The sequence below is a fragment of the Rhinopithecus roxellana genome, chromosome 4 (assembly GCF_007565055.1).
Source record: "Rhinopithecus roxellana isolate Shanxi Qingling chromosome 4, ASM756505v1, whole genome shotgun sequence".
In the NCBI taxonomy this organism is placed as follows: domain Eukaryota; kingdom Metazoa; phylum Chordata; class Mammalia; order Primates; family Cercopithecidae; genus Rhinopithecus; species Rhinopithecus roxellana.
Window position 1 is genome coordinate 26,666,826 of NC_044552.1, and position 72,089 is coordinate 26,738,914.

General features: G+C 44.0%; 2 long non-coding RNA genes across 3 annotated transcripts; both read left to right on the top strand.

The window, feature by feature from the left end:
* Positions 1-23,025: 23,025 nt before the first annotated feature.
* Positions 23,026-44,350, top strand: LOC104657984. The gene is made up of 4 exons (XR_004056953.1): positions 23,026-23,172; positions 42,347-42,440; positions 43,673-43,725; positions 44,224-44,350. It is a non-coding gene; the product is annotated as an uncharacterized LOC104657984 (long non-coding RNA).
* Positions 44,351-44,535: 185 nt separating this feature from the next.
* Positions 44,536-55,837, top strand: LOC115896993. Of its 2 annotated transcripts, XR_004056952.1 has the most exons (5): positions 44,536-45,149; positions 46,142-47,177; positions 47,657-47,826; positions 49,981-50,024; positions 54,814-55,837. It is a non-coding gene; the product is annotated as an uncharacterized LOC115896993 (long non-coding RNA). The 2 variants fall into 2 exon arrangements; XR_004056951.1 differs by having other exon boundaries at positions 46,142-47,826.
* Positions 55,838-72,089: the final 16,252 nt, after the last annotated feature.

A 72,089-nucleotide genomic window follows, 5' to 3' on the forward strand; every position in this document is an offset into this window, starting at 1 on the left:
TCTTAGGCCAGGCGCTGTGGCTCACACCTGTAATCTCACACTTTGAGAGGACAGACGGGTGGGTCTCCTGAAGTCAGGGGCTGAAGACTAACTGGGCCAACATGGTGAAACCCCAACTGTACTACAGATACAAAAAGTAGCCAGGCATGGTGATGGGCACCTGTAATCCCAGTTACTCAGGAGGTTGAGGCAGGAGAATAATTTGAACCTGGGAGACAGAGGCTGCAGTGAGCCAATATCTGTTCACTGCACTTCAGTCTGGGCAACAAGAGTGAAACTCCATCTCAAAAAATGAATAAATAAATATATACATGTATATAGATAGATAGATTGAGAGAGAGGGAGATAGAAAGACAGTCTTTAACATCTTTCACAGTTGGCCTCTGAATTACATCCTAAATTAAGTCTCTGGCTTAGTCTTACTGTTGGGCTTATGAAAGTTATAAAAGTAATCACTCTAAGGTTTTAGAATCCTTTTACAGCTTCCAGTCAGACCGTGGACTCCAGTATCACCACCTCCAGCCCCTTGAAATAGGTTCTTATCAAGTGCCATTAACTAATCCTTGTGCTATTAAGGTACAGGGCTTTGACACTTGGGGACACATATCTTATCTCAGGAAGGCACTGAATCCTGCCAGTATCTGATACCAAACCCGTTAGCCAAAGCCTCATCTTTAGACCTGGGCAAAGGTGACAGTCAAAGTAAACACCTTTCATGAGACACAAGGACAGGCCTGTATTCATAAACATTAAGATTAATTTAAATGTTTGGCTACCTATAGGCCTCCTTTTCCCTCGTTCTTAGAACTAGGTAAGGCTCATGACCTTTTTGTTTAAGACACTGTTAATTCCTTATGTTCACCTCCAAAATCTGAAATTATTCAATCTCTCCAAACCCACAGGGTATCAAGTTAGATTGTAAAGCTTTGTCTTGAGGGCTAAGATTAATTCCAACCCTCCAAATCAAGGACAGGCACATAGATGCCTCAACAGCTGAACAAAACACTTGTGTTTTATGTAACTAATTGCCACAAGCCAAGATTACAGTAGCTCAATGCATAGAATTTATAAATAAATCAATATTGTAACCTTGCCTCTTAGCTTTGTTTTTTGGCTCTCATGTTTCTTAAAAGGGATTTGAAGGTTAATGAGTACCTACCCACCTCCATTCCCCCTCCGACCCACAATGTTTAATTGCCTATAAGTCTTTTAACTTAAGGTCCCTTGGCCATAGGAGTTTCAAGAAGGGACATTACAGACGTGGGGCAGGTAACACACCACCCTGGCATCAATATGGGACAAATTAAAAGCTTGACAATCAATACTGCCACTGGCATACCTTGAGAAAAAGGGGGACTCTAAGCTTAAATAAATAAATAAATAAATAAAATTCTAAGTCCCCCACCCCAGCCAAATGGATCCCCATCTTGGCCAAAGGGAATTAAAACAAACAAAAAACCACCTGAAAAACTAGTTCAGGCAATGATGAGAAGCTGGGGGAGCAGACACCCATTTCTATACCTTCTCCCTCTTGAAACCCAGGCACAACTGACAGCATTAACATTAAAATGAATGAAGCATTCTTATCAGTTCTGGGAATGGTGGAAACCCTCCTGAAATCCAAGTTCCCAGATGCCAGCCAGGGAGATTATTGTAAGCAGGTCTTTCAAAGCATAACAGTCATGTTAGGACAGATATGTTAACTCATTTCTACATGGGGGTTCCTGGGGTTTCATTTTGTTTTCCTTGAGTATTTTTCCCCTACACTCAGATCCCTTGGGGCACTGCACCACATGGCCCTCCCAGGGAATGTGAAGATGAAGGTTGAAGCAGGGCAGGATGGGGCCAGAGAGTGGGAGTTCATGGGGAGGAGAAAGGTGAGGAGAGGGAAGAGAAAGGAGGAAGGCAGCTAGAAAGGGGGAGAGTTGGACAGGTCAAAGGGTCATGTCAGGGTCAAAAGCCAGGGAGTGGCCTCCATGGGTCTAGGAATGCCAGGTGGGCCTTTGGGGCCGACGAGACCTCGAGTTTTCTACATTCAGCATGAGGAGAGAACACAGAATGAATGGATAAAAATGTATCCCTTTAGTGTCCATGTCCCTCTCCTGGTTTCCCCAGAGCTCTCCCCCAGTTCCACCCCCTGGACATTCACTAACTCTCCAGGCAGCCCTCAAGGCCCAATCTCCCCATCATCTCCCTGGAGGAAGAGGACATGGTGAAGCTGCTGTGCCTTCTAGACCTCCCCTGCACCCACCCCTACACTTACCACTACACTTACCCTCTCTCCATCCTCACCAGGCTGCCCAAGAAGACCCTGGGCACCAGTATCACCCTGCAAAATGATTGAACTGATAAGAGGGGCTTCAGAGCCCCCAACACAGGCAGACACTGACCGTCTGCACTTAGCCGACCCATTACATTCACTGAGCTCCTGCCAAGCCTCCAGCCTCCCTTCCACAACTCCCCTCTCTCCCACAGAAGATCCACCCCAATCACAATACCCATCCCCTACTGTACTCACCATATATCCCTTCTCTCCAAGGAGCCCTGGGCGTCCATCAACACCTCGATCACCCTAGAAGGAGGAGGGGCAGCGAGAGTGAGGACACAGCCCTATCCAAGCCCACCCCCCACTATTGTACCCTGCGTGGGGTGGGGCTGATCCTGGGAGAGCATGGGGAACTAGGTCATCTCCAGGCAACAAATGAGTCCCAGGGTGAGCTGTAGGCTACAGACCTCAGGGAGGGGCCCAAGCCTGTTACCTTCATTCCAGGTTGTCTAGGCATTTCTCAAGCTCCATTAGCGCCTGCCTGGCCCTAGGAGTGCAAGGGAAGTGTCAGAGCAAGCAGGGGCACAGTCCTCCACACTGCAGGTCCCGTCTCCCAACAATACTCATCCACCTCTGGAGTACTTACCCTTCAACCAGCCTTTGCCAGCAGGGCCTATTAGGCCCTGAGGTCCTCTGGGTCCCTGGTGAGAGGAGACATGGGGTGGAGTTAGGAGGCGTAGGTAGGGGAGTGGGGGAGACTGAGCTGGGGAGCAGATATAGGGGCACAGTGGAGGAGGGTGGTCACTTGAGGTCCTAGGTCTCCAGACTCTCCTTTGAGGCCAGGGCTCCAAGGTCTCTCCTTGGGAGACAAAAGAGAAGATAGCTATGATGAAGGACACACCCAACAGTGACCTCAGGGTGTTCCCCAAAAGAAGCCCCTTTCCTATCCACACCCCACACACAAATAAAGCATCCTCCACTTGAGCACCCCGTTCACTCACCAAGGGTCCAAGGCACCCTGTGTATCCCATGGGGCCAGGGGGTCCACCGAGTGCCAGCCAGGGCAGCAGGGGGAGCTAGGGCAGCAGGGGGACAGCAGAGCTGAGGGAGAAGCAGTGGGAACTTTCAGCCACAGCACCCTCCAAATTCACCCTCCCTCTGCTGATACTAGTCCACTGCCCTGGATTCTCCCCAACCTCCCTATAAACTCCAAACCAATCCAGGTTTCCCCTGCCTCACCCTTCAACCAACCCTTGCAGTGCCCCCAGAGCCTTCCCTTTCCCAGCATAGCCCTCCCACACAAAGATTCACAACCCCACTCACCCTCACCTGCTGCAGGATTGCCTGGGCCTGAGCCTCCTGTGCCGCCACCACAGGGCCCTTGTGACCTCCACCACTGCCAAGCCAGAACTGAGGGCAAGGAGAGAAGGTCCAGGTTCTCTTCCAGGAAAACCATGAGACCCTCCAAGCCAGAGTCTTCCTCCAGCGTTTCTGCTCCTTCCCCCACCTTCTGTCCCATCCAGCATTTCCCATGGCTTCCAGGTAACCACTTAGAGGATTCCAGAAACTCAGCTTCTACCTTCCTCCCTGCTTTCTAGCCCCTGCATCCAAAAAGACTCTCCTTTGGTTCTAAGAATCCCTGAAATATAGGATGCTCTGCCTGGTTCTAGACGATCCATTTGGTTCTGGAAGATCCATGTTTGGTTCTAGGTCATCTAAAGAGGCCTCATCTCCCCGACCCCAAAGACTAACTTTTGGTTGATAATCTTTAGAGACTCCTCCATAGCTTTCCTGATCTTCTTCTTGGTGACACAACACAATTCCCTGTCCTCACCATCAGCCCATTCCAAAACCCAGAAGAAAATTCACTGGGAGCATGGGGAATGTGCCATAAGGGCCAGGAGCTCCAGCTAATTCAGGAAGTCCTGCTCGGCCATGGGGGCGCTGGAGTGGGGAGAGAATGCAAAAGATGTGGTGACAGATAGGGGGACGTCAAGATGGTAGCAAGATTTTTCAATATCCTCTTCAACAGAATAAGTGTAGACTCCTCTAGATCTTTCCTGAGCTTTGCACCCCCATGGGGAAAATTGAGGGAGAGAAACAGATTACTCCCCTCCCAAACCAGAGTCTGCCTTCTTTTCTGGGTGCTGGGAAGCACAACCATCCTCTCTTTTATCAGTCAGTCAGCTAACAAGGAATTACTGGGCATGGCAGCCCAGTTGGGCACCAGTGGCTTCTCTGCATTCCGTCCCCAACTGACACACAGGACACCCCCTTACCCTCTCTCCAGGATCTCCAGTTGGGCATGGGTTACCCTGGATGTCAAGGGAACCAATCAATCCTTGAGAAACAAGGGATTGATGAGTATGAGGTCAGGTGTGGGCGTTCAGACAGAAGAGAGGTCTGTGGGCCTGTGACTGAGGGGTGGTCTGTATGAAAGATGGGAATCAGGGAAGCGTTGATTGGAAGGATGCTCCAGAGTTCTGAGGAGAGGCCTGGGCATATGTGATGAAGGCTCAGATAACATGTAGAAAGGGTCTCTGACAATACAATGGCCACCAGGTCACTGCTAGACTCACCACAGGGCCTTCTGGGCCAGGATGCACCTCCATGAGCCTATCTTGTGGAGTCAAAGGTCAGAGGTGACAGGGCCAGCACACTCAACCCCACTTGCTTCTCTTTCTTCCACCACCTCATCTCTGTGACCAGCATGACTTACAGCTTCCAGCACCACAGGCTCTCCTTTCTCTCCCTTCAGTTCCCAGGGTTCATAGGCACCCTGAGGGAGACACACATGTAACACCCTGTGGGATCTGTAAGGAGCGAGGACACCAGTCCTGCCCTCAGCCTTACTCCAACCTTTATTCTTAGGTACTCTCGAGACCACTTCAGCCCTACCCGCAAGCCCCACTGCCCTCCCCTAAAACCCTCTGTTCACACAGCTCCCAGGCCTGCCAAGAAGACCTCTGGGTTCCCTGACCCCACTCCCTAGCACCTTAAGCCAACACACCCTCTCCATCTCCCTGAGAGCCTCTTTCAGGAAGGTCTCCAGACCCTTTCAGGGATTTCAAACCCCTACGCTTCCCAAACCCGCTTCTAGAGGACTCCATCCCGTTCTGACTCCAGGAATCCCTAGAACCTTAAGAAACTATGTACCCTTAACCCAACCCATCAAATAAGAATTTCTCTAAGATTGTGGCTACATTTTTATTTGGGGGAGAAGAAGGACATGAACCCATAGGAGGATCTGATCAAAGCTGTGAGTCTTTCTCCAGGAAAGAAAAAGTATATGCCATTATGCACAGAATTTTATTTGGAATTTCAAAGGGATCACAAGTTTAAAAACTGCCCAGAGGTTAAGCATCCACACTCTGACTAAATTTGGAGGGCAGTCCCCACTGAAATCCCAAACTCAGGCCTCAGCACTGGACTTTGGAAAAATATGGTTCTTGGGCTTATTTTTATAAACTTCGAAGCAGCCCCCTGTAGTATCTCCCACAGTTCGTCTCCCAGCAAGGATGTTTTGCCTTCCTCTGGCCCTCATGTACACTCCAAGCCCACCAGTTCCTTCCTTTGCACACCTACACTCAGATACCTCTTCCAAAATCTAAGGCCAGAGCCAAGATAAACCCAGGCAGAATGGGAGATATTCACCACCACCCCAACTCCCTCAAACAAAGATCTTCAGAATGCCCCTCTCTACCTTCATCCTGACAAAACAGCAATGATCCATTTCAAAACTCTCCCAAATTCCTTATCAACCACAAATACCCAGATGGTAACATAAGGGAAAGGCAGCAAAGGATCAGGGGAGACAAGAGAGGGGAGGTGTGGGACGAGGCAGCAGGGTAGAGGAGGCAGCCATAACTGCAAGGCAGGCAGAAGATGGATTGGAGTAGACAGGAAGCAGTCTCACTGACAGGGAACACTGGAAGATATAAGAACAACTAAAAGACACAGAACAAAATGACAAACCCTTAGAAGCAAAAATGATGACAGAGCCAAGGAAAATTAAACATGGCCAAGATGGTCACAAAACAAGCTGGACAAACAGGAAGTGGCTGTACAGACAAGAAGTAGCCAAGAAAAGAGGATCCAGACGGTGAACCTTCAACAATAACATGGTTACCATGACCAAGAGTGAAAAGAAAGGCACAAAACAGGTAAAACAGGACTTCTACAAAGGGAATTATGCATGCAAGGATTGGCAGGTAGATAAATGGGAGGTACAGAGTATATGGAAGCAGATGAATGAATAATTAGATGGGTGGAATTGAATATGTGGGTGAATGAATGGTGGGATGGGAAGTGAGTGGGTGAGTAGATGGGTGGGTGAGTGCACTGAGGGAGAGAGTGGTTTAGTTATTGGAAGGATAATGGATACATGGGTGGCTGATGGATACATGCATTCTCGCATGCATGGGTAGATGGGGTGGGTGAATGCACAGATGAGTGAACAGACGGAAGACGAGATGAAGAGGATAGGTGGATGAAAGCATAGATAGATAGATGGGTTTAATGAAGGAGAGAGTGGTTAAGCAGGGGAAGGATGGGCAGGTGGATATAAGCCTTCATGCATGAGTACGTGGGTGTGTGATGTATAGATGAGTGAATGGATGGGGGAGTGGGTGGTGGATGTGTGCATAGTTGGGCTGGTGAGAGAGTGAATGAATGGGTGGGTGAGGAGAGAGATGCATTGAAGGGATGAATGGATGAGGGAACTAATGAAGACATAAGGACCGAACACATGGCGGTGGACTGTCTGGCCACATAAGTGGGCATCTAGTTCTCCTGCAGAGAACATTAGCCCTAAAGAGAGGAAATAGAAAAAAAAATTCACCAGAAAAAACTAAAGGCTTAGGGAATAGGAAGATGGAGTACTGGTGCAAGAAGGCGAGTGGGCACAAGATAGGGGACCAGAAATCACTCCTGTCTATGATTGCTGTGGTTACCTCAAAGACTTCTTCATCCAGGATACAGGCACCAAAGTTTACCTTTTCACGGGTGTCCAACACTCCTTGAGCACTTTGCGGGAGAGGCCAGGTGACTCACTTCTTGGAGTTAACAATGAGAGTGACAGACTCGCCCTTCACAGCCATAGCCACATGGTGCCACCTGCTCATGGGGTGAGAGGTTCAAGTGACTGACTAAAGTGGGGAAGTCAACAGGATTGGAAAGCAGTTGATGAGAGTGGAAGACAATGATGATGAGGGCAGTAATCACAATGGCTGCCATTTATTGAGTGCTTACAGTGCACCAGGCACAATGCCATCACTTTCTCACTTGATTGTGCTGATTCTATTTCCTGTCCAGTTTACTGACAGATGCAGAAATTGAGAGTCAAAAATGTTAAGCAGCTTGCTCAAAGTACAGGCTAGCACCACATGCAGAGAGGTATGGACACTAAAGCCCATACAATGGACTAGAAGTGACAGGTTTGGGCAGTGGGTAGGTGCAGCGTGCCAAAAAAAAAAAAAAAAAAAGAGACAGGGTTTTGCAGTTTAGGGAGTACAGGTTGTGGGGTACTTTCTCCCAAAAGTGTGGACCAGGCGGAGCAGAGGAGCAAATAGATGTACTTGCCAACTGCTAAGCTGAGGCTTCGGAGGACTGGCTGAGCAGGAGGTTGAGGTCGTCCAGTCTGGTCCTCAGACAAGAAGCAGATTGGTCAGTCCAGCTCCAGCATGGCTGTCAGATGCCCCGGGTACTGTTGAGAGTCAGGAGGGGAGCTTACAGACCAGGGTAGGTCTGGACAACAGTAAGGCTTTTCTTTGGGAAAGCCTCCTGATACCCAAGGGAGATACATACAGAGTGAGAGACAAATGGAGTCACAACTCCTTTCTTCCTGGTGTCTGATCCCAGATCCCACCGTTTGATCTCCCCGACAACGTCACCATGCCCGGGAAAAGCTAGAGGTTGGGTGTGCTGAACTGGGCAGGTTGAGATGCTCGGTACGTGGACAGATACCTCCTGCCCTCCAGACACAATCAGGAAGAAGGGAGTACCTCAGGCCCAGGAGCACATCCACCAGGGGTGCGCCTGGGAGCGCCCATTAGGGTCAGGGGAAAGGACATGCCCTCAGGAGAGAATAGGTAGGAGGTATTTTATCACTAGGGAGCATAACTTGTACTTGTCATACAGGGCTGCTAAGAACTCCACAGCAGGACAGCTCAGCTCTGGGAACTGGGAAGGGGTGAGACTGGGAAGAGAGGAGACTGGAGAAGTGTGTGACGATGCTAAACAGTGTGCAGGAGGAGGGAAGTGTGTAGATAAGAAAACTTGAAGGGTCAGCAATTCCATCAACCATGGCAGTAGAGAGCACATGAATTGAGACGGGAAGCTGATATGGAGTCTGCAGGACAGCTGGAATTCAGATCTCTCCTAAGTCTTCTTCCTTTCACATATTTTGACACCTGCAGCAAGACATACACAGTTATTCTCCTCCCTGGGGTCAGTACTGTAAGCCCAGATCCCTCTTCCCTACCCTCTTTATACCTAATGCTCCCATTTCTCTGTCCTGTTCAGGTCACAGGCAGAGGGTAGGCAGTCATCTCTGTGCCTGCCCTGGTCCTCCACATGAACAGTAGTTAGGAGTCAGGGAGTTCCCTGAAGTCACTAAATTTCACTCCCAAACCTCAGCTGACTTTGGGGGCATCCCACATGCATCACGTCTCCAACATATCCCGATAAGTGGAAGGATACAAATCCTGAGGCCAGAGAAGAAGCTCAACTGTGGAATGATGGCAACGATGGCAAGATAATTGAACACATTGTATAAAACTGTTCTCTTAAAGGATTTTAAAACCAAGGTAGGCTGGATGCAATGGCTGACACCTATAATCTCAGTACTTTGGGAGACTGAGGTGGGCGGGTCACTGAAGGTCAGGACTTCAAGACCAGCCTGGCTAACATGATGAAACCCCATCTCTACTAAAAATATAAAAAGTAGCCGGGCAGGGTGGCACATGCCTGTAATCCCAGCTACTCAGGAGGCTGAGGCAGGAGAATCGTCTGAACCCGGGAGGCAGGGGTTGCAGTGAGCTGAGATCGAGCCACTGCACTCCAGTCTAGGAAAGAGAGCAAGACTCCATCTCAAAACAAACTAAAGTAAAATAAAACCAAGGTAAATTTTCTAAAATGACTTCTGTTGAACATCTGACACTACTCAGTACTTCCTCCTTCCTGGAAAGATTCCTTTCCTTGGCTTATGTACAATATATTCACCTAATTCTCCTGCATCTTTGCTGCTTCTTCATTTTTGTCAAATACTCCTCTTTTGATGTTTTACTAATCATGTATTTTTGCATTAATTTTGATTTTTCAATGTATTTCATTAAAATACAATTTACTTTTATTACTGAGTTCTTTTGGCATCCCCCTCAATTTTGCACCTAAGATAACTGTGTCCCTCACATCACCCTAGTCCCAGCCATGCTTTCAGTACTTCCTCTTCATATCTTTTAAAAATCTTTATAAATTATTATAGATAGAATGATAAAAGTATACCAACAAAGAAAAATTAAAAGGGAGAGAGAATATGTCCTATGTCCTCTTGACACACACTATGGTGTCACAGTAATCAAAATGCTAGGACACTGGCACAAAAAGAGACAAACAGAAATGGAACAAGACAGAGCTCAGACACAGACCCATCTTTAATGGGAGCCTTCAGTATAGCAAAGGGGACACCACCAACTCATAGGGAAAGGGAGGTTGTGGGAACCACCACGTTAGTTGTGGGAACACAGGCCCTCTAAATGGGGAAAAATAAAACATGACCCCCATCAAACACAAAGGTGAATCCCAGATGAACTAAAGAAGGAAATGTGAAATTTAAAACTATTGGAGATATTTCACAAGTATTTTTGATACCACAGAATGGGGAAGATATCTTTTTTAAAAATCACACACAAAAATATTCATAGAACTTGATTACAAAATATTAAGGATTTGTCTTCAATAAAGGCAACCAAGAAGAAGGTTGCCAGAAGTGAGATTAGGAGAAATCATTTCCAGTACCTAACACTGTCAAGAGACTGCTAGCCAGATTACACAAGGATCTCCCGCAAATCAATAAGAAAAAACTAGAAGCCCACAGTGCAAAAATGGGTAAAATAGGGAACCAGCAATTAACTGAAAAGGAACTCCAAAGTGGCAAACCAGCATACAAGATAGTCCTAAATTAAAGCATTTTAAAAATGCAAAATAAAGCAACATATTCCTTAATGTACATGACATTGGCAAAATAGAAACATGGAGAATGTCCAGTGTTGATGTGCATTCAGGAGTTCCAGAACATTTCAGGCACTGCCAAAGAAAATAGAGATGAACACAACCATTCTGGATAGCAGATAGGCAGCACTTAGTCAAACTAAGGAGCTGCATCCCCAGTGACCCTGAGTTTGAAATACCTGTGGGATTTAACTTATTTGGTTTCTTAGGCTTTATTAGTTGGCAATAAGTAGCAAAGATCAGAGGATACCAGCAACTCTCATCATTAAAGGAAGCAGTGAATGTGTACACGAGAGTTTCTGCGTTTAGAATGATAAATGCATGAGAGTGAGAAGGTACCACGTGGCTCATCCGCTCTCACCTCCCAACTCACGGATTTCCCTGTGAGTTTGCAGCCCTGACATGTGGGGACCCAGTCTGTGCTTGACCACACTGACAGGGAGAATGTTTTTTCATGAGGATACTTAGCTTCCTCCTCAGTTTAAAGGAATCATCATCAGAAAAGAGGGTAAAATAAGAAGAGATGGCCGGGCACGGTGGCTCATGCCTGTAATCCCAGCACTTTTGGGAGACCGAGGTGGGCAGATCACGAGGTCAGGAGATCAAGACCATTCTGACTAACACGGTGAAACCCCATCTCTACTGAAAATACAAAAAATTAGCCGGGCTTGGTGGCGGGCGCCTGTAGTCCCAGCTACTCGGGAGGCTGAGGCAGGAGAATGGCGTGAACCCAGGAGGCGGAGCTTGCAGTGAGCCGAGATCGCGCCACTGCATTCCAGCCTAGGTGACAGAGTGAGACTCCGTCTCAAAAAAAAAAAAGAAAAGAAAAAAGAGAGTGGATCCTCTAACAGTTATTGAGTTATTGAAAACTTATGTTTTTAGTACATGAATGTTTGTACATTTTTATCCTTTTTTTAAAATGCTTTTGCAAAATCTAGGGTCTAAAAATCAACTAAATATGTGACTGATGATTTACCTTCAATAATATTTTCACTCAGACAAGTGCCTTATACGATCATGCTCCACACTCACCAGATTTCTGCGCACAATGACGTTACAGAGCCTTGCAGAGACCCCACACCCCTTATATCGCTCCAGTTTCTAAAAAAAAAAAAAGGTATTAAAAGCCTACTATATATCATACACTTAGACACTAAATACTCAACTAAAAATAAGATGTAGCTCCTATCCTCCAGACACTTACAATGCACAGGAGTGATGAGACAACAGCAGGCAAATTATTGGTACGCACAAGATGCTAACAAGTAAAGCCTCAAAGAAGGCTCCTAAGAACAGAAGGCTTGAATTTTGGCAGTCAGGAAATGGGGGGAAGCTAGAGGTGATTTGAAAGGACAATAAGAGGCCGGGTGCGGTGGCTCAAGCCTGTAATCCCAGCACTTTGGGAGGCCGAGACGGGCGGATCACGAGGTCAGGAGCTCGAGACCATCCTGGCTAACACGGTGAAACCCCGTCTCTACTAAAAAATACAAAAAGCTAGCTGGGCGAGGTGGTGGGCGCCTGTAGTCCCAGCTACTCGGGAGGCTGAGGCAGGAGAATGGCGTAAACCCGGGAGGCGGAGCTTGCAGTGAGCTGAGATCCGGCCACTGCACTCCAGCCCTCCAGCCCGGGCGACAGAGCAAGACTCTGTCTCAAAAAAAAAAAAAAAAAAAAAAAAAAAAAAAAAAAAAAAAGACAATAAGGAGGATCCAGAGAAAAAGGAGCAACTAAGGACAGGATAGCTCATTAGAAACAAGTGGATGACAATGCAAATGTTGTCAGTAACTCAAGTCAAAGGCACTGAGAAGAACCCATTGGATTTGACCATCTACAGAGGTTCCTGATGTCCAGGATGAGCGGATCCTCAGGGACGTACTGGACACAAGTCATAAGCTTAGCTCCAAGTGTGAGGACACAGAGAGAGTGTCTCCAGGGTAGGATGCAGACTGAAGACAAGGGTTTGTTTTTTTTTAAATTATTTTCTTATTTTATTTTATTTTATTCTATTCTATTTTATTTTATTTTTTGAGATGGAATCTCACTCTGTAGCCAGGCTGGAGTGCAGTGGCGTGATCTCGGCTCACTGCAACCTCCGCCTCCCAGGTTCAAGCGATTCTCCTGCCTCAGCCTCCCGAGTAGCTGGGACTACAGGCACGTGCTACCACGATCAGCTAATTTTTGTATTTTTAGTAGAGACAGGGTTTCACCATGTTGGCCAGGATGGTCTCAATCTCTTGACCTCGTGATCTGTCCGCCTCCTCCTCCCAAAGTGCTGGGATTACAGGCATGCGCCATGGCGCCCGACCGACAAAATTATTTTTTATCAGTTGATTCGTGTTTTTGTGTTTAAGGTAAAGAACATGTTTAAATGCTGACAGACAAGGAACCAGTGGGGGAAAGAAGCACTGCAGAGACAGCTGAGTTAATTAGGAATATCTGTTAAGAATCCTAAAAACTATCCATGTCTATAGGAAGATTTGTCCATTGTGGTGTTTATTATAACACTAGAAATAACACTGGGGACCATCAACAGGGCAATAGGTACCTCTGGTTCTCCCTGGCCTCACCTCCTCTTTATTCTACACACCCCTGGACCCAGTTTTATTTAAACTGCCTGGGTCCAGGGTGCATCTTGTATGTTACGGAGTCTAACCCTTCACAGCATCAGATTTTGAGATGACAAAATCATGCACAAGATTGATGCTCCCTGATGTCAGCAGCAGAAAGCAAGTGCATTCACCACGATCCATCTCCAGCTGAGTCCTTGGGGTTATCCAAATTCTAGGCCTCCCCTGCAGCCCTGGATCTCTCAGGACCCAAATGACAAGGCTAACAAGACCAGGCAATACTGCTGTCTTGAGAGAAGATAGCCTGTGACCACCCACAAAGACCCAGGAAGGGCTCTAGGGTCTTGAAAGAGAGGGAGGATACAGAAACACTCTTAGCACTTCCTCTCCTAACACAGAGCCCATAGCTCAGAGTCCCTTAGAAGCAGCCACACAGAGCAGAGGCTGGGGATCCTGGAGAGACAGGAGGAGTGTGGAGGCCCTGCAGGGCCCTGGTAGAAAGTGACTGTGTGCAGGAATCTGGGGAAGGTGGAGTATGACCCTCAGATTCGGGTCTGGACTTCACCTTGGCTCTTTGACCTGGTGTGTAACCTTGGAAAATGTATTCATCTTTTTGAACTTCAGTTCTTTATCTCTAAAATGAAGGGAATAATATCTTCACAGAAGGTTCCTGTGAGATGTAAATGGGGAAACAAACTATGCAGCTGTGTAGTAAATTCTGGCTACTATTGTCATTATTATCATTAGAGTGAGAGGCAACATGGGTAAACCTCACACAAGGGAAAGAAGAGAGAACAAGGACATACAGGAAGATTGATCAGAGCCCCTAACATCTCTGATTCCTGAAGCAACAATTCATGTGAGCCTGCCCGCCTCTAACCACGATGCTCTCCTGTCCTTCTGAGCACTCCCCCTTGGTGGCCCCAGCTCCTGGGAGACTCAGCAGGAAAGGAGAAGGTTCTCAGGATCACAGCTCTGGTCTGGAACAGTCTCTCTTCAGGGAATATGTTTTGAGGTCTACAGTTGATGACTGTGAGCCCAGGAACAGTGATGAGGAACTGAGGCTGGGTGGAGGCAGACAAAACTCTGAAACTGTGGGCTTCAAGCACCTCGAAATGGGTGGAGAGGAGTCCACCAACATGGATGGAGAGGAGTCCACATGGCTGGGCTTCACTGATCAGAGAAATAATAGAGCTGACATTCTCTGTTGCTGGGTAAAGAGGACACTGGAAGGGGCTGGGGACTTGATGGAAGAATTTTCAGCGACCAGCATGGCCAGGGGAACTCCAATTCACAGTTCATTTTCAGAGTTAGAGAAAGAGATTTGAAAACATAAGTCATACCTTCCTCTGATGGCAAATGTTTTCCGTTATGTTCCCTCACCCCACACGCACCCCCATCCCAGTTAGTCAGATAATCTTCGAAGTTTTTGGTCACTATAGTTTAAATAATTTTTTATGTTAGGTCATGCAGATTACAAAACTATTCTGCTGGCATTTAAGAATAAATGCGCTATCTAATTGATATATATAATTCATCTTTCTTTCAGGTCCACCTGCCTGTGATATCCACTTTTTATTTAATCTTTTATGTAGAAGTCTTATCATTTCTATTTAGAGGTTTTAACTAATTTGAATGAAGTTAATCTTTAAGTATTTATCTACTCCTGGTTAACTTTGTTAGTGAAATTTCTAGAAAATTCTTATTATTCAGATTTCTTAATATTTGAGTTTTCCCGGTACACAAGCTGCGTGTAATGAGGTTTTACTCTTTAAATTACTACTCATTTTATTTCACTTTCATATAAGAATACCCAGGACAGGGGGGCGGAGCAAGATGGCCGAATAGGAACAGCTCCAGTCTCCAACTCCCAGCGCGAGCGACACAGAAGACCGGTGATTTCTGCATTTTCAACTGAGGTACTGGGGTCATCTCACTAGGGAGTGCCGGACAATCGGTGCTGGTCAGCTGCTGCAGCCTGACCAGCGAGAGCTGAAGCAGGGCGAGGCATCGCCTCACCTGGAAGCGCAAGGGGGAAGGGGATCCGTTTTCCTAGCCAGGGGAACTGAGACACACAACACCTGGAAAATCGGGTAACTCCCACCCCAATACTGCGCTGTAAGCATACAGGCACACCAGGAGAATATATCCCACACCTGGCCGGGAGGGTCCCACGCCCACGAAGCCTCCCTCACTGCTAACACAGCAGTCTGCCGCGATCTATCCACAAGGCAGCAGCGAGGCTGGGGGAGGGGTGCCCGCCATTGCTGAGGCTTAAGTAGGAAAACAAAGCCGCTGGGAAGCTCGAACTAGGTGGAGCTCACAGCAGCTCAAGGAAGCCTGCCTGTCTCTGTAGTCTCCACCTCTGGGGACAGCGCACAGCTGAAGACCAACAGGGGAAGTAGCGGGAGCCGGTGCAGACGCGAACGACTCTGTCTGACAGCTTTGGGGAGAGCCGTGGATCTCCCAACGTGGAGGTTGAGATCTGAGAACGGACAGACTGCCTGCTCAGGTGTGTCCCTGACCCCTGAGTAGCCTAGCTGGGAGAAATCCCCCACTAGGGGCAGTCTGACACCCCACACCTCACAGGGTGGAGTACACCCCTGAGAGGAAACTTCCAAAGGAAGAATCAGACAGGTACACTCGCTGTTCAGCAATATTCTATCTTCGGCAACCTCTGCTGCTGATACCCAGGCAAACAGGGTCTGGAGTGGACCTCAAGCAATCTCCAACAGACCAACAGACAGTCCTTCTGACTGTCAGAAGGAAAACTATCAAACAGGAAGGACACCTATACCAAAACCCCATCAGTACATCACCACCATCAAAGACCAGAGACAGATAAAACCACAAAGATGGGGAAGAAGCAGGGCAGAAAAGCTGGAAATTCAAAAAATAAGAGCGCATCTCCCCCTGCAAAGGAGCGCAGCCCATCGCCAGCAACGGATCAAAGCTGGTCAGAGAATGACTTGGACGAGAGGAGAGAAGAAGGCTTCAGTCCATCAAACTTATCACAGCTAAAGGAGGAATTACGTACCCAGCGCAAAGAAACTAATAATCTTGAAAAAAGAGTGGAAGAATTGACAGCTAGACTAATTAATGCAGAGAAGATCATAAACGAAATGACAGAGATGAAAACCATGACACGAGAAATACGTGACAAATGCACAAGCTTCAGTAACTGACTCGATCAACTGGAAGAAAGAGTATCAGCGATTGAAGATCAAATGAATGAAATGAAGCGAGAAGAGAAACCAAAAGAAAAAAGAAGAAAAAGAAATGAGCAAAGCCTGCAAGAAGTATGGGATTACGTAAAAAGACCAAATCTACGTCTGATTGGGGTGCCTGAAAGTGAGGGGGAAAATGGAACCAAGTTGGAAAACACTCTTCAGGAAATCATCCAGGAGAACTTCCCCAACCTAGTAGGGCAGGCCGACATTCAAATTCAGGAAATACAGAGAACGCCACAAAGATACTCCTCCAGAAGAGCAACTCCAAGACACATAATTGCCAGATTCACCAAAGTTGAAATGAAGGAAAAAATCTTAAGGGCAGCCAGAGAGAAAGGTCGGGTTACCCACAAAGGGAAGCCCATCAGACTAACAGCAGATCTCTCGGCAGAAACTCTACAAGCCAGAAGAGAGTGGGGGCCAATATTCAACGTTCTTAAAGAAAAGAATTTTAAACCCAGAATTTCATATCCAGCCAAACTAAGTTTCATAAGTGAAGGAGAAATAAAATCCTTTACAGATAAGCAAATGCTTAGAGATTTTGTCACCACCAGGCCTGCCTTACAAGAGACCCTGAAGGAAGCCCTAAACATGGAAAGGAACAACCGGTACCAGCCATCGCAAAAACATGCCAAAATGTAAAGACCATCGAGGCTAGGAAGAAACTGCATCAACTAACGAGCAAAATAACCAGTTAATATCATAATGGCAGGATCAAGTTCACACATAACAATATTAACCTTAAATGTTAATGGACTAAATGCTCCAATTAAAAGACACAGACTGGCAAACTGGATAAAGAGTCAAGACCCATCAGTCTGCTGTATTCAAGAGACACATCTCACATGCAGAGACATACATAGGCTCAAAATAAAGGGATGGAGGAAGATCTACCAAGCAAATGGAGAACAAAAAAAAGCAGGGGTTGCAATCCTTGTCTCTGATAAAACAGACTTTAAACCATCAAAGATCAAAAGAGACAAAGAAGGCCATTACATAATGGTAAATGGATCAATTCAACAGGAAGAGCTAACTCTCCTAAATATATATGCACCCAATACAGGAGCACCCAGATTCATAAAGCAAGTCCTTAGAGACTTACAAAGAGACTTAGACTCCCATACAATAATAATGGGAGACTTCAACACTCCGCTGTCAACATTAGACAGATCAACGAGACAGAAAGTTAACAAGGATATCCAGGAATTGAACTCATCTCTGCACCAAGCGGACCTAATAGACATCTATAGAACTCTCCACCCCAAATCAACAGAATATACATTCTTCTCAGCACCACATCGCACTTATTCCAAAATTGACCACATAATTGGAAGTAAAGCACTCCTCAGCAAATGTAAAAGAACAGAAATTATAACAAACTGTCTCTCAGACCACAGTGCAATCAAACTAGAACTCAGGACTAAGAAACTCAATCAAAACCGCTCAACTACATGGAAACTGAACAACCTGCTCCTGAATGACTACTGGGTACATAACGAAATGAAAGCGGAAATAAAGATGTTCTTTGAAACCAATGAGAACAAAGATACAACATACCAGAATCTCTGGGACACATTTAAAGCAGTGTGTAGAGGGAAATTTATAGCACTAAATGCCCACAAGAGAAAGCAGGAAAGATCTAAAATTGACACTCTAACATCACAATTAAAAGAACTAGAGAGGCAAGAGCAAACACATTCAAAAGCTAGCAGAAGGCAAGAAATAACTAAGATCAGAGCAGAACTGAAGGAGATAGAGACATAAAAAACCCTCCAAAAAATCAATGAATCCAGGAGTTGGTTTTTTGAAAAGATCAACAAAATTGACAGACCGCTAGCAAGGCTAATAAAGAAGAAAAGAGAGAGGAATCAAATAGATGCAATAAAAAATGATAAAGGGGATATCACCACTGACCCCACAGAAATACAAACTACCATCAGAGAATACTATAAACGCCTCTACGCAAATCAACTAGAAAATCTAGAAGAAATGGATAATTTCCTGGACACTTACACTCTCCCAAGGCTAAACCAGGAAGAAGTTGAATCCCTGAATAGACCAATAGCAGGCTCTGAAATTGAGGCAACAATTAATAGCCTACCCACCAAAAAAAGTCCAGGACCAGATGGATTCACAGCTGAATTCTACCAGAGGTACAAGGAGGAGCTGGTACCATTCCTTCTGAAACTATTCCAATCAATAGAAAAAGAGGGAATCCTCCCTAACTCATTTTATGAGGCCAACATCATCCTGATACCAAAAACAGAGACACAACAAAAAAAGAGAATTTTAGACCAATATCCCTGATGAACATTGATGCAAAAATTCTCAATAAAATACTGGCAAACCGGATTCAGCAGCACATCAAAAAGCTTATCCACCATGATCAAGTGGGCTTCATCCCTGGGATGCAAGGCTGGTTCAACATTCGCAAATCAATAAACGTAATCCAGCATATAAACAGAACCAAAGACAAGAACCACATGATTGTCTCAATAGATGCAGAAAAGGCTTTTGACAAAATTCAACAGCCCTTCATGCTAAAAACGCTCAATAAATTCGGTATTGATGGAACGTACCTCAAAATAATAAGAGCTATTTATGACAAACCCACAGCTAATATCATACTGAATGGGCAAAAACTGGAAAAATTCCCTTTGAAAACTGGCACAAGACAGGGATGCCCTCTCTCACCACTCCTATTCAACATAGTGTTGGAAGTTCTGGCTAGGGCAATCAGGCAAGAGAAAGAAATCAAGGGTATCCAGTTAGGAAAAGAAGAAGTCAAATTGTCCCTGTTTGCAGATGACATGATTGTATATTTAGAAAACCCCATTGTCTCAGCCCAAAATCTCCTTAAGCTGATAAGCAACTTCAGCAAAGTCTCAGGATACAAAATTAATGTGCAAAAATCACAAGCATTCTTATACACCAGTAACAGACAAGAAGAGAGCCAAATCAGGAATGAACTTCCATTCACAATTGCTTCAAAGAGAATAAAATACCTAGGAATCCAGCTTACAAGGGATGTAAAGGACCTCTTCAAGGAGAACTACAAACCACTGCTCAGTGAAATCAAAGAGGACACAAACAAATGGAAGAACATTCCATGCTCATGGATAGGAAGAATCAATATCGTGAAAATGGCCATACTCCCCAAGGTTATTTATAGATTCAATGCCATCCCCATCAAGCTACCAATGAGTTTCTTCACAGAATTGGAAAAAACTGCTTTAAAGTTCATATGGAACCAAAAAGAGCCCGCATTGCCAAGACAATCCTAAGTCAAAAGGACAAAGCTGGAGGCGTCACGCTACCTGACTTCAAACTATACTACAAGGCTACAGTAACCAAAACAGCATGGTACTGGTACCAAAACAGAGATATAGACCAATGGAACAGAACAGAGTCCTCAGAAATAATACCACACATCTACAGCCATCTGATCTTTGACAAACCTGAGAGAAACAAGAAATGGGGAAAGGATTCCCTATTTAATAAATGGTGCTGGGAAAATTGGCTAGCCATAAGTAGAAAGCTGAAACTGGATCCTTTCCTTACCCCTTATACGAAGATTAATTCAAGATGGATTAGAGACTTAAATGTTAGACCTAATACCATAAAAACCCTAGAAGAAAATCTAGGTAGTACCATTCAGGACATAGGCATGGGCAAGGACTTCATGTCTAAAACACCAAAAGCAACGGCAGCAAAAGCAAAAATTGGCAAATGGGATCTAATTAAACTAAAGAGCTTTTGCACAGCAAAAGAAACTACCATCAGAGTGAACAGGCAACCTACAGAATGGGAGAAAATTTTTGCAACCTACTCATCTGACAAAGGCCTAATATCCAGAATCTACAAAGAACTCAAACAAATATACGAGAAAAAAACAAACAACCCCATCAAAAAGTGGGGAAAGGATATGAACAGACATTTCTCAAAAGAAGTTATTCATACAGCCAACAGACACATGAAAAAATGCTCATCATCACTCGCCATCAGAGAAATGCAAATCAAAACCACAATGAGATACCATCTCACACCAGTTAGAATGGCAATCATTAAGAAGTCAGGAAACAACAGGTGTTGGAGAGGATGTGGAGAAATAGGAACACTTTTACACTGTTGGTGGGATTGTAAACTAGTTCAACCATTATGGAAAACAGTATGGCAATTCCTCAAGGATCTAGAACTAGATGTACCATATGACCCAGCCATCCCACTACTGGGTATATACCCAAAGGATTATAAATTATTCTACTACAAAGACACATGTACACGTATGTTTATTGCGGCACTATTCACAATAGCAAAGACTTGGAATCAACCCAAATGTCCATCTGTGACAGACTGGATTAAGAAAATGTGGCACATATACACCATGGAATACTATGCAGCCATAAAAAAGGATGAGTTTGCGTCCTTTGTAGGGACATGGATGCAGCTGGAAACCATCATTCTTAGCAAACTATCACAAGAACAGAAAACCAAACACCGCATGTTCTCACTCATAGGTGGGAACTGAACAATGAGATCACTTGGACTCGGGAAGGGGAACATCACGCACTGGGGCCTATCATGGGGAGGGGGGAGGGGGGAGGAGGGAGGGATTGCATTGGGGAGTTATACATGATATAAATGATGAATTGATGGGTGCTGACGAGTTGATGGGTGCAGCACACCAACATGGCATAAGTGTACATATGTAACAAACCTGCACGTTATGCACATGTACCCTAGAACTTAAAGTATAATTAAAAAAAAAAAAAAAAAAAAAAAAAAAAAAGAATACCCAGGACAGCATTACCTATGGGATCAATGGGCACCCTTATTTTGATCTTGCTTTTAAGAAGGGTTTCTCTAATGCTTTTCTGTTACAAGTAGTGTTCATTTTTTATTTTATATTCTCTTTAGAATATAAGCCATAGTTAAGGGATTATGTTTCTAGTCTTATTTTAAAGATTTCGATTTTGAAGTATTTCCTTGATACTCATGGATAAGATCACAAAGTATTTAATGTAATGATGAAGGACATATGTTAATATTTTCTCTTGTTTTGTGGTAGCCTTACTTGCATAAATAATAATTAAGTATTAAGAGATTAGTAAGCCAGCCTCCGTGGCTCACATCTGTAATCCAAGCACTTAGGGAAGCCTAGGCAGCCAGATTACTTGAGTCCAGGAGTTCAAGACCAGTCTGGCCTACATGGGGAAAACCCATCTACAAAAAAATACAAAAACTAGCTGGACATGGTAGTATGCACCTGTGGTCCCAGCTACTCAGGAAGCTGAGATGGGAGCATCACTTGAGCCTCAGAGACAGAGGTTGCAGTGAGCTGAGATCGAACCTTTGCACTCCAGCCTGGGTGACAGAGCCAGAATCTGTCTCAAAAAAAAAAAAAAAAAATTACTACATGAGAGATGCTGTTTTTAATGCTTCATGAACATGACCTCATTTAATTCTCACAACAAACCTGAGGAAGTTATTATTAATGTCCACTCTAAAAATAAATTACCTAAGACATTGAAGAGTTAAGTGTGTGTCTCATTGTCTATGGCAGGTAAGTGACAAAGAGAAGAGTCCAACCCAGGCGGTTACTGAGGAACCTGACTTTTCCCCACAATCCTCTGCCTCAATGCTTTTGGACACCTTCTACTACATAATTATTTCCTTCTCTTGCATTTTACATGCTAGCCTTCTATTTATATTTTAATAACTGCTTAAAGAAATGATGCCAAGTTGACATTTTTTATTAGATTCAGGGGTCCCTCCGGTCATATTTTTAAGTCTGTAAAGTAAGGATCCGTGTTCTTTGAAATTTTTAAAAAATATTCACTATAAACACAACAGAATCAGAGCTCTAAAGGAAATGATCTTTAATAATTTTTTTCACTTTCTTCCTCATTTTGCTGATCAATTTTTATTCTCTATGAACTTTATTTTTCAGAAGAAATTTCAGATCTATTGATCTTATTTGACCTTAAGATGATTGCTGTAAAACCAGATTATAACATTCCCATATTGAGGACAAAGAACTGAAGTCCAATAGAAACAACGCCCTTCAAGTTGAATCTTTACTTGGTAGTGTCGCTGGTGTGTCCATGTCCCAAGGTGTAAAGTCCCTAGACTGAGCCCTGCTCACCATGACAGTCCTATGGAAGGACCTGGTATTCCTGCACATCTCAGGACTAACAGTCCTCTGGGAGAAAGAAAATATAAATGGGTGCTAATCTTAAACATGCCCTTGAGCAAAGACAACACGGACAGACTCCAGGCCTCATTTTGAGTTCTGATATGGGTACTCCAATCTCTGTATATCATGCCATTGAATCACCTTTTACACACTGAGGTAGCACTTCTTCCACCCCAGACCGTGTCCTGTGAGTGTGTGAGGTGTGGCAGGATTGGGGGAATGAAAATCCCCCTAGATGGGTCAGCAGAGTATTTGAGATCACCTTCAGACCAAAGAAAGCACATAATCTCTTGAAACCTCATGACGTATCCAAATGGTTAAAATGGGTATCATTGTTCTCCATCTGTCATCTTAAGTGCATCACCTGCTTTATATTGTGAGACTTTTCACACTAATCTTCTGCCCAGTGAGTGATGACTCATACAAAGCTCAGTGCCCATTGGTTCTTTACTCAGAGTCTTTCCAATCCCAGAGTCACAGGAGACTACTTTGGTTCATGGTCTGATAAATCACAAGAGAACTATCTTTAGTGAGTCCTTCTTTTCCTGACTGCAACTCTCTTCATTCTGCCATCCTTTTCCAACTCCCTGATGGTCCTGCAGGTCCCAGGTGCCCCCTGGACAGTGGGTCTGATGGCGTTACTGATGGTACTGCTCAAACCTGTGGTCCAGGGCAGGGCCACTCCAGGTAAGAGCAGAGCTGCCATTCCCGGAAGGTCTGGCTCAGGGAACAATTCCTAGGGAACTTCCTGTTTATGATCCAGAATCTGAGACAGGTTGTGGGGGCTCCTGCCACAGCCCAGTGTCCTTCCTTCACAGCTAGAGAATCAAACTCACCCCATATAGGATAGGTTGCTATCTGGCAGCTTTATTCTCTCCATGGACATGGGCACAGTGAATAGAGAGAGGTGCCCAGGAGTCAGGATGTTTGTCTACAGGGAAATTGGGTCAAGAGGTCCAGGATAACTTTGGACAGACAAGGTCTGCAGAGAGAGAGGTGGGCAAGTGTAGGCTCCTGGATGTGCTCACATCTGCATCCAACCTTGAGGAGACTCAGGCAGAGCCCTTAGCTGGGGTGTCCAGCCTCCAAGGATAATTGACGATGCAGTGCTCACAGAGAATGCCTCTCATTCCCCAGGGTGGAGCAGGAGCCCACGCTCCTTGAACAATGAAGGCAAGATGAGAGGGAGACAGGTTGTAGCCCCTGAAGGCATTCTCATTAAAGGTACTTCTCCCGGCCTCCCCAGAACTTGGTTAGAGTATTAGGGTGAGTTGAGACTGGTAGGGAGAATGAGATGAGGATGTGTGGGTGTGTAATAGGGATTCAATGACAGCCAAGGAAGCAGTAACAAAGGGAAAAACCTCTGCCTCCTGCTGCCTCCCTGTAGCTAGTATAATATCGTGGCTTCTGTAATTCACTAGAATGCTCTTTTATTTCTTTTTTATTCATTAATTATTATTATTATACTTTAAGTTCTGGGATACATGTGCAGAACATTCAGGGTTGTTACATAGGTATACTCGTGCTATGGTGGTTTGCTGCACCCATCAACCTGTCATCTACATTAGGTATTTCTCCTAATGCTATCCCTCCCCTAGCCCCCAACACCCCGACAGGCCCTGGTGTGTGATGGTCCCCTTCCTGTGTCCATGTGTTCTCATTGTTCAGCTCCCGCTTATGAGTAAGAACACGCAGTGTTTGGTTTTCTGTTCTTTTGCTAGTTTGCTGAGAATGATGGTTTCCAGCTTCATCCAAGTACCTGCAAAGGACATAAACTCATCCTTTTTTATGACTGCATAGTATTCCATGGTATATATGTGCCACATTTTCTTTATCTAGTCTATCATTGATGGGCATTTGGCTTGGTTCCAAGTCTTTGCTATTGTGAACAGTGCTGCAATAAACACACATGTGCATGTGTCTTTATAGTAGAGTAATTTATAATCCTTTGGGTATATGCCAAGTAATGGGATTGCTGGGTTAAATGGTATTTCTGGTTCCAGATCCTTTAGGAATCACCACACTGTCTTCCACAATGGTTAAACTAGTTTACACTCCCACCAACAGTGTAAAAGTGTTCCTATTTCTCCACATCCTCTCCAGCATCTGTTGCTTCCTGACTTTTTAATGATTGCCATTCTAACTGGCATGAGATGGTATCTCGTTGTGGTTTTGATTTGCATTTTGCTAATGACCAGTGATGATGAGCTTTTTTTCATGTTTGTTGGCCACATAAATGTCTTCTTTTGAGAAGTGTCTGCTCATATCCTTCACCCACTTTTTGATGGAGTTGTTTGTTTTTTTCTCATAAATTTGTTTAAGTTCTTTGTAGATTCTGGATATTCGCCCTTTGTCAGATAGGTAAATTGCAAAAATTTTCTCCCATTCTGTAGGTTGCCTGTTCATGCTGATAATAGTTTCTTTTGCTGTGCAGGAGCTCTTTAGTTTAGTTAGGTCACATTTGTCAATTTTGACTTTTGTTGCCATTGCTTTTGGCGTTTTAGTCATGAAGTCTTTTTTGCCCATGCCTATGTCCTGAATGTTATTGCCTAGGTTTTCTTCTAGGGTTTCTATGGTTTTACGTCTTATGTTTAAGTCTTTAATCTATCTTGAGTTAATTTGTGTATAAAGTGTAAAGAAGGGGTCCAGTTTCAGTTTTCTGCATATGGCTAGCCAGTTTTCCCAGCACCACTTATTAAATAGGAAATCTTTTCCCCATTGCTTTTTTGTCAGGTTTGTCAAAGATCAGATGGTCGTAGATGTGTGGTGTTATTTCTGAGGCCTCTGTTCTGTTCCATTGGTCTATATCTCTGTTTTGGTACCAGTACCATGCTGTTTTGGTTATTGTAGCCTTGTAGTACAGTTTGAAGTCAGGCAGCATGATGCCTCCAGGTTTGTTCTTTTTGCTTAGGATTGTCTTGGCTATACGGGCTCTTTTTTAGTTCCATATGAAATTTAAAGTAGTTGTTTCTAATTCTGTGAAGAAAGTCAATGGTAGCTTGATGGGGATAGCACTGAATCTATAAATTACTTTTGGTGTATGGCCATTTTCACGATATTGATTCTTCCTATCCATGAGCATGGAATGTTTTTCCACTTGTTTGTGTCCTCTCTTATTTCCTTGAGCAGTTGTTTGTCGTTCTCCTTGAAGAGGTCCTTCACATCCCTTGTAAGTTGTATTCTTAGGTATTGTATTCTCTTTGCAGCAATTGTGAATGGGAGTTCACTCATGATTTGGCTCTCTGTTTGTCTGTTATTGGTGTATAGGAATGCTGGTGATTTCTGCACATTGATTTTGTATCCTGAGACTTTGCTGAAGTTGCTTATCAGCTTAAGGAGATTTTGGGCTGAGATGATGGGGTTTTCTAAATATACAATCAGGTCATCTGCAAATGGAGACAGTTTGACTTCCTCTCTTCCTATTTGAATACCCTTTATTTCCTTCTCTTGCCTGATTGCCCTGGTCAGAACTTCCAATACTATGTTGAATAGGAGTGGTGAGAGAGGACATCCTTGTCTTGCGCTGGTTTTCAAAGGGAATGCTTCCAGCTTTTGCCCATTCAGAATGATGTTAACTGTGGGTTTGTCATAAATAGCTCTTATTATTTTGAGATACTTTCCATCAATACCTAGTTTATTGAGAGTTTTTAGCATGAAGGGGTGTTGAATGTTATCAAAAAGCCTTTTCTTCATCTATTGATATATAATGTGGTTTTTGTCATTGAGTCTGTTTATGTGATGGATTATGCTTATTGATTTGCATAGGTTGAACCAACCTTACATCCCAGGGATGAAGCTGACTTGATCGTGGTGGATAAGCTTTTTGATGTGCTGCTGGATTCGATTTGCCAGTATTTTACTGAGGATTTTCGCATGGAAGTTTATCAGGGATAGTGGCCTGAAATTTTCCTTTTTTGTTGTGTCTCTGCCAGGTATTGGTATCAAGACGACGCTGGCCTCGTAAAATGAGTGAGGGAGGAGTCCCTATTCTTCTATTGTTTCTCTTCTATTGGAATAGTTTCAGAAGGAATGGTACCAGTTCCTCTTTCTACCTCTGGTAGAATTTGGCTGTGAATCCGTCTGGTCCTGGGATTTTTTTTTTTTTTTTCCATTGGTAGGCTATTAATTACTGCCTCAATTTCAGAACTTGTTATTGGTCTATTCAGGGATTTGACTTCTTCCTGATTTAGTCTTGAGAGAGTGTAGGTGTCCAGGAATTTATCCATTTCTTCTAGATTTTCTAGTTTATTTGAGTAGAGTTGTTTATAGTATTTTCTGATGGTAATTTGTATTTCTGTGGGGTCAGTGGTGATATCCCCTTTATCATTTTTTTATTGTGTCTATTTGATTCTTCTCTCTTTTTTTCTTTATTAATCTGGCTAGCGGTCTATCTATTTGGTTGATCTTTTCAAAAAACCAGCTCCTGGATTCACTGATTTTTTTTTTCAAGGGTCTTTCATGTCTCTATCTCTTTCAGTTCTGCTCTGATCTTAGTTATTTCTTCTCTTCTGCTAACTTTTGAATTTGTTTGCTCTTGCTTCTCTAGCTCTTTTAATTGTGGCATTAGGGTGTCAATTTCATATCATTCCTGCTTTCTCTTGTGGGTATTTAGTGCTGTATATTTCTCTCTAAACACTGCTGTGACTGTGTCCCAGAGATTCTGGTACGTTGTGTCTATGTTCTCTCTGGTTTCAAATAACTTCTTTATTTCTGCCTTAATTTCGTTATTCACCCAGGAATCATTCAGGAGCAGGTTGTTCAGTTTCCATGTAGTTGTGCAGTTTTGAGTGAGTTTCTTAATCCTGAGTTCTAATTTGATTGTACTGTGGTCTGAGAGACTGTTATGATTTCTGTTCTTTTGCATTTTCTGAGGAATGTTTTACTTCCAATTATGTGGTCAGTTTTAGAATAAGTGTGATGTGGTGCTGAGAAGAATGTATATTCTGTCGATTTGGGGTGCAGAGTTCAGTAGATGTCTATCAGGTCCGCTTGGTAAAGAGCTGAGTTCAAGTCCTGAATATCCTTGTTAATTTTCTGTCTCGTTGATCTGTCTAATATTGACAGTGGGGTGTTAAGGTCTCCCACTATCACTGCGTGAGAGTCTAAGCATCTTTGGAGGTCTCTGAGAACTTGCTCTTGGAGGTTTTGTTTATTTCTTTTCATTGTTTTTTCTCTAATCTTGTCTTCAGGCTTTATTTCATTAAGTTGATCTTTAATTACTGATACCCTTTCTTCTGCTTGATCGATTCGGCTATTGATAATTGTGTATGCTTCACAAAGTTCTTGTGCTGGGTTTTTCAGCACCATCAGGTCATTTATGTTCTTCTCTAAACTGGTTATTCTAGTTAGCAATTCCCGTAACCTTTTTTCAAGGTTCTTAGCTTCCTTGCATTGGGTTAGAACATGCTCCTTTAGCTTGGAGCAGTTTATTATTACCCACCTTCTGAAGTCTGTTTCTGTCAATATGTCAAACTCATTCTCCATCCAGTTTTGTTCCCTTACTGGTGAGGAATTGTGTTCCTTTGGAGGAGAAGAGGCATTCCGGTTTTTGGAATTTTCAGGCTTTTTGCCCTGGTTTTTCCTCATCTTTGTGGATTTATCTACCTTTGTTCTTTCATGGTGGTGAGCTTTGGATGGATTTTCTGCGTGGACATCTTTTTGGTTGATGTTGATGCTATCCCTTTCTGTTTGTTAGTTTTCCTTCCAACAGGTCCCTCTGCTGCAGGTCTGCTGGAGTTTGCTGGAGGTCCATTCCAGACCCTGTTTGCCAGTATCACAAGCAGAGGCTGCAGAACAGCAAAGAGTGCTGCCTGTTCCTTCCTCTGGAAGCTTCGTCCCAGAGGGGCACCCACCAGATGCCATCCGGAGCTCTCCTGTATGAGGTGTCTGTTGACCCCTGCTGGGAGGTGTGTCTCAGTCAGGAGGCACAGGGGTCAGGGACCTGCTTCAGGAGGCAGTCTGTCCCTTAGCAGAGCTCGAGTGCTGTGTTGGGAGATCTGCTGCTTTCTTCAGAGCTGGCAGGCAGGAATATTTAAGTCGGCTGAAGCTGCGCCCACAGCAGCCCCTTCCCCCAGTTGCTCTGTCCCAAGGAGATGGGAGTTTGATCTATAAGCCCCTGACTGGGTCTGCTGCCTTTCTTTTAGAGATGCCCTGTCCAGACAGGAGGAATCTAGAGAGGCAGTCTGGCTACAGGGCCTTTGCTGAGCTGCAGTGGGCTCCACCCAGTTTGAACTTCTCAGCGGCACTGTGAGGGGAAAACTGCCTGCTCAAGTCTCAATAATGGCGGACACCCCTCCCCCAACCAAGCTCGAGCATCCAGGTTGACTTCAGATTGCTATGCTAGCAGCAAGAATTTCAAGCCAGTGGATCTTAACTTGCTGGGCTCTGTGGGCGTGTGAACCTCTGAGCTAGACCACTTGGCTTCCTGGCTTCAGCCATCTTTCCAAGGGAGTGAATAGTTCTGTCTCGCTGGCATTCCAAGTGCCACTGGGGCATGAAAAAAATTCCTGCAGCTAGCTCAGTGTCTGCCCAAACGGCCACCCAGTATTGTGCTTCAAACCCAGGCCCCTGGTGGCATAGGCACCCGAGGGAATCTTCTGGTCTGCGGGTTGTGAGTACCATGGGAAAAGTGTAGTATATGAGCTGGTGCACCATTCCTCACCGCACAGTCCCTCAGGGCTTCCCTTGGCTAGGGGAGGGAGTTCCCCAACCCCTTACGCTTCCCTGGATTAGGCAATGCCCCACCCTGCTTTGTCCTTCCCTCTTTGCACTGCACCCACTGTCTAACCAGTCCCAGTGAGATTAGCCGTGTACCTCAGTTGGAAATGCAGAAATCACCCGCCTTCTGCATTGATCTCACTGGGAGCTGCAGACCAGAGCTGTTCTTATTCAGCCATCTTGCCACAATCCCCTAGAATGCTCTTAACTTTCTAGAGCAAATTTACACCAATACCATAAGAGGAAAGGCTGTGCCTTACTTTTCCCCTGACTTCCACGTTACCTGCATAGATCCTTCCTTTTAGACTCCTCCACACCCACCTAGGACACACCTAGAAAGTACTGTCCTCTTGTCACCTCCTCATTTTCCAGGGTAACAGTATTTGAATCTCCTGAGGACAGCCCCTCAAACCCCAAAGCCCCTCACCTATTACCTCAGGTTCATTGTCTGGGAAGGGGAGGAGAACCTGCACTTGTAGTCACAGAGGGGTGCTGAGAACTAACCAGCAGGATGATTCAGCCCTGGGAACTGGAGAGGGGTGAGGCTGGGGAAAGAGGAGGCTGGAGCAGCACTGGTGACACTGAACAGTGTCCAGCAGGAGGTGAGGGATGCGGCACCACAATCCCATAGGCAGAGCTGTTGTGTGGGATGAGGGGCAGTGTTGTGAGCCACCAAGGAAACCCAGAGATGGGGGAGCAGAGAGCAGAAGGGGGCATGTGATGCTGCGCAGTGAACAGGGAGAGGGACCAAGGCTAGGTTGAGTTTGGTGGATGAATGAGATGAGGCAGGAGAGCCATGTGACGGGGACTGAGGGTGTGTTACCAGAGCTCCCTGCGTAGAATGAATGTTCAATCAAAACCTGCTGGAGGGAGAGCTGGAGCCATAGGGAGTGGGTAGAGTGGGCAGGGCCATTTCCACAATTCCCCGCATGCTCTTCCAACTCCACACACATCTCCATCCTCAAACAGAGCACAAGAGGAAAGGCACAAGGAGCCAGGCTGTAGCTTAAAGTGAGGGAGGGGAGGGAGGAGAAAAGCTTGGCTGAGACACCACCTAGGGAGCAGGAGATGACACAGCAGGTGGAAAAACCAGACTCCTGGAGGCAACACTCTTTTGTCTCTGACAGGCTTTAAAATGGGTTTTTTACAGCTGAGTTTCTTACCTCACCCCACCCACTACCCCAGGCATTAGGGCCACACTCCCGAGTCCTCCTGTCACACCAGCTGGCACTTGCAGAAGCTCATTGTGCATTTGAGTCTTTGGGTACTTACTCTTCTGTTAATCTAAGTCCTCAAATAAAATCACTAGCACAGAAGAGAGGTGGGAAGATCCAGTCAGCAAACAGCCAACACTTTTCAACCATTAAGGTCTGGTGCCCATGGAAAGTCTTCCTGGGGTTTTCCAGTAGCTCATAAGCTGATCCAGTTCCTTTTTCATATGCATTTATTTAGAATTTTGCTCCTATTCAAACAGGTCACACAGTGAAAAGAGGAAGGGAACTAACTAACATGGATTGAACAGTGACACATACAATACTATGTATTTTACATATGTGAGCTCATTTGGTTCTCACAGCAATTTTACTAGGTAAATAGTGTTATTACTATTTTGCCTTTCAAGAATTTGAGAGTTGTTAGAAGGTTGTTTCTTGCCCAAGATAACTTAGTAATCAGTCGTAGTGCAAGAACTGGACCCCTACCTGGGACGTGTTCCTTTTCTTACCCTTGTGGCCTCCCTTATATCTTTCGGTAATTATATTTTAATATACCCTATTCTGAGTGACAGATGAATTCACTCAGATCATTGGTTTTCAAATTGTGCTGTGGGTAACTCAGTTGTCAAGGGTTCCACAAACAGGATAAAGTTTCCCATATACAAAAAAAAAAAAAAAAAAAAATGAAGGTTTCAAATTCCACCATACACTCATCACTTATGTCTGCTTTGCAGGTAAAATTCTATTTAAAAAGTTAAATGTTGCAAAGGAAAGTTTTGAAATTCTTACTCTTGACTAAAACATGTCCTCTTATTGGTGAATGAGGAAGAGAAACAAAGACTAACAAATTAAAATGAGAGGATACACACTCAGAGTGGGGCAGTTGAATAGGGAGGGATGGACTAAAGGGGCTACGGGCGATGGGCATGGGTGTTTAGGGGGCAGGAGGCCAAGGCATCGGGAGAAGAAGCAGGTTAGGATATCTGAAGTCCTGGGATCTTGCCTTAGAGATGACACTGGAAACTACAGGCCGAGTGTATGGTGGCCCTGAGACCAGCCCCACCCCTTCTCCACTGTCCTCTGCCACCAGCTGTGCAACTTCTGTGAGGGGTGAGTTAACAAACATGAGTTGTAAATTTGTAGAACAAGAAACAGGTGTCCAAAACAAATCTTAATTTTCTGTGTGCAAATCACGGCACCTTAATTTCTCCACTGTGACCAGGAACAGATCAGGTCTGAAGAGGCTCAGACAGAAGCAAGCAGACATGTGCTGGGTCATTGCTACTTCTGTACACACATGCACCTGCCAGACACTGCCCATGGTGCTCCCTAGGAAGAACCACAGGTAGAAAAGTCTGCCACACTTCTTTATGTAAAAATGACACCATCAATGCTTCTAAACCTAGAGGAGTCCAGCCACTTAATATTCTGGTTGTTCTGGTGATTTTCATCAATTAAGATATTTTCCAGGTATTTTGAGATCAAGTCTTTCTACAGCCATGTTTGAAAAGTGAAAATTAACTTTCAAGCTACATTGTCTTATGGCAAACTTGAAGAAGTTTTAAGAAATGCATTTCTGGCCGGGTGCGGTGTCTCACGCCTGTAATCTCAGCACTTTGGGCGGCCGAGGTGAGCAGATCTCGAGGTCAGGAGTTCGAGACCAGCCTGGCCAACATGGTGAAACCCCGTCTCTACTAAAGATACAAAAATTATCTGGGCATGGTGGCTCACGCCTGTAACCCCAGCTACTCAGGAGGCTGAAGCAGGAAAACTGCTTGAACCCGGGAGGCAGAGGTTGCAGTGAGCCGAGATTGCATCACTGGGCTCCAGCCTGGGCGACAGAGTGAAACTCCGTCGAAAGAAAGAGAGAGAGAGAGAAAGAAAGAGAGAAAGAGAGAAGGAAGGAAAGAGAGAGAGAGGGAGGGAGGAAGGGAAGGAAGGAAGGGAGGGAGGGAGGGAGGGAGGGAGGGAGGAAGGAAGGAAGGAAGGAAGGAAGGAAGGAAGGAAGGAAGGAAGGAAGGAAGGAAGGAAGGAAGGAAGGAAGGGATGCTCCGAAGAAAGAAGAAAGAAAGAAAGAGAGAAAGTGAGAAGGAGAAAGAGAGAGAGAGGAAGGAAGGAAGGAAGGAAGAAAAGGAAAGGAAATGCATGGAAATGCATTTCTACATTTCCAGCATGCAGAACAGCAAGAGCAAGTTGAGGTATTCTCAAGAAACTGACAGAGAGAAGAGAGCACCTAGCTGTAGAAAGGGAAAGAAGGAAGGGAGGGCTTCCTGGAGGAGGTGGCATTTGAGCCACGACTGACATCAGGATGGAAATGTCAGGCAGGAAGTTGGGTAGGGGGAGCAGCTCCGGCCTCCAGGCCCCCAGCTTCTCCTATGCCTTCTGTTTCTCTGCCTGAGGGACCCTCCCCGTGATGAGATTCTGCTCCTCCCTGAGACTTCACATATTTCCCCCTCCTCCCCCAGCCGCCAGCAGAAGGGGGTGCTTTCCCTTCAGCATGCGCCTCTCCCTAATGATCACTCAGCCACCCTGAGCAGTGAGTCTCATTCTTTTCAGCAAATCCTCTCGCTGCATGGTGAGAAAACTGAGGCCTGGAGAGGGTCTGTGACCTGCCTGGGACCACAGAACTCGGTAGTAGGAAAAATCGTATATTTAAATCCAGCCCTGAGTGGAAAAATTTGAAGAAATAGCTAATATTGAGGAGGGGGTGTTGTTGGGGGTGGCACCACCCCCATCTCTCCACCCTCTTCACAGAGAATTCCATGTACCAGGAACAGCAGGAATGCTACCCGTTCAGTAGGACTCAGCACTTTGTGGAGGGGCTCATCTACAACTGGGAGGAATACATGCATTTTGACAGCGCAGTGGGGGAGTTTCTATCAGTGATGGAGCTGGGGCGGCCCACGGGCGAGTACTTGAACAGACAGAAGGACTTTATGGAACGGAAGCGAGCCGAGGTGGACAAGGTGTGCAGACACAAATACGAGCTGATGGAGCCACTCATCCGGCAGCGCCGAGGTGAGGGCTGTGGACCAGAGCTCCTGGGACAGCCGTGGGGGCCGGGCCCAGGGAGTAGAGGCAGCCGGGCCGGGCTAAGGGACCTTAGTGCCAGGAGGGAAGGGGACTTTAGGCTGGGAATTGATGGGAGGAGCCCAACCGGAGTTTGTCAGGAGGGTGAGCCCAGAGACTGGGCTGAGCATGGAGTGAGGAGGATGGAGGGAGAGAGACTCCTGGGACTTCAGAAGGCCTGGCAGCTGACTACATGTGGGGTGAGGGGAAAGGTCACAGGACAGCGTGCAGGGGTGTGGTGTGGAGATGGAGGTGGAGATGGCACAGGCAGGCCACACAGAGAAGAAACCTGCAGGGAGACCCCTGGGTTTGAGATGCTTGAGGGGCAGATGGATGGTCTGATGCGCAGGTAGAGAAAAGAGTTTGCGGCCGGGGTGGGGCCTGGGCTACATGAGACCACCCAGGGAGAGGGAACCCAGCGGGAGGAGCATAGGACTGGATCCTGGGAACTGGACATTGTGATTTTGAGACAGCTCCATTGTCTGGGGTATATACCCTGGTTTTTTGTCATGGCAGAGAAAATTCACGACACAGACACACATGAGGTGTGGGTTTGGGAGTGTAAAGTTTAATAGAAAAGAAGAGAGAAAATCCTTCCTCATGCTGAGAAAGCGGGTTGCCCAAAAGAGGGTCTGCGGTTTGTGACGGAATGCAATCGTTTTGTACAGAGGCTTGAGGAAGCGGTGATTGATTTACAAAGGGCTCAGGGGATTGGTTTGACCAGTTGTGTCACTTACGTAGCCCACGAAAAGACTGACTCTCCTACCCTAGTCTTTTATTATTCAAATGCAGCCTCCAACTGGTGGTGGACATGATACCTGTACATGTGGTTTTACCTGGAAGCTGCCATGACACCCGTAAACGTGGTGACAAGGAAAAGCGAGTGGGAACCGCTATATTGGATGTACCTGACTTCCAGGTACAGCTGCCAGCATTTACATGTAAAAGCTTCAAGTCTGCATATCTATCCCTGAGTTTTCAGGCTGCTTTCTATTAGAGAAGAAATGGTTTGGGGCTGCTTTTTATTAAAGGAAAATTCCATTGAGAACTTTTACCCTTTCTAGTTGCCTAAAAATAATTTCTTAATAACTCCTGTATTATTTCCTCCCTCAGGGGACGTAACCATAACTGCTGTTAGGGGGTATTGGATGACGATTCTTTCTGGCTGCCTCCTGCTGAAAAGGGGCGTCGTGTTGGGGGGCTGCAGTTGGGGCTTCTCCTGAGGTTGATCTAAGGCTTCTTGGAAGAATGACATGTCCGTGTGTGGCTTTGTTTGCAGCACCATTTGAAGTTTGATTGCTTCTAGGCAAAAAGAGATAAATTTTACAAGAAGGTTTAAAATATAGGGTTACCATATGAGTATTAAGATTACCACTATTAGTAGGGGTCCTACAGACCATAACTATGACAGTAGAGTTTTGATACCTGTTAGTTACACCAATAGATTGTAATATTGGCTTATCTCCACTAGATGTCGCTGTACATCATCAGAAAGGTTAACATAAAAGTGACATTTCGTTTGCAAAAAACATATATTTCCCCCTTGACTTGCTACTAGGACATAGTTTTAAGTTTAGGCCATTCTTTATAACTTATGATATGATTGGGAGAAATATGTTATTGGGTGGCTAAAATAACTTTGGTACTAATCTTGGCAATTCCTTTCCTTTAATTATTAAATTCCTTAATTATTAAATTCTTTCATGACTTTCACAGACCCTCTTACAGCATACTCAACTTTCTGACTTACCCTAAATATCCTTCCTTTAAACAACCAGTTCCTTTAAACAACCAGTCATTTCCTTTTAGGACAAGAATTTACTATACAAGATCGTTTCTTACATAAAATCTTTCTTTCTAACCTTCTTTCCATAGCTTAGAGTGCACCATATTACCAATCTTCAATAAAAAGTCCTATCAAGCTTAGTAAAACTTCCATGCTTACTTCTTGTCTGTGACTATTACTCCTGCTGTAAGCAAAACAAACTTGACCAAATCCTTCCTGCAATTATTAATTGTCATAAAGATGATAATTAGGCCAAATATTACAGCAATTAGAATTTTACAACCAGAATTCCACATTGTGAGTGCCACAGTATATAGTTCTATTGCAAATAAGAGCATGACTGTAATAATTCCCACAAAAGTGGTGTAGTAAATAATTTCCGTTTAAAAGTTTACTTGCCACGATCTAATGTTTCCCTTTGGGGATTTGCAAAGTAACAAATGCAGTCCCACGTATAATTAAAATCTCCCTGCAAATATGCATTAAAAACAAGTTCTAATACTGGACAGTGAATTCTGAGAGGAAAGGTAGAAATGATAAACAGTACCTGCTGAGGTACGAATGGCACTAAGATGAGTAGCCCGCACTCATTTACTTGCCTTTCATGATTTTCAGCTTAAGACCTTCTATTTCTCCACATTGATATTCAGGATGTTCCTCTGGGCCGTCAAAGGTTGCTCCCTCAGCTTTTCCGGCTTTGACTTGAGTGCGATAAATTCAGAAGTTGATACCTGTAACTTTTCCTGCTGAGGGGGTTGAAAGAAGACCTGGTAGGGCCCTTCCCGCTTGGCTTAGGGAAGGAGAGAGAGAGAGGAGTTTTCACTAATACCAAATTTTCTGGCTAAGTAAAGGTGGTCCAGTTTCCTGGGGTTGGCCTTTTGCTAGTTGTGCCAATTCCTGTTGGAAGTGAGCTAGAGAGGTTACATTTTTAAACTTAGAGGTTTTCTGCCTGGAAACAATCTCTGAGCTCATTGATACGTTTTATCCTTTCTTACATGAAAAGCTTGGTGACGGATTTTAAGGACTTTCCATTGACTGGAGGCTGGTAAACGGAGTTTGTCATCCTCAGGGCTGGGATACCCTTGAGAAATGGCTTGTTTTATTTCTGCAGGGGAATACTGAGGTTTCAATTCTCATATGGAGGCTTCTGAGATTAAAAGGGCTTGAAGTGTGTTAATGCCTTGAGGTTTCCTTGCCCCGGTTTAGCTCCCTGGTCAGCGAACCTATTTCCTTTGGCTGCTTCATCGGTTCCCTTTTGATGTTCCCTATAATGCGTTACTGCTATTTTTCATGAAAGGAAAACTGAGGATAATAACCTGTCAATTTCCTGGTGATATTTTTTAGGAGATCCTTTAGTGGTAAGAGAATGTCTTTCCTTTTAAATAGCAGCATGAACACGGAGAACTCAGTAGCTATCTTTCCCTTGCTTAATTTAAGTGCTCTTGCAAGAGCTGTTAGTTCAGTTAATTGAGTGCTTGTGTCTGGGAGAGAGATTATTTAGAGTGACTACTACTTATCCGGCCTTATGTATTCTTGCTTTACCTGCTGTTTGTTAGCTAAAGGCTCCCCTAGAGGACAGTAATCCTGCTACATTATGTGGGGTGTAAACAGTTAAATTATTTCCTAAGGTTAATTTGGAGGTTTTTTTGACTGGTAGAGCCGTAGTGACAATGGCTTGGAAGCATGTGTAAACAATAGGTCCTCCTAAATGCAATTAGGAGGCTGAGAAAAATATCGAAATAGAGTTTTTCCTGAGACCCCTTACAATCATGCTATGGGAAGAAGAGAGGCCTGGATTAAAGAGGAGAAAAGAGAGAGAGGCTGGCTGTACTGTTTAGAAGGAGGTCTACTTTCCTTCCTTCAATTTCCAGAATCACCTGGAGGCTCCTGTGCTGCAATGGCAGTTTGAGCCACTGGAGCTGGGGTTTGAGCCCCAGGACCCATGATTCCTGCTGGGCCATCTGTGAGACGGGTTCTGACCCCAGTGACCTCTGTCTCCGGGGGCAGTTTGATCTCCCGTGGTCTCCACCACAGGCTGGACAAGGTTGAGGTGGCTTCCTCTTGCTGTTTGGGCACTCCTTTTTAAAATGCCCTGGCTTCCCACACTGATAGCAACTAGCGGATGCACCTCAGGGCTCCTGGACTTTGCAAGCCTGCAAAGCTGCTACTAGAGCCTCTGTCTTTCTCCTGACCTTTCTCTTTTTTGGGGCCTCCTCCTGGTCCCTATTATAAGTGACCACCCTCAGGAGGTTTTCCAAGGCGCTATCCGGTCCTCTAGCTTGCTTCTACCGTTTCCTTCTGATATCAAGAGCTGCCTGTGTAATAAACTTGTCCTTTAGAATGAGCCATCCCTTGACTGAATCAGGGGCTAAGGAAGTGTGCTCTACGGGTGCCTCTCTCAGCCTTTCCATAAAAGCTGCAGGATTCCCACCTGGCTTTTGGTCTATCATAGACAGTTGAGAGGAATTAAGAGGTCAGGCCTTAGTTCTTCACAGGCCCTCTAATATGCATATTTAAAAGCACTTCCATTTCTATTCATTTGCAGAGCTATTGGGGTCCCAGCTGGGGTTGTCAAGAGGAATTGCTTCCCTTCCTATTGGGAATGGTGTTTCTGCTATTTTTTCACTTTCCCTATCTCTTTTCTTCCCTTTTGGTGTATTATAGGAGACATATTGCTCATCTCCAAAAGTATCTGCTGCCTGCAAATCTGCCTGCTTTTCAACTGTGGTTAGAGTTTGGTTTAGGAGCAGCATAACATCCTTCCATGTGAGGTGAAACACCTGAGTTAAATTCTGGAAAGCTTCTATTTACCTATTGGGGTTGTCAGAAAATTGGCATAAGTCTTCCTTTGTTTGCCTAAGGTCCTGTAATGAAAAGGGAGCTTGAGGTTGAAGGGGACCAGCCCCTCCATACCTGTGGGTATTTCTGGTCAGGTGGGACAAGAGACTGAGAAAAGAAATAAGACACAGAGACAAAGTACAGAGAAAGAACAGTGGGCCCAGGGGACCAGCGCTCAGCATATGGAGGACCCACGCCAGCACTTGTCTCTGAGTTCCCTCAGTATTTATTGATCACTATCTCTACCATCTCAGGAAGGGGGATGTGGCAGGACTATAGGGTAATGGTGGGGAGAGGGTCAGCAGGAAAACATGTAAGCAAAGGACTCTGTGTCATAAATAAGTTTAAGGAAAGGTGCTGTGCCTGGATGTGCACGTAGGCCAGATGTTTGACTTTACACAAACATCTCAATGCTGTAAAGAGCAGTATTGCCACCAGCATGTCTCACCTCCAGACATAAGGCAGTTTTCTCCTATGTCAGTAAGTAGAATGTACGATGGGGTTTTACACTGAGACACTGCATTCCCAGGGATTGAGGAGGAGACAGATGCCTTCCTCTTATCTCAACTGCAAAGAGGGCCTTCCTCTTTCACTAATCCTCCTCAGCACAGACGCTTTACGGGTGTTGGGCTGGGGGACGGTCAGGTCTTTCCCTTCCCACGAGGCCATATCTCAGGCTGTCTCAGTTGGTGGGACCCTTGCACAATACCCAGGCTTTCTTGGGCAGAAGTCCCTGCGACCTTCCACAGTGCATTGTGTCCCTGGGTACTCAAGACTGGAGAATGGAGATGACTTTTACCAAGCATACTGCCTGCAAACACATTTTTAACAAAGCATATCCTGCACAGCCCTAAATCCATTAAACCTTGAGTCAATACAGCACATGTTTCTGCGAGCACAGGGTTTGGGCTAGAGTTACAGATTAACAGCATCTCAAGGCAGAAGAATTTTTTTAGTACAGATCAAAATGGAGTTTCTTATGTCTTCGTTTTTCTACATAGACACAGCAACAGTCTGATTTATCTTTATTTCCCCCACATTGGTGACCCCAAATAAGGGGAATTCTCAGATAGTTCCCTTGGAAACTGCCTTTCTAATTCTGGGGGATTCTTTTCTATAGGCCTATCTGATATGCCTATTTAAAAAGCTAGGCTGATCTTACAACACTTGCAAAGGTTTCGTAAAAATGCCATGCCCTTGTGCAAAAGAAAATGAATCACTTTTCTATTCAAAGTCCTGAGGTTAAAGGAGTTCCAGTGTTTCAGAGTGCACTCCAGAGGGGTGCAAGCTGAAGCTAGTCTGTCACCCATCTAGAAAAAGAAGTGAGGATAAAAGTGTCATTTCAGTCCCCATTCTTTCATTATGACCCATGGTGGAGGGGAAGACAGTGGAAGTGTCCTCTCTACTGTATTCTCTCCTTGGTTCCTGGGTCCTGGCAACGCATTAAATGTGCCACCCATGATTGTATGCATGGTCCTCCAAGCCATGGAACTGGATAAGCTAAGTGATGGGATTAATCATGCTTTACCCACACAACCTTAGCTTAACCACCTTATGTGATCCCCTTTGACATCTTAAATTTGTGTGATCTGCCTGGCTCCCCGAAAAATCTCCAGAGAGACTGTGTTGTCTTTGGGTAGGCTCCTTTAATGGAGGCAATGTGCTAGATTGCCTACCATAACGGACCATGCTAAAACATTTACCCTTAGCAAAATGGCTCTGGTTAACTTCTGAACCTAAAATCCCCTTGCTAATTAAGTACTGTCCTAACTGGAGACAGAAATGAACATGGGAACCTAATGGCAGTTTTTCCTGCCGATGGGACAGTATCAGAACTAAAATTTCACTGCAGAGGACATTTTACTCCTAATTGTTGAAGACAGAGCTTTCCCGTTCACAGAAGAGGCTTTTCTAGTGGTATGGAAAGAAAGAATTTGGAAGCTGCAGTGTTAACGATAAAACACCGACAGGGTGCCTGATGAAGAGGATTTCTATTTCCTCTAGGTGGTGGTGTTGGCTTAGAAATACTATGTGCTCACCAGAGACAGGATAGAGTAAGAGTTACTGCCGGTGGCATTTGCCGATCTTCCCTAACATGACTGTTTCCCTGAACTGTAAAACTTTCCGCAAATTGCACACACAGAGAGGACAGGAGACATAGTGAGCACAGATAGAAAAGAAAGGAAAATTTTGCAACAGCTGGAGATCCATTACCAATGCCTGGACAGGCTGTCGGAGGCTGGGTTCACTCCAGAAGTCTTTGAGTAACACCAGGGTGTACCCTGGCCAGAAATTTTCAGTTGCCCCAAGACTTTTCCCAGCCTCATGCGATGGTGAAGTTATCCATGAAAGAAAAGTGGTATGAAGAAAGTCTTGAAATTAAAGAACAGATTTGAGGTTTGCTCTATGCTCACTGCTCCGATATTTCTATCTTCCATTCTGATTCGGATCCCGGATGAGCTCCCAAAATGAAACAGCTCCATTGTCTGGGGTATATACCCTGGTTCTTTGCCATAGCCGAAAAAAGAATTCACAACACGGACACACACAAGGAGTGGGTTTAGGAGCGGAAAGTTTAATAGAAAAGAAGAGTGAGAGAAAAAGCCTCCTAATGCTGAGAAAGTAGGTCGCCCAAGAGAGGGTCTCCTGTTTGTAGTGGAACACAATTGGTTTTGTACAAGGCTTGAGGAGGCAGTGATTGATTTACAAAGGGCTCAGGGGATTGGTTTGACCAGGTGTGCCATTTACATAACCTGCAAAAAGACTGGCCCTCCCACCCTAGTCTTTTATTATACAAATACAGCATCCACCTGGTGGCGCCCATGATACCTGCACACGTGCTTTAACTTGGAGGCTGCCATGACACCTGTAAACATAGAAGGAAAAGAGAGTGAGAATGCCATATTGAATTACCTGGCTTCCAGTTACAGCTGCTTGCATTTACATATAAAAGCTCCTAGTTTGCATATCTATGCCTGAGTTTTCAGGCTGCTTTCTGTTAGAGAAAAAAATGGTTTTGGGCTGCTTTTTATTAAAGGCAAATTCCACCAAGAATTTTTACCCTTTCTAGCTGCCTAAAAATAATCTTTTAATAACCCACCCCTGTATTAATTTGGCCAAGAGGGAAATCCTGTGAAGGAGACCAAAAAGCACTAGTGAGCCTTGCACTAAGCAAGGACCTTTGTCCTAGAGAGAGAGGAAAGAATGAAGGGGGAGCAGGAGGAGGCTCAGGAGGTCATACCATTGATTCCTCTGTTCCTGGGAAAGTGGAAGGAATATCATCCAATAAGAGGGAGAAGATGGACACATTGAGTAAGGATGAGGAGTGACATGGGTTTAGGAAAGTTGCTGAGGTAATTGGTTGAGAGAGGTGTCCAAATAAAAGTAATACAATTTGCAAAAACTGTCACTAAGACTTCATAGAGGCCCAAATCAGCAACGTGGCAGCATTTTCTTTCATGGTAATCAGCTGCCAGATTGCAGAGACCCCCTGATGCCAGTCTAAGGAGTGTGGGTTTCTCCTCTTGAGGACAGAGACCCTCTCATATTGAGGAGAGACAGAGACCCTCTCGTATTGTTTTATATTGTTTTATACTCAGTACCTGTTTTAAGAAAAAAAACAAGGAAGTAAAACCAAAGACAGGCAGCCCGGTGCCAGGTCCAAAACAAGGCCTGGGCCTGCCTGGCCTAAACCCAGTAGTTAAAAATCAATTCATAACTTAGAGACCGATATTATTCATAGATTCCAGGCATTGTATAAAAGAACGTGGTGAAACTCCCTCCCGGCCCTGTTTTGTTTCTCTCTGACCACCAGTGTATGCAACCCCTGTCACGTACCCCTTGCTTGCTCAAATCAATCATGATGCTTTCATGTGAAATCTTTAGTGTTGTGAGCCCTTAAAAGGGACAGAAACTGTGCACTCTGGGAGCTCGGATTTTAAGGCAGTAGCTTGCCGATGCTCCCAGCTGAATAAAGCCCTTCCTTCTACATCTCGGTGTCTGAAAGGTTTTGTCTGCGGCTCATCCTGCTACACTCTAGGCCAGCAGGTCCCCAACCTCGCTGCTCAGAAGACTCCTTGAGATCCTCTGTGAAGCAAAGATTCCCCCCAACTCACTGCCTAGAGAGTCAGATTCCCTGGGTGGGGAGGTCTGGAGATCTATGTTTTTAATCAGCTCCCAAGTGATTCCCAGTAGCCAGATAGGTGTCAGAACACTGAATATTTTTTAAAGTCTTCAGAAATCTTCAAATGAAAATGACAAGGCTGGAAATCTGTTTTCGGAAGACTGTGAAGTCAGTTGGAGAGAGCAGGAACCAGAGGCAGAGAGATGAGGTAAGAAACTACTACTATTGTCCAGGAAAATCACAATAAGGGCATGAATTAGAATAGAGAAAAACAAAGGGGTAGGGGAGACGGAGGAAGGAGGAGGATAGAAGTCCTGGCCATTCCAGTGTGGATGCCCACCCAAATCTAGAAGTAATTGAGCAAAGGCAACTAGAACAAACAGGAATCCTTGCCTTGGTGAAATATATCTGAACTGGGTCAGAAATGAGGCCAATGGGTATCAAGCCTTAGCTCCAGCGTCCCCTGGAGGTCTCTGATGTGCTCCAGGCTGACCAGCTCCTGACAAAGAAGATGGAGCAAAGTGCTTCTCATGGAATGTTCTGGGACCTTAAAACAGACACCCATATGATTTTCATGCTTCCCAGGACACCTATGGGGAAGAAGTTCCACTTAATCCACAGTTGGGATTCAGACATGGGTTGACCAGTCTGATGGATGTTGAGTTTATGGAGGTGGTTGAAGTAGAGCGAGAGCCAAGTGCTTCTGAAATAAAATCATATTGAGAGAAGAGGCTGTGCATGTGGATACTCCTGGACACAAGGCAAAAATACCATAGGAAGTAAGTGTTATGGGTTAGTTCAAGACTGTTGATTTACCTGGCACAGGCCAACGTCAGGGTATTTGTGTTCTCAAGAACAGAGTAAATAAGGACCTAGAAGCTCTGATTTGGAACATACCTGTAATTGGGCTGTTCTCTAGGGGCAGTTGGCCCTTTTCTGCCTTCTGTGGAGGAAAAGGGTACTGGCAGCTGAGGTCCAAAGGAAAAGCTGCAGGTGGTAGTATGGAAATTGATCTGTAAGCAGCAGAAAAAGAGGGGGCAAAACAGAGAGGTGCCAAGGCACAGCCAGCACCTGGTTATCTGTGAGAACCTCAATGGACGTGACAACACAGTGTAGAGGAGGAACGTAGGGAAAAGGATGGGATTTCTACCATTTAAGCATGTAGGGGCTCAGGATATTATGTAAATAGGAGGATTTTGAGTGTAGGCAAGGCCCGAAAATCCATAGCTTACTTGCAGAATAAGTCATGTCAAGCTCACTTTATTTTCTTGGTATATTTATGAAATATAGTTATTGGATTAATAGACCGTGAGAATGTTGTTTTTATATATATATTAATTTCAAGAAATTATTTGAGCAAATTTTTCATCTTTTACATCAGGATAGAGCACTCAAAAGATAAGGTAGTGTCACTGCTGATTAAATATTCTTTGTCCAAAGGCTGTTAATCAGTGGCTGATAGACAAGATTTCTTTTAAATGTGCTACAAACTGGTAAGTTTATGTGCCTCCTATTCTTCTCAATACTATTTCTATTTCTCAGTACTCCCCGTATCCACTGGCCTAATCACATCATTCCTTTTTTTTTTTTTTTTTTTTTTTTTTTTTGAGACACAGTTTCACTCTTGTTGTCCAGGCTGGAGTGCAATGGTACGATCTTAGCTCACTGCAACCTCCGCCTCCCGGGTTCAAGCGATTGTCCTGCCTCAGCCTCCTGAGTAGCTGGGATTACAGGCATGCACCACCATGCCCAGCTAACTTTGTATTTTTAGTAGAGACAGGGTTTCTCCATGTTGGTTAGGCTGGTCTCGAACTCCCGGCCTCAGGTGATCCACTTGCCTCAGCCTCCCAAAGTGCTGGGATTACAGGCATGAGCCACTGTGCCCGACCATCATTCCTATTTTCAACATCTAGAAATCAGTTCCATAATGAGCATGTCTAAGAAATAATAATCTCAAATGCTATTCCACTTTTCCACTTCTCCACTCCTAGTCCATCCGAGGCTGAACGTCTCCCCCTCCAAGAAGGGGCCCCTGCAGCACCACAACCTGCTTGTCTGCCACATGACAGATTTCCACCCAGGCAGCATTCAAGTCCGATGGTTCCTGAATGGACAGGAGGAAACAGCTGGGGTCGTGTCCACCAGCCTCATCCGTAATGGAGACTGGACCTTCCAGATCCTGGTGTTGCTGGAAATGACCCCCCAGCAGGGAGACGTCTACACCTGCCAAGTGGAGCACCCCAGCCTGGACAGTCCTGTCACCGTGGAGTGGAGTGAGGGTCTGATGACCCTCTAGACTCCACCTCTGAAGAGCAGGGGACTCTCTGGCTCTGGGGTTCACTCGTCTTGTCTTCTGCGTCTATACCCTGGGGCCATGTCCGACCCCATTTTTCTTCTATACAAGACCCTGAGTGAAGTTTTAATCTGGGGGCAATGGAGACTTGCCTGTCCCAGCCTAGGAGGTCCTAAGGATTCATAGTTCCTCTCCTTGTCCAAGAATCTAGGGACGCAGACACCTTCCTGAACTGACCTTACACATGGGAACTATTGTCTTCCTTCAGCCTTTTAGCTTATTCTAGTTATTTTGAAAGGCAGCTAATTGAATCTGCATTTGTCTGTTGTTGAGGTCACACTCTCTGTTCCAGAACTGAGAGAGTGACTGTTTCTTAATTTCCTGTTATGCAAGGTGTGTCCCCCGCACTGTCCTCGTGCCGATATTCTGCATCAGGCTCCAGGATCTCAGACAGGACATGAGCAGGGGCACAGCTGCTGGAGGTGACACTCAACCTGAGCCTGTTCTTCCCAGAGACACAGTCTGATTCTACTCAGAGCAAGATGCTGACAGGAGCCGCGGGCTTCGTGCTGGGGCTCATCATCTGTGGAGTGGGCATCTTCATGCACAGGAGGAGCAAGAAAGGTGAGAAATCCTGTGAAGTGACCGATACCTGCCTTTCTCCTGACTTGCTCACCCTTCTTCCATGATGAGGGGCTGAGACAAAAAAGCACTGCCAGAGAGCTTACTGAAATCACATAGTCAGGGAACAAGGACAGCGTCTAAGGAGAGAGGAATCCCAGCCTAGCATCTTAATGCAGCCAGATGCATGCAGTCCCAGTTACTCCGGCTCCTGCAGAGTGTCCATTGAGTGATGGGCAATGGAAGTGTGATGGAAACGTTTCTCTAATTGTCTGAGGTGGTTTCAATAGCTGAATACATTCTCTTTCCTCCTGTCATTTCAGTTCAACAAGGATCTGCATAAACAGGCAATATTCCTGCTTTGATTTCCTTACTGGGGGAGTTACAGGAGGATATAAGTCCTTTCTGTGCAATGTGACACTGAGGCTCCTCTAGGAAAAGAGTCTGAGGCCTGAACCCCTGTTTCAACCTCAGCCCTGGGATGAGTGGGGAAAGAGCATTGCATGGCTCCATTGCTAAAGGAAGCTCAGATCAACTCTATTCTTTATCAGCCTGAGATTCAGCCTCTCACCATTATTTTTGTCTCCTGGGACTTAAAGGAAGGGGGCCAGCAACCTGGGATAACTTTGTTTTTTACCTTCACTGGGCTCCTGACCTTGCCTAAAAGACTAATGTGCCTTGGAACAAGCATTTTCTGTTTCCTTAGTCCCAGTATCTGCTTGAAGGACAGACCCCCCAGCCTCCCAGGAGGATGCTGCTGCTGAGCAGTTGCCCTGAAGCCAGTTTCTATCATTCTGTTCCTGGATTCAATGCATGGTTTCTCTCATGGGGCCTCCAGCCAAGTTCCTTTCTCCTTAGTGCCATCAATAATCAAAACCCAACATGATTGTTTTCTGTTAAGAATATATACAAGGTCATGTCTCATCACTTTTTTTCTTGAGAGTTTTGGCAAACAGTGAGAGTTAATAAAGAAGTTCATTGTGGTTTACACGTAGGAAAGAAGACAACCATGAAAATGGGGATATCCAAGCTATTGTATAAGGTGGCCCGTTGGACATGGACCTCTCCTGGATTTACTGTATTTCAGTGAGCTGCCCCATCATCGTGTTTGGTGTCTTCATCCGTTCAGGTCTGAAGTCACTATTCTTAGCTATTCAGTGGTGAGCAGACTGCAAATCTGTGTTGTAGGACCCATATTGACATAGCACTGATTCGACATATAACTTACTAAGAGCATGTATTAGCATTACTGTTAAGAAATTAAATGAGCATCAGAATTTAAAATGACAAATACAGTCTAACACACTTTCAACATTTTCTCTGCATGCCATCACAAATACCCCTTAACCAAATGTTGCTTGGCCTTTTGAATGCATCCAGCAGACAAAATTTATCCTGTAAGTCTGCATTCATTCACCAGCCTAGACCTCCTGAGCTAATAATTCATACAGAGAGAAACACCTCCCCGTTGTTGAAAGTGCAAAGCAATATGTGCAGCACTCTTTCAAACACTGATCTTTTTTTTAACAGTCCAAAATTGTTATGTGTTTTGCATTTCATATTAAGTTACTGTAAATTAAGGTAGAAGACATGTTTGGTCTAAGCTTTTCTTTTCATGTAGAGGATGGATTCTTAACTCCTGATACAAATAATGAGCACTCAGTGGCTCTCTGATACATCCAGTTGTTGGCTTCCTTCTCCCTGACTTCTCACAAGCAGCTTCTGGGCCTTGTGTGCCTGGGCACCTTATCCCTGGTCAGTTTCCCAGAGCTACCCGTGTTCCTCTCACTATCCAATCAGAGTCATCCCCTTCCATTTTTGTCCCCTGGAAACATGCTGTAGGTGTCAGCGGTACCCAGAGTGGAGTGAACAATCTCCAGACTAACTCTTGCAGGATGCAAAACTGAGGTATCTGCACCCATAATGTACCTGTATCCTACAATTACAGGTCCAGGATTTGCATTCCTAGGGAACAGAGAATATAAGCAGTCACAGAAAGGCATCAGATGTGTCTAGCTCTGACATACACAGGTATTTATTGAACTCTGGGATTTCTCAGGAAAAATGCGGTGCAGAGAAAGGTCCCTGATGAGACCACAGCATACAGACCATCCAGTGTAGGCACCACCTTGTCACTATACTTTAAATTCTTCATATTGATTGAGTGCTATCTAAATATCAGACCCTTTGCTGAGTGCTAGGTGCAGGAAGATCACAGGCAGCCAGGAGGTGGAGGGGTCTTGGGGTACATAAGTCATTGTGGTTGAAGAGCAGAGATTCAAAAGAAAGCTAGGCTGGGAGCTTCAAAGGAGACCTGAAGCTGGTCACTTCCTTATGTCAACTTCTGACTGAGAAAGTTTGACATCTGGAGTAGAGCAAACACAGTGGGGTTAGGACTGCCAGCTTAGTGTTGTGTCCCCCCTCCCTTTCCATCCCTGGTCCCTTCATTTTCTGCCCCTCACAGCGTGAATAAACTCTGACAGATGCCAGACTATCTCCTTCTTGTCCAGGTGCACAAAGAACTGCTCGTCTTCATCAAATTCAAACATATACTCCCCAGAGGGTCTGTGTGTCTGCACAAACTCTGCATACTTTGACACAGTGTCTGCTGCATGAAGGGGAAGAAGACTGCAGAATGGTGAACGTGTAGGAAACTACACAGAATACAGGAAGCAAGCAGGTAACGGGAAGGTTTTTAGGAATGCAAGGGAATAACACAGAAAATGAGAAATGCAAAATGAATGAAAAGAAAAGGAATGGAGATAAACAGTGACAGAAATGACTCAGAAGATTTCAGTTGTTTCCCTGGTCTCTGAAGACTTACACATCCCTCACACCATTCCAATAATGATAACACTGAACACAATCAGAAAATATTCACTGAACATGTACCATGTGCTCAACTTATTGAATCCTCACACTTCCATGTAGAAGTGTTAAAAGAAAAACATCTGGCCAGACACGGTGGCTCACGCCTGTAATCCCAGCACTTTGGGAGGCCAAGGCGGGTGGTTCACTTGAGGTCAGGAATTCAAGATCAGCCTGGCTAACATGGTGAAACCCCTTTGTCTCTACTAAAGATACAAAAATTAGCCAGGCATGGTGTCTGTAGTCCCAGCTACTTGGGAGGCTGAGTCAGGAGAATTGCTTGAACCAGGAGGGGGAGGTTGCAATGGGCTGAGATTGTGCCACTGCACTCCACACTGGGTGACAGAGTGAGACTCCATCTCCAAAAGAAAGAAAAGAAAAAAAGAAAAACTTCAGCTGAATTCAATTCAAAAGAGTCAAATTGGGCCAGGCACGGTGGCTCACGCCTGTAATCCCAGCACTTTGGGAGGCCGAGGCAGGTGGATCACGAGGTCAGGAGATCAAGACCATCCTGGCTAACATGGTAAAACCCCATCTCTACTAAAAACACAAAAAAATTAGCCAGGCGTGGTGGTGGGCGCCTGTAGTCCCAGCTACTTGGGAGGCTGAGGCAGGAGAATGGCGTGAACCCGGGAGGCGGAGCCGGCAGTGAGCCAAGATCACGCCACTGCACTCCAGCCTGGGCGACAGAGTGAGACTCCATCTCAAAAAAAAAAAAAAAAAAAAAAAAAAAAGAGTCAAATTGAGCAATGAACGATTCGTGAATCCGGCTGCCTCCTGAGGCAGAGTAGGTTCAGAGACTCCAGTGCAGGCATGTGGTGGAAGATTTATGGACAAAAAAAGGAAAGTGACATACAGAAAACAGAAGTGAGGTACAGAAACACCCAATTGGTTACAGCTGGGTGTATCCTTATTTGAACACAGTTTGAACAGTTGGCTACATATGATTGGCCAAAACTTGGTGATTGGCACAAATGTGGGCTACAGTCTGTTTACACCTCCACTTGTTCATGATGTACTGAGAAACCTTTAAGCCAAACTTAAAATATGTAAGGAGACAGCTGTAGGCTAAACTTGATTTAACAATTTTGCTTTTTTGGTCGTCATCTCAATTTTGAGAGATTGACCAAAACTTTAGTCATTGATGCCACTATCACCATTGTAAATGTACTTATTTCGTCTTGAAACCCACTGGGAAATAGCAGAACAATGAGTTTTGTAAGGGGGAACAAGGACTTCAGTTTATTTGTTTATTTTATTTTATTTTTGTAAGGGTTAGATTACAGGGTACCTCCTTTTGCTGGAACGCTTTGTTTATAGGATAAAAAACAAAACCTGATCTGTTCTAGAATCTATGTGTTTCCTTAAAGTCTTAGTTTAATTATGTCACATTTAGCACGAGGGACTTCATTTTGGTTTGGTATGATCTGTTGGAGCTTAGCGCATTTGGACTTTCATTGAAGTCCAAAACAATGGCCTCTCATGATTTTGTTTAAAAATATCTCCTTTTATTCTCACTTAAATATCCCCTTTTATTCTCACTTAAGTGAGAACGTAACCAAAGCCTAGGGCCTTAGTGTCACTCTCAGCTACCATCATTTTGGGTTTCCAGTCTCGGCACATCATTCATAGATTAAAGTGCCCTCATGGTCACACATTTCTTTCACTCTTGCCATTTCAGGTGAAAAGAGACAATTTGACATTTTAGAGATGGCTGCATGCAAACATTTAAAACTTTTGAGAGAATACAGTGTACCAGGTAGACTACTATTATGACTATCAGGGGGATAATACCAAGAGTTTGTAGTATGCTCCTTACCCAAGGTCCCCATAAACCAAACCACCTGAAATTAAATAGATCAAAGAATGAACTAAATAACGAGTTACTCACTTAACTAGGCAGTCTCTTCATTAATTACCTACAACTGAATCTCTGTGGTACCTGACGTGATGTATTTCTCCATAGGCCACAAGTGCCAGCAGCTGCACAGATACTTCTCTGTTTAGCCAGTAAGTAACCTACAGCAATCCTATTATTAAGCATAACTTTCACAAAAGAATTTAAAATCTGTTGCATAACCATAGCCCTTACAGTAGACTCTGTTTAGAGCCTATCATGAGGGATACATTTCTAATCATTGCCTGTTTTACTCCAAATCATGGTAAAAAGAACGCTTCTAGAAGAGTGAAGTCCTCCTGGCAATGTTCTCTTTAACCCATGATGTGGAACAGGGGAGTGAATCAATGTTCTGTTTCTGACTGATGATGAGGCAACCTATGTACCATTAAAACTTCTCACCTACACTGGGCCTTCATCTTTCATCTGTCAAGGTGTGAGGTTATCCATGGATAAGGCTGGCTGCAAAACCCTTCACAAATAAAAGTATACCTACCCATGAGTGCACCCAACAGACCTCCTTTGTACTTCTATTGTTCATAGAGGCATAAGCAAGGAGAAAAATACTCAAAGATAAGAGCCTCATTAGAGCAGAGAAGTCGTGATCTGTGATCTTGGTAAAAGCTCTTCACATCAAAGATACCATCTTCTTCTGGGGAGAAACTTCCCTGGTTAGCTTTACCTTAAGGGTTCCGATGGGTGTACAGTTCCAAGAATGCGGAGGGATCCTTCTCAGTTGAGAGATTATGAACCCAAGGTTCATGGTTCTGATGTTTGCTGCAGTGTGGATGGCAAGGGCACTCTTTCTCTGATGTTCTCAGAAGATCCAATCTTCAGGTTCTAGATTGTGAAGGGATTGATTGTATTGTCCTCAGTCAGTGAGCCATAAAAAGCTTTCTTTATCTGGTGAAAATACACTGTGTCATAATAATCTACTGTTATAACATTAGGTGACTTGTATAGGAAAGCTTTTTCACAACCAGAAAACATGCACTGAAAATGACAGTTGACTGAAATCCCTTCATAAATGTTTAGATGGCTCACTGGGTAGCAGAATGTACCTGAAGCTTTGATTGTCTTCCCAGGAATATGGGGATTTGGCAAACCAAACATTGGTCATAAACTATTTTAGCAATATAGAAGTCACCACACCAATATGCATTTAACTTGGATCATTTTATCTTTTCCATGATGAGTGATGGAATGCAGAACTTTAAATTATAAAAGCTTTAAAAGCTCAGGAAGGATAAGACAGCCACCTTGGTTCTCCATGAGTCCATGCTTAACACGGTTGTTTCTCCAATTGAGGTGCATAGCACTGATAACTGATGGGTTATCACAGGTAATTTGAGTTAGACCACAGAGTTTATTCAAATTGTATATCAAAACAATTTCAGTATTGGCTGATTTAGCATGAAAGGCTTGCAAAGTATTTTCTTGGTATTCAATTAATTTGTGTTCTACTTGGAATAGCAGTTTTATAAACCAGTCAGTCTTTTCATTAAAGCTCCAGGAAGACCCAGCTACTCTACTCAGGAGGCTGAGACAGGAGAATGGTGTGAACCCGGGAGGCAGAGCTTGCAGTGTTGCAGTGAGCCAAGATCATGCCACTGCACTCCAGCCTGGGCGACAGAGTGAGACTCCGTCTCAAAAAAAAAAAAAAAGCTCCAGGAATTTTCTTACCCAGTAAAAATGATATGATTCTAAAGTTATCAGAAACCTGTAATCAAGAGTACTTTTTGGGGTCCTTTCCATCCTTTCAGGAACCTCCTAAAAGACACCATATTCTAGAATTGTGCCTACATGTGAAGTTTTCAGAAACTGCATCAGCATTAAGCAGTTAACTGTGGAAATGACCTTCCTTCCTTCCTTCCTTCCTTCCTTCCTTCCTTCCTTCCTTCCTTTCTCTCTCTCTCTTTCTTCCCTTCTTTCTTTCTTTCTTTCCTTTATTTTGAGACAGAGTATCACTCTGTTGCCCATGTTGGAATGCAGTGGTGCAATCTCGACTCACTGCAACTCCGCCTTCCAGGCTCAAGCAACTCTCATGCCTCAGACTCTCCAGTAGCTGGAACTACAGGTGTGCACCACTTATCCAGGCTAATTTTTGTATTTTTAGTAGAGACTGGGTTTTGCCATGTTGGCCATCCCCAAAAGGATATTTAGCCTTAGATTTTCAGAGGGATCTATCTGCTTTTGATTCCTGGTGTTTCATGAGGAAAACAGAGGTTTATCCCAAAACAGGATCTGTAGTGCCTCCTCTGTTTTTCCCAAGGAGTCCCAGGCTTTTAGAAGTTACCTTAAATCCTCTCATGTGTGCAACAAAAGTGGCAAGAAGACAAAACGGAGAAAAACAATTCAGTTGGCTAAAAAGAAAGAAAAAAAACTTAAAAAAAAAAAAAACAAGATCCAAGAAGAGAAAAAACCAAAAGGCCTTTTAAATATACCTATAGTTTGGATATCCACTTTTAATTAAGCTGACTTTTAACTATAGCGCTCTTTCTAAAAAAAAAAAAAAAAAAAAAAAAAAAAAACCTTTTGTTTGGTTTTTGAGATGGAGTCTTGCTCTGTTGCCTAGGCTGGAGTGCAGTGGTGTGAGCTCACTGCAACCTCCGCCTCCCAGGTTAAAGCAATTATCCTGCCTCAGCGTCCTGAATAGGTGGGATTACCAGTGCAAGCCACCACATTCAGCTAATTTTTATACTTTTAGTAGAGACAGGGTTTCTCCATGTTGGTCAGGCTGGTCTCAAACTCCTGACCTCAGGTGATCCACCCTCCTTGGCCTCCCAAAGCGCTGGGATTACAGGCATGAACTACCGTGCCCAGCCTAAAAAAATATTTTAAATATCTTATTACTCGACTTTAGCCAGGCTAAACAGCCAATATGTCTGGCTTTTGAACTTTACCAAAGGTAATCTCCCAGGTGAAACCAATAAGCCTTAACTAAGGTTATGACTTAACCACAAGTGGACGAGGTATTTTCAAAAGGGTAGCAAGCAATTTTTACAAACTCTAGAATTTCCAAACATAGCTCAGAGAAAGGAAAACTCAAGATGAGGAGTCAGAAGTTGTTCATGAGGGGAAGAGAATCAGCAAATAGCAAAGATCTCAAACCAAACAGGTCTCATTCCCTGAGCTGGGATTGAACCCTGGCCACCATCATAAGATGGCAAAGCCTTAACCACTAAGCTACACTACTGGTGGGTTCCATTGCTCTTCCCAGAAGGAGGAGCCTAGAGCGGCCAATTTTCCGCTTGCAAAGGCTTTTAACTGCTCAAAACAATTTTTAGAGCTAACTATGACATGAACTCCAAAATTCCTGTCCTCCAGATGGTGGAGACCAAAAGCAAGTACCATCATGTGGTCATAAGGTCAAGCTCCCAAGGGCATAAAATAAGATGAGAGGGAATCCTTATCCAGTGTTTTTTGGTTTCAGGGACCTGCAGTTTGTAACTGACCAGTTTGCCAGGCTGGCTTGAACAGCAGGCTTCTGGGAGTCCTAGGCCCACATTTTACCCTATTTAACCCCTTTTTATGACCAAATGACACAGAAAGACCAATTCATAGCACAAAGTACACCAGATTTGCTACAGCTTAAGATTAGCTAACAAATCCTTTTTATTATTAATTAAAACTTTGCAGAGGAGACCATGATTTTTACCATTCCTACAACCATTTCCACACAGAGAGAGAGGCCAGAAGTCCGACTGCTAAGAAATTCTTACCCTTTTGCTAGCATGCCAGGCTTCTGCGTTCCCTCTTTCTGAGTGGCCCTAGCGACCCTGTTAGCGGCACCATAGCCTGGGGGCCAAGTCACAATGCAAAGGAAAATCATCTTGTTTGATTTCATGGAACCATAGGCAAAAGCCTCTCAATTTTGTAAGATGCTGCCCAAGAGATTGCACGGGGGAGCTGAATTAATATTTTCCCGTCCAGCCACAGCAAAATACATGTGACAAAACTTAGACATTAGCCACTCTGCTTCGTGCCCAATATTGAACTGGTAAGGCTTAAACTTGCCCCTGGTTGGGCTCTGCTATCTTTAATCCATTCAAAGTGGGGTGGAATGACCTCCAGCCAGGAGTTTCAACATGTGGTCTCTAGGCAAGATGTAATAGAAAGATAGAAAAAGGAAAGAAGAGAAAGAGAAAAAGAAAAGCATTGATTGCAGCAGGGTGGAGAAGGCAAAGAGTTCAGGGAGGCCAGAGAAGGACCCATCTATTGCAGTCACACTAAATTAAAAGTTCAGGGCCGGGCGCGGTGGCTCATGCCTATAATCACAGCACTTTGGGAGGCCAAGGTGGGCAGATCACCTGAGGTCAGCAGTTTGAGAACGGCCTGACCAACATGGTGAAACCCTGTCTCTACTAAATACAAAAAATTAGCCGGGCATGGTGGTGGGCGCCTATAATCCCAGCTACTCGAGAGGCTGAGGCAGAAGAATCGCTTGAACCCGGGAGGCGGAAGTTGCAGTGAGCTGAGATTGTGCCACTGCACACCAGCCTGGGCGACAGAGCGAGACTCCGTTTCAAAAAAAAAAAACTTTAGGGAGCTGCTTGTCAGTCATGAAGGGATATTTTCCAGTCGTCTCATCAGCTCTCAAGTTTCTGCTTTGGGGAGAAAAAAGTTCCCCATGTCCCATGATCCCGTACATGCCTCATCCTGTCACCCACAGCCATCAGCAAAAAGTGCAAGGCAGATTTAATTTTTTAAAACAATTAGTTGCTTAATTTTTTTATTTATTTTTTGTAAAGTCTTTAAATGCAAATATTGAAATTTTTTAGAAGTTTCTGCATATCAATAGGCATCGCTACATGAGACTGTACATGACTGTACATGACACTAATTTGGGAGCCCTCATTTTCTTTTCTTTTCTTTTTTTTTTGTCCACACAAATCTGTGGAGCTTCAGAATCTGAGAGAGAACTTACCACGATTCCCAGCTGCTCCGAGTGAGAAAGAGACACAATGAGCCCGGAGTCTACCTCGCTAGGTCACTCAGCACTCCTGGGGGTCGTTAGAAGCTCTACTTCCAACCCCACTTCTGACACCATCTAATAAAAGAAGAACTTCAGCCGAATAAATTTTAAATGAGGTTAATTGGGCAATAAACAATTCACAAATCGGGCAGCCCCCAAGCCAGAGTATGCTCAAAGCCTCCAGCACAGCCGTGTGGTGGAAGAAAGTTTATGGACAGAAAAAGAAAAGTAACATACAGAAAACAGAAGTGAGGTACAGAAAGTTGAGGTTACAGCTCAATGTTTGCCTAACTTGAACATGGTTCAAACAGTTGGCTGCATGTGATTGGCCAAAACTTGGTGATTGGCACAACTGTGGGCTACGGTCTGTTTACACCTCCACTTGTTATAGTTCATGATGTACAGAGAAACCTTTAGGCCAAACTTAAAATATGTAAGGAGGCAGCTTTAGGCTAAACTTGATTTAACAGAAGAAATTATTTTACATATTGGGGAACTGACCACAGAAATAAAGTAACTTGCCCAAGTCACACAATTCCTGGTAAAAACAAAATTGCATAGTCCCCCTACCCCATTCCCATAGGGTCTCAGAGCCCCTACAGGACCAGACATAAAGAATACTGATATAGCCACAGAGCAAGGCAGGGAAGTGGGGAGATGAAATCAAAATCTTTCGGGGAAAAAATAATGAAGGACGTGAAAAGACCTCCAGAGTCTTAGTGCTATTTATAGACTTCAAGTTATGTTCTTACTTTTAGAATAAAAATGGTATAATTTTATCAAAACACTTTCATTTTAAAGCATAGTAAATTTAAAAGTGTTGTCATTCACATAGCATTCACAAAATGTTCTTGTTGCATGTATATTTTCAAGTGTAGTTTTACCTGGAAATAAAAGTTGTTGCATTTGAAACACCTGTGGGATAGTATCTTGGCTTTACCTGATGTATAAGAAGCAGCAAAAGGTTGACAACAAAAAAGTCTATTACTATTACAGTAAAAGAATAAAGATGAGAGAGCACGGGGTTCAGCTGGAAGAGGACGCAAAGAGAAATGACACTGCATGGTTGTTTTTCCCTAAGCGAGGATTTGCCCTCCAAGCCCAACACGGGGAAAACCACTCCTCTCCTTGGATGCATCAAGTGACAGCAAGTTCAGTGTCACACACGGATGCTGAGGATCCTCCACTGAGTTTATGGGCTAGAGAATTATTCACCTACAGAAACGAAGCCCAAAGAAAAACCAAATGAAAAACGTGATATACAAGCTGTGCTCCAGAGGTGTAGTTTGTTTACCTTAGGTTACTTTGTTTTTATTATATTCACACAGTCTAAAACTAAAGGTCTGTGCATTTTAAAGCAAATTCCACCTTTAAATGTTAATTTTCATTCCATTAAATAAACACTCATTGTGAATTTTCACTCTCTAGGCACTAAGGATGTAACTCAGAAGACATGGGCCTTGTCCTCAAGCTGCTTGAAATCCAAAATCCAAAGAGACAAAGAAAAGAAGATTGCTACATGTGTATCTTATTTTGTGTTTTTTAAATTTTTTATTTCCATAGGTTGTTTTGATCACCACTGAGTACCAGAAGATATACACTGGAGCCACTCAGGAGCATAAAGAGGGCACTTTGAAAAAATGAGATTTAGGAAAGGTTCCTAGGGATGGAGTTTACCTGAGGTTAGCAAAACAGAGAAAGGGGAAATGGCTTTCCAGCAGGAGAAGCAGGCTCAGGAGCAGAGAGGCATGAAGTTGCAAGAACTGCAGTTCTTCAGCGTGACTGAAGCCAGGTGGGATATAGGCCGGGCTGCACTGTAACCTGCCTTGTGTGCTGATGGCAGGTGTTTGCATTTTATCCCACTGGACATGGGAGGTTGTGAAGCATCTTAAGCAAGACAGTAGCATGATGAGATTTGTGTGTGGAGGGGGCAGCGGTAAGGAGGATGGGTTGGAGGAGGTTCGTTTGAAAGCAAGACCAGTACAACTCTTCAGCCATCAGGTGGGAAGTCATGAGATTGTAGGCAGGGGCAGGAACACGTGGTGAGGAAGACAGCAGATGGGTTTGAATGGCAGTAATGACATGAGAGGCCACAGGAATCACTAAATCTTGTGCCAGGAGTAGGGATGTGAAGGAGTCCAGAATACCCAGACAGTGTGGAGAACTATGGCATCAGTGACTGCAGAGGTGATGAGAAATGAAATAATTGAGAGAAGGTTAGATGTTCTGTTTGGAACATGCTTAGTTTGAATTTCTGTGGGAACAAATGGAGTTAATCTGAGGATAGTGAGCTAAATGGATGGGTCCCAGGCTACACTAGGTTAGTGACATAGACTGGAAGGAGACTCATTATAAGCGAAGTTCTACATTTGGATCGGGTCACTCAAGAAAAGTACATAAAGTCAGAATAGCAAGGGTCTGAGTGTGTGCTCCTGCATCCAGACAAACACAGACAAGAAAAAAGAGGCTGAAAAGGAGAGGACTAGAAAGTAGGAGGAAAACAAAGAGGAAGTGGGTTCATAAAAGACAACAGACAGGAGAAAAAGTCCAGGAAAGAGGAGCGGACACATCACAAACACACTAATGACACACAAGAGATAGAGACAGAGAAGTGACCACTGGTTTGGGTTGTATAAAGGTCACCCTGAGAGCAGCATCAGAGATGTGGGGAAGAAAAAGGGAGAATGCAGTAGGTTGAGGACTGAATGAAATGGGAGAGAATCACTAATGGGCTGGGTGTGGTGCCGCACACCTGTAACCTCAGTGCTGTGAGAGGCTGAGACAGGAGGATCACTTGAGGCCAAGAGTTTTAGACCAGCCTAGGAAATACAGTAAGACTCCATATCTAAGAAAATATAAGCCAGGCGCGGTGGCTCAAGCCTGTAATCCCAGCACTTTGGGAGGCCGAGACGGGCGGATCACGAGGTCAGGAGATCAGGACCATCCTGGCTAACACGGTGAAACCCCGTCTCTACTAAAAAATACAAAAATAAAAACTAGCCGCGCGAGGTGGTGGGCACCTGTAGTCCCAGCTACTCAGGAGGCTGAGGCAGGAGAATGAAACCCCGGGGGAGGAGCTTGCAGTGAGCTGAGATCCGGCCACTGCACTCCAGCCTGGGCAACTCTGTCTCAGAAAAAAAAAAAAAAGAAAAAGAAAAAAAAAAAAATATATATATATATATTTTAATTATCCAGGTGTGGTGACAGACACCTGTAGACCCAGTTACCCAGGAGGCTGAGGTGCGAGGATCCCTTGAGCCTGGGAGTTCAAGGTTGCAGTGAACTGTGATCACCTTATTGCAGTTCAGCCTGGGCAATAGAGCAGGACCCTGTCTCGAGAGAGACAGAGAGAGAGAGAAGAAGAGGAAGAAGAAGAAGAAGGAGGAGGAGGAGGAGGAGGAGGAGGGGGGAAGAAGGAAGAAGAGGAGAAGGAGGAGGAGGGAGAAGGAGGGAAGGAAGGAAGGAAGGAAGGAAGGAAGGAAGGAAGGAAGGAAGGAGGAGGGAGGGAGGGAGGGAGGGAGGGAGGGAAGGAAGGAAGGAAGGAAGGAAGGAAGGAAGGAAGGAAGGAAGGAAGGAAGGAAGGAAGGAAGGAAAAAAAAAAACCCACATTGCAGACTCCTATTTGAGGAAGCTGACCTCTACAATTTACAAGAGAATCTCCAGAGGAGGTTGCCAAGCCCCAGCTCTTCTCTCTTCAGCACAAGGACATGGGGGAAAGGAGACATTTATGAATCTCTTTGAGTCTCAGTCTTTTCATTTCTAAAATTGCATTAATGAAAGCCTTTCTGAAAATGATGTTGTGAGGAAGGACATGAGGATTAGCACTCAGGAAGCGTTCAGTAAACGGTGGTTATACTGTTGTTAGAATGAGAGAAAGCAAAAGGGGGCCTCACGCAAAACAGTAAAGAAGAGAGAAAAGAAACAGGAAAGAAAACAGCATCTGTGGGCTCCAGAAGCGCCCAGAGCCCCCACTCTCCCTCGCCCACCTGAGCACTCACCTCTGATGACCTGGGTTCCGGGAGGCTCAGCAGGGCAGCCAGGGCCATGGCTCGCAGGATCCTGGCTCTGCCCTGGCTCCTTCAGTCTTCGGGGTGCATCGGCAATGGCCACTGTGCGCCAGACCCGGAGGAGAAAATGAAGCGGTGCAGGGAGGGAGGAGCTCCGAATCCAGCACTCCTTTCCCTACCCCTGTCCAGGGAGAAAGGCTGGAGATGAAACAGGCTGATGGGGCTCAACCAACCAGAATACATCAGAAGGGATACCTCTGTGGCTGGGGAAGTAAGATGCTAGAGCTGCCGGGAAGAAGTGGGAGAATTATCAGGCACCAGCAGGACCCAGAAAGCCCCTGCCTACTGCAGAGTGTGGGGGTAAGTGAAGAAAACGAAAATTAGGACGTGATAATCACCTTCCTCTTAACGAGGAAATACATTACGGAAGTTGGGATTTTTTATTTGTAGTTACTTTTGTGAATGGATGATATTTCTTCATAATTTTACATTGATTCTTTGCATCATAGAGGAATTCATTTGTTACCAGGTGATATTATATTGACGCTTTTATAGCTTTGATAATTTTGGAGAAAATCTTTGATGTTTTCAAACATATAAGGAGAAGGAAATAATATTTAATTAGTTAATTAGTAATTATTATTTTATTTATTCTTCTTATAAAAATGTGGTGAGGCTGGGTGCACAGCTGAATGAAATTTAAGAGTCAGCTGGGCGCGGTGGCTCATGCCTGTAATCCCAGCACTTTGGGAGGCTGAGGTGGGTGGATATCACCTGAGGTCAGGAGTTCGAGATCAGCCTGGCCAACATGGTGAAACCCCATCTCTACTAAAAATACAAAAATTAGCTGGGCATGGTGGCACGTGCCTGTAATCCCAGATACTCGGGGGGCTGAGGCAGGAGAATCACTTGAACCTGGGAGGCGGAGGTTGCAGTGAGCCAAGATCGCACCATTACAGTCCAGCCTGGGCAACAAGAGCGAAACTCCGTCTCAAAAAAAAAAAAAAAAGAATGTGGTGATACAAAGAACCTCACTTTAAATTTTATCTTTAAGAACAATTTATTTTTCTCCTTTATTTTCTCTGTGTGTGTGTGTGAGACAGAGAGAGAGAGAGAGAGAGAGAGAGAGAGAGAGAGAGAGAGAGAGAAAGAGAAAGAGAGAGACAGGGTCTCACTCTGTTAACCAGGCTGGAGTGCAGTGGTACCATCTCAGCTCACAGTAGCCTCCACCTCCTGGGCTCAAACAATGCTCCTACTCAGCCTCCCCAGTAGCTGGCACCACAGGCACATGCCAGCATGTGCCTGCATTTTAACTCATGTACTTCCTCTTTCCCATGTTCTCTACTTTATAGCGTGTCCTTTCCTGAGGAACATAAATCAGTGTTATTGTCTGCCCCTTTCATCCTGAGAGGAAGGAGATAGTCACATGGCCATTTTATGCTTGAAGGATTTGGTGATCACTGGGTCCAGTGAAGAGCCCCAGGATGAGTCAGTATGGTTTCACCCAGGCATGGAGAAATTAACTTCTTGATGATGATTGAGTCTCCTTATTAAATAGGAGTGCAACTGATAGAGGATCTCCTCACATTTGCTTTATTTCATGGTGCTGCCCAAATTCATGCTGTACTCTCAGCAGCAAGGAGTAGGACCATTATTCCTGGTGTTCCCAGATGGAACAGACACCAAGCCTGGTTTTGCCACTGAACACAATACAGGACTGATAATGCAGGTCAGTTATTAGGAATATGCTTCCCAAATGTAGAAATCAACATAAGATCCCAATTTTAAATAACAGGTATAATAGCATAATATATTATATTATTTTATTTTATTTATTTAGAGATGGAGTCCCACTCTATCACCCAGGCTGAAATGCAGTGGCATGGTCTCAGCTCACTGCAACCTCTGCCTCCAGGATTCAAGCGATCCTCCCATCTCAGTCTCTAGAGTAGCTGAGAGCTAATTTTTTGTGTTTTTGGTAGACATGAGGTTTTACCATCTTGGCCAGGCTGGTCTTGGACTCCTGAGCTCAAGTAATCCACCCACCTCGGCCTCCCAAAATGCTGGGATTGCAGAAGTGAGCCACCATGTGCAGCTGCATAATACATTATCATTCTCTTTGTATATTATTTGTACTAAGTTATAGATACACACTTATTCCATAACTCTGTGTTCACCAGATCACCCCAACTTCTTCTCTTGCAGGTTATACAGTAAAAATACATCCTTAGTTTCAAAAACTATGTGTATACCAGATTTTTCAGGCATAGGCTTGCTTTTAGAATACAGTTTACTATGACTTTTGTAACTCATCTTAATTGATGTTTAATACCAAGAGAGAAGTCATGTTTACTCCAGTCATTTCATGGTATGATGTGCCAGTAAGTCCAAATTTTATGTAATGGTAATCAGGAGGCTGGGCACGGTGACTCATGCCTGTAATCCCAGCACTTTGGGAGGCTGAGGCGGGCAGATCACCTGAGGTAGGGAGTTCAAGACCAGCCTGACCAACATGGTGAAATCCTGTCTCTACCAAAAATACAAAAATTAACTGGACGTGGTGGCAGGTGCCTGTAATCCCAGCTGCTTGGGAGGCTGAGGCAGGAGAATCGCTTGAACCCAGGAGGTGGAGATTGCAGCGAGCTGGAACTGTGCCATTGCACTCTGGCCTGGGCAACAAGAGCGAAACTCCATCCCCCCAGCAAAAAAAAATAGCAATCAGGAAAACTTGTAGTTGCTACAATATTATTAGATTAATATGAATTTTCAAAAATGGCAGAGCCTTAACCAAACTTAAAGAGTTTTTCTTTCTTAACTGACCTTCTTGGATGTGACTACAGGAAATTTTGATGAAATATGTTCATAAATTATGATGACAAGTTGGTTTTGGGGGATTTTTACATATTATCAGATACCAATGCTAAAGGAAGAGCTATGATGGGGGCCTTCAAAGCCACCCCAGGTGAGATGATGCCCTCAGAGTACTCACAGGGCTCATTATGCAGTCCTACTCAGAGCTCTGATTTACTATAGTAAAAGGATGCAAAGCAAACTCAGCACAGGGAAAGGTACACGGGGCAAAGCCCAGGAGAAACCAGGCACAGGCTTCCAAGGATCCTGTTCCCCTGGAGCCACACAGGACACACTTAATTCTTCCCACAAGGAGCTGGGATGCCATGTGTAAAATATTGTCTACCAGGAAGCTCATAACAGACCAGCACTAGGGCCTTTGGGGGCTTTTATTAGTCGGACTTCTTCAGAGAAACAGAATTTATTGGATATATATAGGTAGACAGATGAGAGGGGATTTATGCTGGGGATTCACTCCCTCAACTATGGAGGCTGAGGAGTCCCACGTTAGGCCATCTGCAAGCTGCTGAGACAAGGGAGCCAGTAGCACGGCTCAGTCCAAGTCTGAAGGGCTGAGAACCGGGGGAGCTAGTGGAGTAACTCTAAGTCCAAGACCAAAAACCTGGGGGGCTACTGGTTCAAGTCCCTGAGTGCGAAGGCCAGAGAACCTGGAGATCTGATGTCCAAGGGGAGAAGAATATAGGCCTCCCTACTCCAAAACAGAGAGAGAGTGAATTCGCCTTTTTTCTCCCTTTTTGTTCCAGCTAGGCCTTCATCCGATTGAATGGTGCAGTGAGTCGAAATCACACCACTGCACTCCAGCCTGGGCAACAGAGTGAGACTCTGTCTCAAAAAAAAAAAAGAAAAGAAAAAGAAAGGCATATATTGCTACAGAAGATATTCTTAAATCCTACTTTTCTGGAAATACTGGTTATTATAGAAAATATAGGACTAAATTCATTTTAAAATTCTCTTTCTGAAATTATTACAAATGTTTTGTGAATCATATTAGCATATAGGCAGGTTTTGGAAAGCTAAAATTACAAACCAGGGATGCAGATGAGTGTTCTGTGAAATTTTTAATTTTTGCAGAACACCATGAGAAATTACACATTTTCTATTCTATATTTCTTGTAGGAAATAGAGGCTGCCCCTCTCTCAGTGCCCCACATGAGAAAGGGAAGTTGTCCTTTTACATATCTACTGTCAAACATCTTGGTAAACAGAGGAAAGCAGGCTGGGCCTGGTGGCTCATGCCTATAATCCCAGCACTTTGGGAGGCCAAGGAAGGCAGATAGCTTGACCAGCATGGGCAACATGGCAAAACCCTGTCTCTACAAAAAAATAAAAAAATAAAAAATAAATATAATCCCAGGTACTCAGGAAGCTGAGGCAAGAGGATCACCTGAGCCCAGGAGGTAAAGGCTTCAGTGAGCCATGATAATGCCACTGCACTCCAGCCTAGGCAACAGAGTAAGACCCTGTCTCCAGAAAAAGAAAACAAGAGGAAGGCAATCTACTTTGTACCCAAAGAATTTCACATGCAAGGAGTTTGACTGTGAATGAGCCTCCATTGCTTAAGAGAGACTTCACTATTTGGGATTTTAAGAAAGAAATACACAAACAAGCAAACCTCATCTGCAGAGGACTGAGAAACCAGTGTTTATAATGCCCAGTGATTAATTTAATATTGTCTTGAGTCATAATTAAAAGGGACTTAATTTAAAAGTCATTTCGATTGACAACTGACTCAGAGTCCTCAACATTTCACCTTTTGCTTTATGAAAAGAGTGAGTAGATTAATTTAGAGTTTGACAAGGAGAAGGAAGTCTCCCCTGATTTTCTGTTTGGCCAAGAATTTATCCTAACATGGTACCATCAGAGTACAGTCAGAAAGCTGTGAGTCAACTCAGATTTCTCACCATTGAGTCAAGCTGTGAAGTCTGCCCTCTTGGGGGTAAGGATTTCCATACAGAAACACTGTAAGTAAATAATTTAGCACTTGTTTCTTATTCCTTTTTATTGGGTAACTACACAGAATTAAAACTGTTGTTTTGAATTCACAAAAGAAATGTTTTAAAACTTTTGAGGAAAAAGCCAGATTATCCATTGCAAAGCATCGAAATTCAAAAATCATGTTAAGGCTAGAGAAATAGGATCCTATCCCCACCTAGTGGCCAACACTGAAATCTAGACAGAACAGGAAACAAGGGAATTTGTCGACAATTTGGGAATACTCCAGCATTCTTTACAAAAAAAAGTTAGAGAAAAAGGTTAGGCACACAAAAAAACACATATCAAAATAAATATGACCAAATACATAGGTTTTGGCAGCACATAGGTTTCTGTGGTTTTGCTATGCTTTTAGCAGCAACTGTAAAAAGCATTGCACACTAAGCATTGCTAGATTGCCAAACAAACCTAATTATATTTTTTTGTTTGGTTTTCCGTTTTTTTCAAAACCTCCTACCTCTGTGACATAATTATGTTTTTAATGAGTTGAATGTAAAAACAAACATCAATGCATACAAAATTTCAGTTAGACAGGAGGAATAAATTCAAGATATGTACTGTACAGCATGGTGACTCTAGCTAATAACAATGTACTGTGTACTTGAATATTGCTAAGTGAATAATTTTAAGTGATCTCACCAAACACAAAAAATATGTAAGGTAATGCATATATTAATTAGCTTCATTTAGCCATTAAACAATGTACGCATATATATAGAAATCAAAACATCATATTGTATACCATAGATTCAATTTTTGTCAATTAAAAAAAGAATTACATGAATACATATATTTTTGTTGCAGAGATGTATGAGAGATTGATCTATAAAGACTCTAAAATATTTGTTAAAAGATACAAACTGGGAGAAAGCCTTCGACATCATATTTGGAAGAAAGTGTACATAGTTAGACCATCCTAGTATCTGTAAAGTGGGTGTGATCATCAGAGAGCAATACACTGAGCAGTGCTGTCCCATACAACGTTCTGCTGTTGGGGAAATGTTCTATATCCAGCTGTCCAACCGAGCCCCCACTAGCCACAGGTAGCTCTTGAGCACTTAAAATGCTAGCAGCTGGTGAGACCAAGGGGCTGAAGTTTTCATTTAATTTTAAATTGAGGCAGAACCACCTATAAGAGAAGGTGCTAGAGAATTGGAAAAATGAAAAAGAATTTGAGAAGCCAGTGGGAATGGAGCTAAAGTGTATGGTCATGGCTCATTAGATTTGGGGATATCAGAATTCCAACAGCACAATGGGCTCACTAGAAAATTAATAAGATTACAAAACAGGTTAAAGGAAACATCAAAAACAGTCCAATTTTAGCAGATACAGACGCAAACCCTCAACTCATGCAATTTAACAGTGCTAGGAACAGAGCCAAAGGGGAATGCCAAGACAAAAAGCTTATAAACGTTAAGAACACATTTCTCTTAGAACATACAGAAACAGGGCACTTCCACACCTTTGATTCATTCTCCAAGCTTAAAGAGCTTTGCTCTAAAACCAGATCCTCTCATACGACAGGACAAACAGCCCCAATGTTCTTCCCTCCAGATCTGTTCCAACCTGTGTCTGGAGGCACTCAGCACTCAAGTTAAAACAGTTTAGACAAAGGACAATGTTTAGGAATTCCAGAAACTTTGGGATATAACATCAGTGGTAACTTTTAATTAGGAAAACCCAATCTAATAAGAAGGGCTATTTTGAACACCAGGGTATGTGGAGAGGAAAGTATCAAGGTGGAAGGTTATGAAACATTAATGGGAGATACAGAGAACCAAAAAAGTTTCTATGGTGATTTCTCCTGCCCCTGGGCATGTTATCTGAACTTATGATTGCAACTCTGGGAGCTGGAAAAGCTCTTAAGAACCTCTGGAATGCCACTTCCCCACAAAACAACATAATATGAAATAGTGACAAATCCCTTGGAGAATATGTAAAATAACAATCATGATAACATTGTTGGAGAAATCTGACATAATCCCACCAGTAGGACTCTTTAACAACTCATTCTGACCAGCCAAAAGGTAGGTGGAGCTTGGAAGTGAATTGTGAATTATACCAATATGAAGAAAAGCAGCTAATTCTGAAGCAGTATTAAGTGGCAGTGACTATTCCAATCACTTTAAATATTTAACTCAATTATGGAAAATAAAATGTGATTAGCACTGTACATATTATTTCCTTAGTAGAAGATCTTGCTAAACCAACCCTTGGTTAGCATTCATGCATCAATCTGGCTGATGTATCCTTTTCAACCCCAATAAATTATATTCACCAACAGTCTGCTTTCACTTGGCAGCACCAACCTTTACTAAGTTGTCAGAGTAAATTCTCCCACCCCCGAGGTACAATCCATTGAGCAAAATTTAAACAGCCTAAATCCAATTCAAGAATTAACATTGTTTTATTACCCTAATGACACATTAACCAGGAGTGACTTGAAAAAAACTGTGTCCATGAGGAAACTTCTTGGGGTAATAAGAATATTATCTTGATTGTAATAGTTGTTACACAATGAATATTTTTTCAAAACTCATAAACAACTGTACAGCTACAGTTTCACTGTATTTAAATTATATCTCAGTAAACCTGATTTTATGTTATTTTATTTATTTATTTATTTATTTATTTATTTATTTATTTATTTATTTATTTTTGAGATGGAGTCTTACTCTGTCACCCAGGCTGGACTGCAGTGGCGCAATCTTAGCTCACCACAACCTCCACCTCCCAGGTTCAAGCGATTTTCCTGCCTCAGTCCCTAGTAGCTGGGATTACAGGTGTGCACCACCATGCCCGGCTAATTTTTGTATTTTTAGTAGAGACGGGGTTTTACCATGCTGGCCAGGTTGGTCTCGAACTCCTGACCTCAGAAGATCCGCCCGCCTCAGTCTCCCAAAGTGCTGGGATTACAAGCGTGAGCCACTGTGCCTGGCCTGAACCTGACTTTTTTTTTAAAGCAACTGCATCCAAAAACCTCTGTCTTCCATTATTAATTTTATGAGTTAAAAGGAACAGACTATAAAAGAGCACAAATTTCAGTAAAATTTTGGGGAGAAAAATTCTGCCCAAGACCAGGCAAAAGCCTTTGTGCTTGAAACCCCCTACTTGAAAAAGAGGAACAGAAACTAATTGGCATGTTTGAATTCTGAAGACTGTATATCCCACATCTGTATTAAACTTGGGTCTCTTCATGTGGGTCCTTAAGAGAACAAGATGCCTCAGAGCTGTGCTGTCTAATATGGTAGCACTAGCTGGCTACCTGCGGCCATTTAAATTAATTAAAATTAAAATTAAATTTCTAATTGAGTTCCTTAGTGCACTAGCCATGTTTCAAGTGCTCAGTAGCCACATGTGAATAGTGGCCACCACATTAAATTGCATAAATGTAGAACATTTCCATCATCACAGAAAGTTCTATCAGACTTAGAGGCCAAACTGTCTTAGAGGCCAAACAGGTATACAGACCAATGGAGTTTAATGACTTAAGTATTGAATACAAAATTAGGTGGCATGTGTCTCTGAAAATTCAATTGGCTGATATTTCTAACCATTAAAACCATCTTGAGATGGCCAGGCACCGTGGCTAATGCCTGTAATCCCAGCATTTTGGGAGGCTGAGGTGGGTGGATCACCTGAGGTCAGGAATTCGAGACCAGCCTGGCCAACATGGTGAAACCCTGTGTCTACCAAAAATACAAAAAATTAGCTGGGCATGTGTTGGGGGAACCCAACCCCAATATTTCAACATAGGTTCTCTCTATTTTCCCTAAGTGTCAGCCGGTCTGAGAAATAAAGAGAAAGAGTACAAAGAGTGGAATTTTACAGCTGGGCTGCTGGGGTGACATCACATATCGGTAGGTCCGTGATGTCCGCCTGAGCCACAAAACCAGCAGGATTTTATTAAGGACTTTAAAAGGGAGGGGATGTACAAACGGAGTAGGTCACAAAGATCACATGCTTCAAAGGGCAATAAAGATCACACAGCAAACAGCAAAGTAAAGATCACAAGGCAAAGGGCAAAATTAGAATTACTGATGAGGGTCTATGTTCAGCTGTGCACTTATTGTCTTGATAAACATCTAAACAACAGAAAACAGGATTCGAGAGCAGAGAATCAGTCTGACCTCCAATTCACCAGGGTGGGGTTTTTCCCCACCCTCGTGAGCCTGAGGGTACTGCAGGAGACCAGGGTGTATTTTAGTCCTTATCTCAACTGCATGAGACAGACATTTCCAGAGTGGCCGTTTATAGACCTCGCCCCAGGAATGCAATTCTTCTCCCAGATTATTAATTATCAATATTCCTTTCTAGGAAAAGAATTTAGCAATATCTCTCCTACTTGCACGTCTGTTTATAGGCTCTGCAAGAAGAAAAATATGGCTCTTTTTGTCTGACTCCACAGGCAGTCAGACCTTACGGTTGTCTTTCCTTGTTCCCTAAAATCGCTGTTATTCTGCTCATTTTCAAGGTGCACTGATTTCATATTGTTCAAACACACATGTTTTACAATCAATTTGTACAATAGTGGTCCTGAGGTGACGTACATCCTCAGCTTATGAAGATAATAGGATTAAGAGATTAAGACAGGAATAAGAAATTTTAAGAGTATTACTTGGGAACTGATAAATGTCCATGAAATCTTCACAATTTATGTTCAGAGACTGCAGTAAAGACAGGCATAAGAAATTATAAGAGTATTATTAGGGAAGTGATAAATGTCCATATTAAAATGAAATCTTCACAATTTATGTTCCTCTGCTGTGGCTCCAGCCGGTCCCTCCATTCAGGGTTCCTGACTTCCCACAACAGACATGGTGGCAGGTGCCTGTAATCCTAGCTACTTGGGAGGCTGAGGCAGAAAAATGGCTTGAGCCTGGGAGGCAGAGGTTGCAGTGAGCCAAGATTGCACCATTGCACTCCAACCTGGGTGACAGAGAGAGACTCTGTCTCAAAAAAAAAAAAAGAAGAAGAAGTCTTGATCCACATTGTAAACATCCTAGTGGTGTATTAACAAATCCAGAGGCCTCCTCATACTGCCAGACACCTCAGAGGCAGACATATATGGAGAGGTAACTAATGGTGCCCTCACGAGGCAAGGGGGCAGCTACTCCATGAGCAAAAGCCCTAGATACTTATAACAGCCTTCAAATATGTCAAAAAACAAAACAATCCCTTTGGGAGAGATTTCCAAGCAAAACAAAACAGCCCATTTGTTTTTAGACGCCTGCTATAATGCTTTGCCTAAAGGTATTGGCCAAGGCGGGTGGATCACTTGAGGTCAGGAGTTTGAGACCAGCCTGACCAACATGGTGAAACCTCATCTCTACTAAAAATTCAAAAATTAGCCAGGCTAATTACAGGTGGTGGCACGCACCTGTAATCCCAGCTACTCAGGAGATTGAGGCAGGAGAATCACTAGAACCTGGGGGGTGAAGGTTGCAGTGAGCTGAGATCCACTACTACACTCCAGCCTGGGCAACAGAGCAAGACTCCCTCTAAAAAAAAAAAGAGAGAGAGAGAGGTTGTCCTTATTTCCCCTTTCTCCTTCAGCTGACTGGAACACAAACATGAAAGCTGGAACTCAAGAAGTCATATTGGACCTGAGGGAAGAGCTATGTTGAGGCTCGTGGAAGAACGAGATAGAAGGAACCTAAGTCTCTGACACTTAAACACTACACCAGCCCTAGGGTTGTATGTGAGAGAGAAATGAACTTCTATCTTGGTGGAGACACTGCTGTTTTCAGGGTTTCCTGTTTCTCACAGCTGAAGCTAATCCTAACCACGCAGAACAAGCACAAACTCATCAAAACATAAAATGGAGTTTGCAAAGTGCATGTCACTTCCAAGCATCAGATACAGTAAAATGATGAGATATTTATCCCAAGCCCTGGCTCAGGACCCTCCCTAACAGCTCCCCCACAAGCCCTTTGTCTTCTTAGTAATCATGCCTTGCATGGTGCCTTTTCCAACATCATGCCCCTCCGTGGAACTCATTAGTAAGGAGCAAGTGAGATTATTTTTATCTAATCAGTGAATTCCAAAAACTGACAACCAGGATAAAGAAGGAATACTAGCCACTGTTATGCATGTCAATAAGACATTTGTTGAGTTCAGGACCATCTTGATTTCAGAAGGGACCTGCATAGATTTATTTGCAGTAATAAATCAATAACACAATTCAGTGGCAATTATACTTCCCAGTTTCCCACATTTCATCTATAGCTGGCAGGTACAAGTCTTAGTATCTTCAAAGCATTTGCAATAGCCATAAAATGTCTCTTTCAAGACAGCAAAGTGGTGGCAGGTATTGCTACAGTTAAGGGGTATCGAACACGTCTAATGCATCTTTTCTTTGTTGGTGAATGTCATGTTTGATAGTGAAGTAAATGGAACAGCTATTATGAAAAACGTACTTATAGTTTAGCCAAAGAAAATATGTAAGGGTAACATTGTGGGAGGGTGGAGTGTAAAGATATGAAGAGTCTGGGACCTTGATGGCATCATTAAATGGGCAAACCAACGCCGGAAGCTGTCATCCTCAGATTTCTTGTGAGAAAAATGAATTCCTATTTATTTTAGCCCCTGTTATTGGGGTTGTCAGGCCTGCATTTGCAAGCATTTCTGTTGGATGCAGCAGCTTCCAGAAGTCCCTTTCAGATCTAGGGCATTTGTTTGCCTTTCCCACTCTGTGCCTTTGCTTATTTCTTTCTTTCTTTCTTTTTTTTTTTTTTTCTTTTTTTTTTTGAAATAGAGTTTTACTCTTGTTGCCCAGGCTGGAGTGCAATGGCATGATCTCAGCTCACCGCAACCTCTACCTCCCAAGTTCAAGCGATTCTCCTGCCTCAGCCTCCTGAGTAGCTGAGATTACAGGCATGCACCACCATGCCCAACTAATTTTGTATTTTTAGTAGAGACGGGGCTCTCCATGTTGGTCAGGCTGGTCTCAAACTCGCGACCTCAGGTGATCCGCTTGCCTCAACCTCTCAAAGTGCTGGGATTACAGGTGTCAGCCACCACAACCGGCCATCTTTGCTTATTTCTTTCTTCTTTTTTTTTTTTTTTTTTTTTTTTTTTTTTTTTTTTTTTTTTGAGACAGGGTCTCATTCTGTCTACCAGGCTGGAGTGCAGTGGCATGATCTCGGCTCACTGCAATCTCCGCCTCCCGGGTTCAAGTGATTCTCCTGCCTCAGCCTCCCCAGTAGCTAGGATTCCATAAACGTGCCGCCACACCCAGCTAAGTTTTTTGTATTTTTAGTAGAGACAAGGTTTCACCATGTTGACCAGGCTGGTCACGAACTCCTGACGTCATGTGATCCACCCGCCTTGGCCTCCCAAAGTGCTGGGATTACAGGCATGAGCCACTGTGCCCAGCTGCTTATTTCTTACTGGGATCTCTCCAGTTTACAGCAGAGGTTCTCAACTCAGCCTGCACTTTGGAATCGCTTGGGGAAATTTTACACAAGTCCCATCGCTCAGGCCCCAAATGGATTGAATCCAGGTCTCTAAGGGTGAGCACATGTGGGCGTGATTATTTTTAACAGTTCTTCTAGATTAGTGATTCCCAATTTTTTTAAATCTCAATTTGAAAAAATCTCTCAACTTTTTAAGAGTATAAACCCCTTTATACTCTTAAAAAGTACTGAAAACACTGAAAAGCTTTACTTATGATATTGTTATTGATATTTACTATATTCAAAATTAGAACTGAAAAAGATTTTTAATATGTATTAATTATTTTTAAAATAGCAATAACAGGCAAGGCTCAGTGGGTCATGCCTATAATTCCACACTTTGGGAGGCCAAGACGAGCAGATTGCTTGAGCTCAGAAGTTGGAGATCAGCCTGGACAAGATGGCAAAACCCTGTCTCTACAAAAATAAAAAATTAACCGGGCATGGTGGCTGGCGCCTGTAGTCCCAGCTACTTGGGAGGCTGAGGCCGGAGCATCGCTTGAGCACACCACCGCGCTCCAATCTGGGCAACAGAGTGAGACCATCTCAAAAAAAAAAAAAAGCAATAATAAACCACTTTTGTATATGCTTAAATTTGTCCATAATAAAAGTAAACAAAAAGGACTTCTAAATAAACAAGGGAAAATGTAGATCTTTAAAGAATTAGAAGACTATCAACTTTATTTGGATCGTGAGTCAAACACACACACACACGCAAAACCTACAAAACAATCTTGGAAATCTGAACACTGACTGGATATTTGATGAGAACAGGAATGATTATTAAAAATGTGGCCGGGCGCGGTGGCTCAAGCCTGTAATCCCAGCACTTTGGGAGGCCGAGACGGGCGGATCACGAGGTCAGGAGTTCGAGAC